This window comes from Natator depressus, chromosome 14 (genome assembly GCF_965152275.1).
Source record: "Natator depressus isolate rNatDep1 chromosome 14, rNatDep2.hap1, whole genome shotgun sequence".
NCBI lineage: Eukaryota > Metazoa > Chordata > Testudines > Cheloniidae > Natator > Natator depressus.
This window is the reverse complement of record NC_134247.1, coordinates 45,110,186-45,176,942: the sequence shown is the minus strand read 5'-3', so window position 1 is coordinate 45,176,942 and position 66,757 is coordinate 45,110,186. Positions and strand designations below refer to the sequence as shown.

Genomic DNA, 66,757 nt, shown 5'->3' with positions numbered 1-66,757 from the left:
CCCCCTTTGAGACTGTCATACCAGTATCCCCTGTACGGGACTGCCCCCTAGAGACTGAATTACAAACGATTATTTTAATGTTTGATACTTAGCCATCACATTGTGCTAGACTCTGTAAAATACCGTACTCTTACCATGTGCTGTACCTGTTGTCGTTTGTCTTACGCTTGTCTAGTCTGTGTTTGTACAGCCCCTAGCACAACTGAGTCCTGCTCCATGACTGGGGCTAAGTGCCACGGCAGTACAAATGCAATGGCACCGTCGCTCTTTACAGAGCATGGTATGTGCGCCGGTGAGTTCTCTGATGGCTGCTGAGTCCGATGGGCGAGTGACAGTCCAGTCCACAGGTACGACACCCCCACACATTAGCAATGCTCTGAATCCAAGTAGCAGATTCTTTCCTCCTCCGATGCCAGTCATCGGAAAGCTTGATCCAGGCCGCCTCGCTCCATCTACAAGCTGATTCTGCCAACCGGCGCGGCAGTCTGCGTTCCTTTCCCAATCATCCAGCGAGATTCCGAAGGACACTAAGTCAGCTTTGCAAGCATCCCGGAATCTGCCTCTTTCTAAACCCTTTGCGAGCGTCAAAGTACTGCAAACTTCAGGATCCTGTAATCCAGCATTCGTGTGACACGACCAAGCTGCCTGAGTCCTTTCTTACTAATTAACGTTCCCATAAATGACATAAATGGCGTAGGGGACCCTGTCATTCTGCTTCTCTTCTCTAGATGACCCCTGGACTGTCCCATGATGGACACGCAGTGTGATCCAGGGACCCCTTAGTGCCACCTGCCAAAGGGGCCAGAGAGGGAGCCCAAGGGTGTGCGCATTCTAGCTCACCAAAGAGCATCATGTGAGGTCTCACATTCAAGCGTGTGTCACACTGGTCACCAGAGTCATTGTGAAATACGTACGGCTGGTGTGCAAGGAGTTCTGTGTAAACACTGACCGTTATGGTCCCCATGTCTGTGTCTAGGTAGGTGGCCACTGGCAAAGGTGTGAACCAGGTTTTCTGTCAGACTAAGGCTGTTTCTCTCTCTCCCTGGCTGTTTGTAGGTAAATTAAGTGTTGGATAGTTCACATTTGGGCTCCTCTTCCGGGTCTGAACCAAATGCTAAGGAAGGATGGGGGAAACCACACAGAGAGAAAAGTAACAGGATGGAACAGTGCGAGTTCCTTTGCTTCTCCCTCTATTTATAACTGGAAATTAAACCCCGTTGCTCTGTCAGGAACATAAATGATCCTGCTACTGCAGTCGCTGAGTGCATAGAAACTGATCGCAGCTTCTGGGCGAATGCTCTGAGTTATGACATTTGGTCTGTAATAACATGTATGTACCATATCTGTCTCATGTGTGTCTGAATTCTGTTTATATTTATATGTAATATATTGACCGACTTGTGGTGGTGGTTTTTTTTTTAAGTAGCATGGGGGAAACTCTCTCTTGTGGGATATGCGGATCTAAGGTTTTCCTTCATCTTCCTCATCCTCACCCAATAAATGTGCTGTTTTGTCAAATACTACTTGGTTGTTTGTGAATCCTCACCTGACTCCTAGAGATTTGCCTGTCCTGCAACAGTCCTTGCATTAAGAGGTGTGTGTTTATTTCTGCTGGGTGTCCCAGTGGAGGTGTGACAGCTGCTGTCTTGGTTGACACCCCAGGAGTTGAGCCTGTCAACCTCTGGAACTCCTTCCCAGAGGGTGTTGTGAAGGCCAAAACTATGACGGGGCTCAAAAGGGAGCTAGATAGATTCATGGAAGATAGGTCCATCGATGGCTATTAGCCAGGATGGGCAGGAATGGTGTCCCTAGCCTGTTTGCCAGAAGCTGGGATTGGGTGACAGGGTATGGATCACTCGATAATAACCTGTGTTCATTCCCTTTGAGGCACCTGGCATTGGCCACTGTCAGAGGACAGGATACTGGGCTTGAAGGACCTTTGTTCTGACCCAGTATGGCCGTTCGTATGTTCTTACGAGCCAAGGAATGTCCAGAACAAGACACATAAACGGCCATGGGCTTGAGCTGAAGAGCCAGGCTTTGTAGCGAAGGGTGTAACAGACGTAGATCCTCTGTGGAGCAGGCGCAGACAGCGACCTGTGACACGTACTGACCAGTGTGTTACAGAGTCACTAATTTCAGAGTAGCAGCCGTCTTAGTCTGTATTCGCAAAAAGAAAAGGAGGATTTGTGGCACCTTAGAGACGAACCAATTTATTTGAGCATAAGCTTTCATGAGCTACAGCTCACTTCATCGGATGCATTTCACTAATGGATCCGAGCAGAAATTTTTCGACAGGCCGTTTTTCCTGGCGATTCATCAAAAATCAAGACATTCTGCAGGGCTGTGTCTATTTTGACAAAAGTTTGGACGGAAACTTACCTGGTCTCCTGCCCACTTGCCTGCCTTCCTGGCTCCTCAGCAGTCCCCGTGGTGACTTGCGCAGGAGACTGAGTTGTTAGACTCCCAGGTCCTCAGCATTGTGTCAGGTGGGGAGCTGGTTCTCCCAGTGCTTCCCACCTGTTTGGACGTTTGCCCCCAGTGGGATGCCAGGGAGCTGGGGAGGTGGGACTGGATGGTTTTTTTGCAAAATTCTTCCAAAATTGATTTTTTAAAACAATCCCTCCCGTGGAAAGTATCGCACAGCTGACCATTAATTCCTGTTTGGAACACACACACACACACACACACACACACACACACACACACACACACACACACACACACACACACACACACACACACACACACACACACACACACACACACACACACACACCTCTCTATCTCTCTCTCTCTGCCAGAAATGTGGAATTTTCTATGGGAAGGAATTTCCAGTTTCCCTCCCAACTCCAGTCTCTTGGGATGACTTTTGATGGGATTTTGGCACCAGACTACCTTAAACTTCTTGGAAAATTCCAGCCTATTTAGTGAGATGTAGGGGGGGGGCGGCAGGGGGGATTTGAAGAGCTTTGTGGGCCCAGTTCCCACTGATGTTTCTCTCCCAATTTCCATAGAAAACCCCTCCTGAACATTGCTAGAAGAGGGGCGCCTGTTCCTAACACACCAGCCCCCCTGCAATAACTTGAAAATGCATCACAAATAATATGCCTTAAGTGCAGCGGTACAATTTAATATAGGCCCTGCCTGCAATAAGTCAGGCAAATTACAAGTCCACACCCCAATCCAGATCTTCCTCCCCTTCCAGTAACACACACACACACACACACACACACACTTAAATTACATATTTTGCAACATTTGTAAATTACATATATTGCAACATTCCTTGAAGCTCGTGTGACGCAGCCTGTTTCAGACCTGTGATCCTGAGTTTGGTGCAGAGGTCTGCCTACTGTTTCAGGGTCTTAGATTTACTCCAGGGATCACTTACACCAAGGTTACATGACTCGAACCTACATTCCGCAGTGCCCGGAGCCTGATTCTCAGCTACACTCACCTTTATGCTACCATGGCCGGTGTGGAGCTGGCATAAGGGCCCTGCACGTACCCTGCTTCCAGCCCCTTGGTGTAGGGGCTGGACTGAGGATGTGGTCGGGGTGCACTGTGCTACGCCTATTCTGTGCTACCTAAGGCCAATAGAGAACAGACTGTAGATTAGAGCAGCCTTGAAGCTGCTCTGATTTACACCAGGGGGCAGGCAGAGCTCTGCACAGACCTAGAATAGGGGAAGCAAAAAGGGGGGTTAAAACTACTTAAATCCCAGCCTGAGCTGAGGAACGTAGTCACTGGGGATCAGGCCCTGTATCTCCAAAGGGGAGGTGTCGACACATCCAAATCTGTTTACGTGCCATGGTACAATACTGACTACGTGCTGGGGGGCAGACAGCAGAGGGAGCCAGAGTTCACTCGCAGTTCCTCTTCGCGCTGGGCTTCTGTGATAAAAATACACTTCACGGTCACCAGCTCCCCAGCTGCGGTAAATCGGCCATAGCTCGTTAGAGTCATTAGAGCCAAATCTCCAGCTGGTAGAAGTCAAAGGAGCTGGGCCAGTTAATGCTGGCTGGGGCTATGGCAGTGGTCCCCAAACGTTTTTGGTCATGCCCCACCCGGCCCCCCTCCTTACCTGGTCCCTGCCCCGCCGGGATTGGGGCTGCAGCTGGGGCCATGGCCGGCGCCGGAGTTGCAGCTGGGACTGCAGCCAGGAGCAGAGCTGGGGCCGGGAGCCAGGGGCAAGGCTGGGGGTGGGGCAGAGCTGGGGGCAGAGTGGGGCTGGGTAGTGCTCACTCCCTGCCCCACGTGGAGGCTGGCCTGGGCCCCCCCAAACGTTCCTCTGCGCCCCCCTTAGGGGGGCCCACCCCACAGTTTGGGGAGCACTGAGCTATGGCCTGGTAATTGTAACTATATCTATAATGAGCATTTAAGAGGCGCCTTTCACACATGCAGTGGAATAGTGCTATGTGTTTTTTGTCACCTGATGAAAGCGATATCTGCTCTTTTGTGGTCAGCTGCGCTCCGGAGGCGTCGAAGATCAACTGACAACTTTGAATCACACTTTAAGATGAGCGAGGGTTTTTTTAACCCACTACCTCAGGTGGTCAGAGCTGTCTCTTTGCAAAGATGTTGAAAAATTGTAGCTGTTTCAGAGAACTACAAGAAGGATTTAAGCTCTGGCAACGTGCCGGGCAGTGGATGACATTAAAGAGGTCCGTCTACTTCACTTATCACACACAGCGTTCAGGGGAGACTTGTTCACAGCCTACACGGGAAGAGGATTGCTAATGGAGATCTCGAGTCGAACACACTGAGGCAGAAGAAGATCCCGTGGCTGGAAGCTGAAGCAAGACAAATTCAGACGGCAAATAAGCCGCCCCTTTGTTAACCGTGAGCGGAACTAGCCATCGGAGCAACTTACCGAGGGACGTGGTGGATTCGCCATCGCGTGAGCTCTTTGACTCACGATCGGGTTGGTCTAAGAGCTGTCGCTCAGCCACAAGGACTGGGCTCTGTGCCGGAATCACCGGACGCGATTCTCCGGCCCGTGTTACGCCGGAGATCAGACGAAATCATCGGAATGGCCCTTTCTGGCCTTAAAAATCTACGGCTTTTTTTCCTTCCGTTTCTGGACTCTATATTTAGTTTGGTTACTTTCCCCATTTAACTGTACTTGGTATAACGGCCGAAATCTGCCCCACAGTCCAGTGCCCCTGTGTGTGCATCTGTCCTGTGCCGAGAAGAGAACAACCATTTTTTAAAAACCACAACAATTGGCGGGCGATTTAGGCCCAGGCACCGGCTTCCTCATTTCCCTGGGCGTGCTCGACCCCCGCTCCGCCCCAAGGCCCCGCCCCACCCTGTGTCTTCCCGCCCCTGCTCCGCCTCTTCCCGCACCGTTCCACCCCTCCCCCTCCCCGCCTCCTGCATGCCGCCGAGCAGCTGATCCGCGGCGGGCTGGAGTTGCTGGGGGGGGGGGAGGAGCTGATCCGGGGGGCCACCAGCGGGTGCTGAGCACCCTCTGTTTTTTCCCCATGGGGATGCTCCAGCCCCGGAGCACCCCCGGCGTCGGCGCCTATGGACCGAGGCTACTTTAAACTCTCTGGGCCAAATCCTCAGATGGCGTAAGCTGTCATAGCTCCAGCCACAGCAGTGGACCGGTGACAGTTTACACGAGTTAAGAATCTGTCCCTGTTTTTTATTTTTTAAAGTAAGTACATTTCAGTTTGAGGTGGTCTCTTTAAACAAAGCGGATTCTGGACCCAGAGAGCCGGCAATCCCTATTGTCCATTTTTCTGTATTTTTCTAAAACAGGTTTTAAACAGAGGAGGAAATGTCATGCAAAAAGACCGGCATTGAGCTAACAGTGAGAGAACTCAACCAGCTAAAAGCCAGGCAGGTGCCAAAGAAATACAGGCTTAAAGGGCAGAGTGCGACCCCTGGAGGCCCCGCCGTGTCCCACACATGGGTCTGATCAGCGTATGCAGGGAGTAAGAGGAATGCCCTTGTGGATAAGACCTGGAACTGCAGCCCAAGCGTTCTCCCTCCAGTTCTTGGCTCTGGCCTGGTTTACACTTCCAATGTAAGCTGGCCTAGCGAGGCCTCTCAGAGGTGCGATAAAGCCAAACCCCTGAGCACGGGAGCAAAGCCAGCCTAACCCCCAGTGTGGACACAACTGGGTCAATGGAAGAGTGCATCTGTCAACCTGCACAGGGAGGTGGAGTTCCTGCACCAAGGAAGAACCCCTCCCGTCGCTGTCGGCTGCGTCTACACTACAGGGTTACACCAGCACAGTTATGGCAATCTCACTATGTTACTATAGTCCCTGTAGTGTAGACACACCCTCTGTTTTACACTTCTGTTGTAACCTTGTAATCGCTGGGCCTCAATTCCCCCATTTATTAAATGTAGATAGTAATGTTTGCTCTGTCCAGTTAGGCTTTGATTTTCAGAGGAGCCTAAGAGTTGAATTTCATTGGGATTTGAACACCTGACACCCTCAGGGGCCTTGGAATCTCAGAGTCTGATTGTAAATTCTCTGGGGCAGGGATTGTCTCACTCTGTGTCTGTGCAGCACCCGGCCCAACGGGGCCCTGATCTCAGCTGGGGCAGGGACTGACTCTCGCTGGGTGTCTGGGCAGTACCCGGCACCACGGGGCCCTGATCTCAGCTGGGGCCGGGACTGACTCTCGCTGGGTGTCTGTGCAGCGTCCGGCACAACGGGGCCCTGATCTGAGCGCTACCATAATGCACATAATGTCATCACAGGAATCAAATTATTTGTATACATTGAAAGCAATTTTTGGAAGCTAAGTGATTTTATAATTTTGTAAATCTAGAACCCTTCCAAAGGGCCAGATCCCCAGCTGGTATAAATCGGGGGGAGCTCCATTGGAGTCAATGTGGCCAGACCCCCAGCTAGTTGAAATCAGCCATAACTCCATTTGAATCAGTGGGCCCAGATCCCCGGCTGCTGTGAATCAGTCTTGCTCCACTGACTTCAATGGATCGGCCCAGATTTCCGCTACCTGAGAATTTGTTAGTGGTAATAAAGACAAACACACTTGGTGTTTTGCATTCCGCCTATTCAAACAGAGGTCACCAATCCAGCCGGTTAAATTAGCACAGCTTCCTTTTGGCAAATCCATTTATAGTCAGTGGTGCAGATTTCAGACTGGATCCGATTCTTCTTTACTGCAGCGCAGCTGTTCTCTTCAGCAGGACCCGATACTGGGAATCTAAGGAGTGAAGGAGACAGTCACTATCCGTGTGTTTAGAGGTGGAGAAGAGCCGCTTTTCTCCTCCCTTCCAGGAGGCTGGAGTTCCAGCCATGATCTTTGGTCTTTCCCTAGATAGGCTAATACGTAAAGCAAGTTGGTACGTTTTGGAGAGCAGTACGTGGTACAGAAACTTGCAGCGAAGTGTTTAATGCGGGTGCTCCTTCCGAGAGACCAACCTTTAGAACCCTGCAAATGTTCCCCTTTTGAAACTTACATGAAAAGTTGAGTCCATTTCAAATTTCAATTAAAAAATGGGGAAGTTTTGATGAAATTTGTGAGTTTTTTTCTAGAATTGGTTTTTTTCACCAATTATTTGAGGTAGTTGGAACTTTTTCAGTTTTGAACCTGATCAGCTTTGGAATTCTGAAATCTCAAATGTTGATTAAAAACAAGAAAAGACTTAAAAAAATGTTTCCCCTGTTGTGTAACCAGTTCCAAAGGTGCCGACTGCGTGGGTGCTCCGGGGCTGGGGCACCCACGGGGCAAAAATAGTGGGTGCTCAGCACCCACCAGCCACCCGCCAATCAGCTGTTCAGTGGCAGGCGGGAGATGCTGAGGGGAGGGGGCAGAGCCAGGGCGGGAAGAGGCGGAGTGAGGGTGAGGCCATGGGGGAAGGGGCAGAGTGGAGGCAGGGCCTCAGGGTGGAGCAAGGGTGGAACACCCACCCAGAAAGAAAAAAATCGGCACCTGTGACCAGTTATGCCAAGGATTGATGAGTCCAGGGTTGCCAACCCTCCAGGATTGCCTGGGAGTATCCAGGAATTAAAGATTAATCTTTAATTAAAGATTAATGATGATGTCATGTGATGAAACCTCCAGGAATTCATCCAACCAAAGTTGGCGACCCTAGATGACCGCATGCAAACAGAGACCCTGATTCATTTATGTGTTTGCTTAGGTTTCCTCCCCTGGGTACTGCCATTCACTCCAAAGTGAAACCCATGTGTGTTTGCAAGATTGAGGCCTTTACACTGTAAAATTAATGGATGAAATCCTTCACCAGCAGATTTGCCGTTGACTTTAATGGGGATTTCACCCTATATGCTTATTGCAGGCTGATGTCAAATACTAATCAGGAATCACTCACCGTGTTTGATTTAATGGGGAATCATCCACCCAGGTCCACTTCCTCCTTGGGGATGTGATGTTGAGTCCAATCCACACCGGATTTTGATTTCTTGTAATATTCTGTATGAACCCCTGTGAAATGGACAAGGTGTCAGAGGGAACAGAACAAGGTAGAATTCTCTGGTTCCTTTGCTCACAATGCAAATGAGACCTGATCTCTTGTTGCGGTTTTGATCATCAATTTCGGTGACAAATCAGGACTAGCTGAAACTCCAATTGAAAGTACTGTAAACATAACAAATTACTTACACTACTAATTAATAACTGAGATTTTGATTAATTTTGTTTAAATTTTTCAATGAACTTCAGTAAACATTCTCAATGTGTTTGAATGAAAATTTTTTTACAATTTTTTTGTGCTGGCTTTTTTTAACACAGCTCTAATGAATAATTAGTAACATTTCAGCTCTGGGCAAACTCTTTGCTGTTATCCACCTATTGCACCTCTTTCCATATAGGGCATGATTCTGTACTGAGTGAACAAACCCTGTGCAACATTGCTATACAGCTGTTATCCAGCTACCCCACCCCAGAAGTAGCCGCATCCCAGTGATAGCTGAACAATCCCTGTCTCCAGTTTGTACTTCATCATTTTAAGACCATAAAATGCTTTGGGATCTACTATTCATGTATTGATTTCAGTATATTTAGGCTTAGAAAGATTAGATTTTTATTGGTAAATGTCGACTTCACTGTAGACACACAAACTGATGAAAAAATATTTTCCATGGATGATGATAAAAATTTACAGAGAGGCAAAGTAAGAAAAATACTGCTCAAGAAGTTAGCATTTGATTTAAGGATTCTTACTTTGCATATTTTGATGGTTTCAAAACTTTACCTTTTTGAATCTCAACGTCTACTGTCATTAAATAATTATGGCCGGACCTCCCAGCCCAATGTCTGTCGCCGCCCCATGATTTCCCACAACCGTGGAAATGTAAAGCAATAAAAATGGATAAAAAATACTTATAACCCATAAGTTTGCACAACTGAAAATTTAAATTGATAAAAAAAATTTAAAATGATTAAAAATAAATGGAGACTATCTGTCAACATTCTGAAAAAGATGAACATCTTGTTTCACTGTAAAATTTTCCAGTGAAAAATAGAAAAATTGTGAATGAAAATGTTGCTTTCAAAAGTTTGTGGATAGAAAAATAAAAAGGGATTTTTGACCTGCTCTCATTAACAAGGTCACAAATACGGTGAAGTTTAGCACATTCTTTACCAGCTCCTCCCGGTCCTGGATCACTAGCAGGTGAGATCCCCTCCGTGAGCAGTCATCACGGCCCCTGCTCCAGTATTGATTCTCTTCAGACAGCCGGTAGCACTTGTCCCTGTGCGGCACCCAGTGCCTGGGGCAGAGTTTGCACCCGGAGCCCTCTGGACGGGGAAATGGAACAGTATCAATAACGGGTCTGATCATTCGAACAGCTCTGACCAGCTTCCCCCGCAGAGACGCACGGAGGCCTCCCACTCAGCGTGTTAGTGAGACAACGTGCAGCGCATCGGCAGAGCTCTGGGGACACCATGGGGTGCTCTGGGGACACCATGGGGTGACCCCAATACCTCCGTGTGCTGCAAGGGGGCGCTGTGCTGCAGGGTAGTGGAGCGGGGGGCTCAGGAGGGGGCAGTCTCCCTTCACAGCCATTCCTGGCTCCAATGCCCCAGTGCGGCACTGGGGGCACTGGGGGCTATCAGAGGCTCAATAGGGGGCGCTCTCACCTTGCAGCCACGGCTGACCCCAATGCACCAGTGCAGGGCTAGGGGGCGCTGTGCTGCAGGGCTCAATAGGGAGTATGCTAATGTCAGTCAATGCTGGCCCTGATCTCAGCTGGGGCAGGGACCGTCTCTCCCTGTGGGTCTGGGCAGCGCCCGGCACCACGGGGCCCTGATCTCAGCTGGGGCAGGGACCGTCTCTCGCTGTGTGTCTGGGCAGCACCCGGCACCACGGGGCCCTGATCTCAGTTAGTGCCTCTGGGTGCTACACGTGTAATACACGGATCAGCTAAAGAACTGTAAAATCTTATTACACTGTTATGGCTCCAGCTGCCAGGGCTCTGCCCACCCTGACTGGCCACGAGCTGTCGCAGCTGAGGGTGTAGGTCCCTGGCGATATTACAGAGGCTCAGGAAAGGAGGGATGGGACAGAGAGAGGGTGGGAACGAAGGTATCTCGGCTCTGTGTAAACATCAGGGTGTGTAACAGTGAGGGCGAGTGACAGGCTGGATGCAGGATGCGCGGGGGTTACCTGCTGAGCTGGTTTCCACCCCACACAGCTTTCGCTTCAGGCAGGATTGGAAATCCTCCAATCTACGGTGGTACGGTGTTGTGTTTCGATTAATCTCACATGAATCACGCTTCTCAGAGGTCTGCGGCACGGCTGCCGTCTGGCAAGTCTGGGATGGGCGCTGGGAAACTTCAAGATAAATAGAAGCCAAAAATTGGAAAAGACGAGGCCAGATTCCAGCTGGTGTCGATCAGCCGTAACTCCAACCACATGCACTGATTTTTGGATTTCCCACAGGGTGCTCTGCCCCCGCTCCGTACTGAGGCCCCGCCCTCACTCCGCCTCTCCCCCCGAGGACACGCCCTCAATCCGCCTTGTCTCCGAAGGCCCCGCCCTCACTACACCTTTTCATGCCCCCACTCCACCCCCTTCCCCAAGGCCCCCCTTCCCCATCCTCTCTCCCTTCCTCTACCCGCTGTCCCCTGCCCCATCCCCCTCTCCCTTCCCCTGCCCTCCGAACAGCTGATCGGCAGCCAGCCCTGGGGCCAGGCCGAACCACTGTGGCTGGTGGGTGCTGAGCCGCCCGTATTTTTTTTCTGTGGGTGCCTGAGGCCCGGAGCACCCCTGGCGTCAGCGCCTATGGCTCCATCGGAGTCAATGGGCCAGATCCCCAGGTGGTGTGAATCAATGACACTATGGCAATTTATAGCAACTGAGAATCTGGCACAGTTGTCCCAGAATCACAAATGTCAAGGCTAGAAGAGACCTCCTGTATCACCCAGGCCAGAGGCCGCCACTCAGCGATTCTCGCCTTGAGCCCCACAACGTGTGCTGAGTTCCCGCTGCATTGCTGGGCCGCAGCACAAAACCCACAGCCGGGGGCTACTCACCCAGGACAGCCAGGACTATCACAGCTCCCAGCAGGATGATGTTCCCGGCGCAGCTGACCCGATGCCAAAGTGGACACTGCGGACAAGCTGCAAGAAGCAAGGGGGGAAATGCAGAGCCGGTTTGCATGCACCGGGGAGATAACTGTCTGTGGTGCACCCACACCCATTGACATCTGAAGGCGACGTCTCTGCCTTTTAACATGCTGGCCTGGCCTGTTTGCAGGTCTCACCTGTCAGTGGAAACAAGCCCCCTTGTTTGACTGGGGCTAGCTGAGCAAATTGCTTGCAAAAGTCTCTGAGACGGAGGTGGAGAAGACACTGCTCTTCTCAGCTCAGCAGCTCAGGAAACCCACTGCTGGAAATGTACGTGAGGGGGAAGGTGAACGTGTTATAATGCATCTGATGAAGTGGGTTATAGCCCACGAAAGCTTATACCAAAGGAATAATATTAGAAGGAACTGGAGTCGGTAACAGAATTCTGTCCTCCTAAGGAACTTCACCCGGCTCTGTTTCTGTAGCAGCTGAGCGCCTCATCATAACCGGGGAAATATTTACCCTCCCTGCCCTGCTCTGAGACAGGGCAGCGCTGTTATCCCCATCTTGCGTCGATACCAAGGCCAGAAGGGAACTTTGTGATCATCTAGTCTGACCTCTAGATAGCACAGGCCAGAGACCTGCCCCACAATAATGCCTTCAGCGGAGCTGTCAGAAAAACGTCCCAGCTTGATTTAAAAACGGTCAATGATGGAGAATCCCCCGTGACCCTTGGTAAATTGTTCCATGGGTTAATTACTCTCCCTGTCATAAATGTACCCCATATTTCCAGCCTGAATTTGTCTAGCTTCAAGTTGCAGCCCTTGGGTTGTGTTAGAGCTTTGCGAGACTGAAGAGCCCATCATTAAAATTTTGTACTGACAGCCTGGGATCAAGTCACCCCGTCACCTTCTCTTTGTTACGCTAACTAGATGGAGCTCCTGGAATCTCTCACTGTAACGCGGGTTTTCTAGCCCTTTAATCGTTCTCGTGGCTCTTCCCTGACCCCTCTCTAGTTCATTAACCTCCTTCTTGAACGGCGCGCACCAGCCCTGGCCACAGGAGCCCAGCGGTGCTTGTACCGGGGACAAATACAGAGGTAATAGAACGCTGCCCTGTCTCTCCACGCCTGCTTACAGGTGGGAAACAGAGGCACGGAGTGATGGAGGGCCAGCTTTCCTAAGGTATTTAGGCACCTAAAAAACCAGGCCGGGTGTAATTTTTTTAAAGCCTTTAAGTCCTGCTGAAGCCAGCTTGCTCAGGCACCTAATTACCTGTGGAAGTCTGACCCTACGTGCCTAGCTCAAGACGACACAGGGAGTGTGCAAAAAAGGACTTAAACACAGGTCTTCCAAGTGTCCTTCTCCCCTGGGCCTCCCTGCTCCTTCCTCTTGGTCTCAGTACGTGTTGACCGCATTCCAGTCGGGCAATGGGATGGCACAGGAGGGCAGAGCTGTACCATATACTGTGACCCACTGTGTATTGCTCTCACTACGCCCAGATCTCAGTGACCCTGTTCCAAATCCGGAGTCACTCCACTGCGATGAATTGTGTCAGGGCTGCATTCAAATCTCAGTTACCTTGTTCCAAATCCAGAGTGACTCCACTGCAATGAATGGGGCCAGGGCTGGACTTTGACCTCAATGACCAGAGCTAAATCCAGAGCAACCCCACTGAAGGTAGTGGAGTTAGGACCAAATTCTGATCTCCGTGACCCTGGTGTAAATCCAGACTTAATGCATTGAAGTCAGTGAAGCTATGCCCGCTTGCACCAGATGGGGATCTCACCCCTCGTCCATTGCTAGACCTGCTATTTATCAACATTACAGTCGCAAAAATGGAATCCCAGCCTCCCAAAATCCACACCCCTGAAAAAACGCCACAAAGTGAAAGGCACTCACTGTGATGCTGAGCCGGGGCCGACGTGTGGCTGGGCAGAGAGCCTGCCTTGAAGTTTACATTCTCATAGACTTCTCCATCAGCCATGGCCAGCAAAGGCAACAGCTGCGTGTGAAGGCACCGTCCTAGCTGTGTGCGAGCTAACATGAACACGCCTCCACCAGGAAATATTGTGTCAGTTGAAACCTGCCACCTTCTGACCACTGCGTGAGCTTTGGCGAATGGCGGAATAATTTGCACCTTCTGCCCCTGCTGCTCTTTTCAAAAGTGCCCGGAGATTTGGCTGCTCCACCCGACTCCAATTCAGTGCAGATCCGAACTCAGTGAGGCAGCAAATGCCAATCTGGAGCCATACAGAGCCAGTGCAAGCGGGCTTGTGTCGAGATCCTGCCCCTCTGCTTTTGTCTGTGCTCGGAGAATCAATGGTCTTTGAGGGGGCTGCCCACAGCAGCCAGCTGTCAAAAGTTCGTGCAGCTATTTTAGATCAAGAGGCGGAAATGAGCTCGAAAAGAGGGTGGGTGGACAGGTTTCCATCACAATGTTTTCACTACCATGAATTTTTATTTTTGGGTAGAAAGCAGCCGCTTTCCTCAAAAAGTCTGGAGTGTTCATCCCCCCAACGAAAAATCCCCCACGTGAAAAGAAATGGTTGCAATTGGGGGCGGGGTGGGGGAAGATTTTGTGTGGGGAGGATGCACAAGAAGAGGAAAGTTTCCACTGCAAATGTTGATTAAAATGGTGAAAAAAAAAATCACTTCCCATCAACTTTTTCTGTGTGTGTGTGGGGGTGGGGAGAACAGCATTTCCCAGTGTTTGAAATCAAACTTCCCTGGCCTGGTTTACCTGCATGGTCCAAGGGGCGGGAAGTTGGTGTTTTTATGATTTATGATTTGCCTTGGGGCAGTTGTTTCATTCTCTGTGCAGCTAGACAGACTCGCCCTCCCTTAGCACCCTAAAAATAGCAGCGTGGATGTTGTCTCAGGCTAGCAACTCACGTCCAAGCCTGCCGGCCTTCCCCCGGGTCTGAGCTCAGGGCACTAGCCCAAGTCACTAGCATCGTACCCGCCACCCTGCCAGTTTTTCAGTGCTAGCTCTGGCGAAGCTAGCACGAACCTTTTCACAAGTAGCCCTGGTACGTGGGAGCAAAGCGTGGCAATGACCTGCTCTGTCTGCACGTGCCCTCCAGCTGGCCTTTAAACCTCCCTGCTCGTTAACTGGCTAAAAAAGTCTCCCACCTGTTACTGAAGTTTTTCTTTCTACTGCAGAAGACCTTTCCAGCCCACCCACTGCTCTGAGTGTGATGCTCCACCCCAGTGACCTACGGTGCGGTTTAGAACCGAGCATGAAAACAGCTGGAGAACGGGGCTGTGTAGAATGATTAATAATTTCACAGATTTGAAGCTCATTAGATCATCTTGTCTAACGTCCGTACCACAGGCCAGAGAATATCCGTAGTGCTATGTCAAGTCCATAGCGGCTATTTGGGATGCCTTAATCTGATGATACTTGACAATGCTTTCCTCCATAGTGAATAGATATAGTGCACAATGACAGGCCCCAACAGACCTGTTAAAAGTGAAAGTGTAAGACATTTTGGGGTTGAAAGCAAAAGCCTTTTCAAAACCAGACATTTCTACCCCAAAATGTACTTTGGATGGGTTTTAAAATAACCCGTACTGGGTCAGACCAAAGGTCCATCTAGCCCAGTGTCCTGTCTTCCGACAGTGGCCAATGCCAGGTGCTTCAGAGGGAATGAACGGAACCAGCAATCATCCAGCGATCCATCCCCAGTCCTTGTGAACATGCTCAGTACAAACCGAGCAGCAAATCTGGGGATGGGGGCACGTGACCCCGCATGCTCCCCCTCTGCCCCCCCATGCATCACCTCTGGTAATATCTTTTATTGGATTTGTTGGAGAGAGAGACAAGCCTTTGAGGTCCACAGAGCTCTTCTGCAGGTCTGGGAAAGGTCCTCAGAGTGTCACAGCTCAAAACAAGGTGGAAGAGATGGTTAAGCATAAGGAGTTAACAAGAAACCCCTCCAAATAACACAGGCCAGGGAACCTCACTATGTTACTCCTGTACTGAGCACAGTGACTTGTGCTTGACTAAAAGCCTTTTCCCAAAAGGCATCAAGACATCAAGAAATGGAGCATCCACCACTCCCCTTCGGACTTCCTTCCAAGTTCAAATTTTGAAAACTGAAGAGAATCCATTTTTTTTTCTGAAAATGGAAAACATTTTTATGGAAAAAAATTCTGTTCCTCAGCAGGGACTGTCTCTGGCTGTGTGTCTGTGCAGCGCCCGGCACAACGGGGCCCTGATCTCAGCTGGGGCAGGGACGGTCTCTCCCTGTGTGTCTGGGCAGCACCCTGCACAACGGGGCCCTGGTCTCAGCTGGGGACTCTAGGCGTTACCATAAAGTATACAATAATGTCCCAGGAATCTTTGAATACTCTGAAGACAATATTAGAAGCACTGTGAAAAAATTATAGATTTATTTTTTAAAAAAATAATCAAAGAGCCAGATTCCCAGCTGGTGTGAACTGGCCGTAACTCCATTAGAGTCAATGGGCCCAGACCTCCTATGGGTGTAAATCAGCCTTGCGCCATTCACTTTCTCGGCGTTACCCAGATTTACACTGCCTGAGGCTTGGGTAGCTGAAATAAAGATGAGAACACAGGATGTTCGCCATTCCATATATGCAAACAGAGGTCGCCAATCCACCTGTTTAAATGGGCACAGCTTCCTTTTGGCAAATCCATTTATAGTCAGTGTTGCAGATTTCAGACTGGATCCGATTCTTCTGTATTGCAGCACAGCTGTTCTCTTCAGCAGGACCCGATACCGGGAATCTGTGAAAGGAGTGAAGGAGACAGTCACAATCAGTGGGTTTAGAGGTGGGGAAGAGGGTCTATCGCAGCTATTCTCCTTCCTTCCAGGATGCCGGGGTTCCAGCCGTCATCTCTAGTCCTTCCCCAGATAGGCTACTACATGAAACGAGTTGATATGTTTAAGTCCAGACCTGGTGGAGAGATGCACACGGTAGAGAAACTTGCAGCAAAGTGATGAATCAGAGCGCTAGCGCAGAGAGGCCAATCTTTAGAACAGATGCAAATGTTCAGCTTTGAAACTTACATGAAAAGTTGAGTCAATTTCAAATTTCAGTGAAAAAATGGGAAAGTTTTGATGAATTTTGAGTGGCTTTTTGACCTAGTTTTTTGACCAACTATGGAGGCAGTTGGCACTTTCTCAGTTTTGAAACTGATCAGCTTTTGAATTTTGAAATCTCAGATGTTGACAAAAAACAAGAAAAGATTGAAAAGATCGTGTTTCTCCCCATTTTGTAACCAGTTCTGCCCAGGAGCGATGGGGCCATGCAAACAGAGACCCTCATCCTGCAAACATGTATGCATTTGCTTAGCTTTCCTCCCATGCATATTGCCATTGACTTCAATGAGAGAGTTTAAGGTAAGCCCATGTGTGTTTGCAGGATTGAGGCCCTTACACTGTAAAATTTGTGGATCTAATCCCTGCCCCATGGAGGCCAACAGCAGGTTTGCCCTTAACTTTAATGGGGCCCAGAGTCTCACCCTATGTATTTATTGCAGACTGGTGTAAAAAAATTATCAGGAAACACTCACAGTGTTTGATTGAACGGGGAACCATCCACCCAGGTCCACTTCCTCCCTGGGGATGTGAGTCCAATCCACACCTGATTTTGATCTCGTGTAATATTCTGTATGAAATCCTGTGAAATGGACAAGGTGTCTGAGAGAACAGAACAAGGTAGAATTCTCTGACTCCTTTGCTCACGACGCAAATAAGACCTGATCCCTAGTTTGGGTTTTGATCATTATTACTGGCGACAAGTCAGAAGCAGATGAAACTCCAAGTGAAAGTAAACACAAGAAACAATTTATACTATTAATTAATAACTGAGTCAGTCCTGTTCCCTTCCACCAAGATGGTGATGAATTTTGTTCATCATTTTCAGTGAACATCAGGAAACATTCTCAATGTTTTTGAATGAAAATTTTTACAATTTTTTGTGCTGGCTTTTTTTTTAACACAGCTCTAATAAATGATTAAAAGCATTTCAGCCCTGGGCAAACATGTCAGCTGTTATCCACAGACTGCCCCTCTTTCCATATCGGATTCTGTACTGAGTGAACAAACCCTGTGCAGCATTGCCATACAGCTGTTACCTAGCTGCCCCACCCCAGAATTAGCCGCATCCCAGTGATAGCTGAGTGATTCCTGTCTCCAGTTTGCACCTAATCCTTTTAACACTGTAAAATGTTTTGGGATCTACTATTAATGTATTTATTTATATAATTATTATTATTTATTTGTATATATATAATGTATTTATTTATATAAAAATTTAATCGCCCAAGCCAAAATATATAGGCTTGGGGCGATTCGATTTTTATCAGCAAATGTTGACTTCACCGTACACACACAAACTGATGACAAATATTTCCACTGACAATAATCAAAATTTACAGAGAGGCAACGTAAGAAAAATGTTGCTTAAGAACTTAGCGTTTGATTTAAGGATTCTTACTTTGGCTATGTTGACGATTACAAAGCTTAACCTCTTTGAATCTCAACATGTACTGTCATTAACTAATTATGGTCCGACCTCCCTGCCCACTGTCTGACCCTGCCCCATGATCTCCCACAACCGTGGAAATTTACAGCAATAAAAATGGATAAAAAATACTTCAAATCCATAATTCTGCACAACTGAAAATTTAAATGGTTAAAAAATGATTAAAAATAAATGGAGACTATCTGTTGAAATTCTGAAAAAAACAAACATTTCATTTCACTTTAAATTTTTCCTGTGAAAAATAGAAAAATTGTGAATGGAAATTTTACTTTCAAAAGTTTGTTGCTGGAAAAATAAAAGAGGGCTTCATGCCCTGCTCTCATTCACAAGGACACAAATACGGTGCAGTTTAGCACATTCTTTACCAGCTCCTCCCGGTCCTGGATCACTAGCAGGTGAGATCCCCTCCGTGAGCAGTCATCACGGCCCCTGCTCCAGTATTGATTCTCTTCAGACAGCCGGTAGCACTTGTCCCTGTGCGGCACCCAGTGCCTGGGGCAGAGTTTGCACCCGGAGCCGTCTGGAGGGCGAAATGGAACAGTTATTAAAATAATGGATCTGCTCGTCCACCGGCAGAGACACAAGGAGCCTTCTCATGCCATGTTTTAGTGAGACAAAGCGCAGTGCATTGGCAGAGCTCTGGGGAGCGTGGCAAGACCATAACATCATGGGGTGCCCAGAGTAAGTGCTGGCTCCAATACCCCAGTGTGATGCAAGGGGGCGCTGTGTTACAGGTTAGCGGAGCAGGAGGATCAGCAGGGGGCGCTCTCCCCTCACAGTCAGTGCTGGCCCCAATGCCCCAGTGTGGCGCTGTGTGGGGGTGCGTGGGGGAGCTGCGTTCGGTTATCAGGGGCAGAGGCTCAATACAGGGTGCTCTCACCTTGCAGTAGGGTGACCAGATGCCCCGATTTGATAGGGACAGTCCCGATATATGGGGCTTTTTCTTATATAGATACCTATTACTCCCACCCCCGTCCCGATTTTTCACACTCGCTACCTGGTCAGCCTACCTTGCAGCCACGGCTGACCCCAATGCTCCAGTGCAGGGCTAGGGGGCGCTGTGCGGCAGGGCTCAATAGGGAGTACGCTAATGTCAGTCAATGCTGGCCCTGGTCTCAGCTGGGGCAGGGACCGTCTCTCCCTGGGTGTCTGGGCAGCACCCGGCACGATGGGGCCCTGGTCTCAGCTGGGGCAGGGACCGTCTCTCGCTGGGTGTCTGGGCAGCACCCGGGACAATGGGGCCCTGGTCTCAGCTGGGGCAGGGACCGTCTCTCCCTGGGTGTCTGGGCAGCACCCGGCACCACGGGGCCCTGATCTCAGTTAGTGCCTCTGGGTGCTACACGTGTAATACACGGATCAGCTAAAGAACTGTAAAATCTTATTACGCTATTGTGGCTCCAGCTGCCAGGGCTCTGCCCACCCTGACTGGCCACGAGCTGTCGCAGCTGAGGCTAGGGTGACCAGATCTCCACACTAAAATATCGCGACACATCGGGGTGCCCTCAGCCCCGTCCACAGTCTACCAACGCTCCTCCCAGGCTCCATCCCCACTCTGCCCCAGGTCCCGCCCCCTCCCCGCTTGGCCCCCCCCACCACGCCCTTCCTCATCCCCCGGCCTGCCACTGGCTGGTTGCGCCCCTCCTCGGTCCCCCACCCACCACTCGCCTCCCCGCCCACTTGCTTGCCCCTTCACATCCCCACCCCTGCCCACCACTCACCCCTATGGTGCTGATTTCCCCTCTGCTGGGTGGGTGCTCACCCACCCCCCGCCTCTTCCCGCCTCTGCCCTGCCCTCGCCCCACCCCCATTCTACCCCCTTCCCCCAAGTCCCCGCCCCTGCCCTTCCTCGTCTCCACCGCCTCCCCTGAGCGTGCCACGTCCCCGCTTCTCCCCCTCCCTCCTGGAAAGCGCTAAGCGCCGCTAAACAGCTGTTAGGTGGTGGGAAGCGCTGGAATGGGGGAGGAATGGGGACGTGGCGCACTGGGGGTCGGGCGGGGGGGAGAAGGAGGCGAGGAGGGGGGAGCCTGGCTGCAATTTTTCCCCATGGGTGCTCCAGCCCCAGAGGACCCATGCGGTCAGCGCCTCCCTCCCACTCGCCTCCTTACCTGAATATCGGGACAAATGGCGTCCCGATCGTACATTGATCGGGATGCGGGACAAAGGGTTAAATATCGGGCCATCTGGTCACCCTAGCTGAGGCTGTAGGTCCCTGGCGATATTACAGAGGCTCAGGAAAGGAGGGATGGGACAGAGAGGGGGTGGGACCGAAGGTGTCTCGGCTTTATGTAAACACCAAGGTGTGTAACAGTGAGGGTGACCAGACAGCAAAAATGTGAAAAATCGGGACGGGGGTGGAGGGTAATAGGAGCCTATATAAGAAAAAGACCCAAAAATCGGGACTGTCCCTATAAAATCGGGATATCTGGTCACCCTAGTAACAGTGAGGGTGAGTGACGGGCTGGATGCAGGATGCGCGGGGGTTACCTGCTGAGCTGGTTTCCACCCCACACAGCTTTCGCTTCAGGCAGGATTGGAAATCCTCCAATCTACGGTGGTACGGTGTTGTGTTTCGATTGATCTCACAGGAATCGCTCTTCTCAGAGGTCTGCGGCACGGCTGCCATCTGGCGATTCTGGGATGGGCACTGGGAAACTTCAAGATAAATAGAAGCCAAAAATTGGAGAAGACGAGGCCAGATTCCAGCTGGTGTCGATCCGCCGTAACTCCAACCACAGGCACTGATTTTTGGATTTCCCACAGGATGCTCCGCCCCCGCTCTGTCCTGAGGCCCCGCCCTCACTCCGCCTCTCCCCCCGAGGACACACCCTCAAGCCGCGCCCTCACTACGCCTCTTCATGCCCCCACTCCACCCCCTTCCCCAAAATCCCCCTTCCCCATCCTCTCTCCCTTCCTCTACCCGCTGTCCCCTGCCCCATCCCCCTCCCCCTTCCCCTGCCCTCCGAACAGCTGATCAGCAGCCAGCCCTGGGGCCAGGCCGAACCACGGTGGCTGGTGGGTGCTGAGCCCCCCGTATTTTTTTTCTGTGGGTGCCTGAGGCCCGGAGCACCCCTGGCGTCAGCGCCTATGGCTCCATCGGAGTCCATGGGCCAGATCCCAGCTGGTGTGAATAGGCCATAGCTCCATTGGAGTCAATGGGCCAGATTCCCAGGTGGTGTAAATCAATGACACTATGGCAATTTATAGCAACTGAGAATCTGGCACAGTTGTCCCAGAATCACAAAGTTCAAGGCTAGAAGAGACCTCCTGTATCACCCAGGCCAGAGGCGATTCTTGCAACTGAGAATCTGGCACAGTTGTCCCAGAATCACAAATGTCAAGGCTAGAAGAGACCTCCTGTATCACCCAGGCCAGAGGCCGCCACTCAGCGATTCTCGCCTTGAGCCCCAACAACGTGTGCTGAGTTCCCGCTGCATTGCTGGGCCGCAGCACAAAACCCACAGCCGGGGGCTACTCACCCAGGACAGCCAGGACTATCACAGCTCCCAGCAGGACGATGTTCCCGGCACAGCCGACCCGATGCCAAAGCGGACACTGCGGACAAGCTGCAAGAAGCAAGGGGGGAAATGCAGAGCCGGTTTGCATGCACCAGGGGAGATAACTGTCTGTGGTGCACCCCACACCAATTGACATCTGCAAGGCGACGTCTCTGCCTTTTAACACCTGGCCTGGCCTGTTTGCAGTTCTCGCCTGTCAGTGGAAACAAGCCCCCTTGTTTGACTGGGGCTAGCTGAGCAAATTGCTTGCAAAAGTCTCTGAGACGGAGGTGGAGAAGACACTGCTCTTCTCAGCTCAGCAGATCAGGAAACCCACTGCTGGAAATGTACGTGAGGGGGAAGGTGAACGTGTTATAATGCATCTGATGAAGTGGGTTATAGCCCACGAAAGCTTATACCAAAGGAATAATACTAGAAGGAACTGGAGTCGGTAACAGAATTCTGTCCTCCTAAGGAACTCACCTGACTCCGTTTCTGTAGCAGCTGAGCGCCTCATCATAACCGGGGAAATATTTACCCTCCGTGCCCTGCTCTGAGACAGGGCAGCGCTGTTATCCCCATCTTGCGTCGATACCAAGGCCAGAAGGGAACGTTGTGATCATCTAGTCTGACCTCTAGATAGCGCAGGCCCGAGATCTGCCCCAAAATAATGCCTTCAGCGGAGCTGTCAGAAAAACGTCCCTGCTTGATTTAAAAACGGTCAATGATGGAGAATCCCCCGTGACCCTTGGTAAATTGTTCCATGGGTTAATTACTCTCCCTGTCATAAATGTACCCCATATTTCCAGCCTGAATTTGTCTAGCTTCAAGTTGCAGCCCTTGGGTTTTATTAGAGCTTTGCGAGACTGAAGAGCCCATCATTAAAATTTTGTACTGACAGCCTGGGATCAAGTCACCCCGTCACCTTCTCTTTGTTACGCTAACTAGATGGAGCTCCTGGAATCTCTCACTGTAACGCGGGTTTTCTAGCCCTTTAATCGTTCTCGTGGCTTTTCCCTGACCCCTCTCTAGTTCATTAACCTCCTTCTTGAACGGCGCGCACCAGCCCTGGCCGCAGGAGCCCAGCGGCGCTTGTACCGGGGACAAATACAGAGGTAATAGAACGCTGCGCTGTCTCTCCACGCCTGCTTACAGGTGGGAAACAGAGGCACGGAGTGATGGAGGGCCAGCTTTCCTAAGGTATTTAGGCACCTAAAAAACCAGGCCGGGTGTAATTTTTTTAAAGCCTTTAAGTCCTGCTGAAGCCAGCTTGCTCAGGCACCTAATTACCTGTGGAAGTCTGACCCTACGTGCCTAGCTCAAGACGACACAGGGAGTGTGCAAAAAAGGACTTAAACACAGGTCTTCCAAGTGTCCTTCTCCCCTGGGCCTCCCTGCTCCTTCCTCTTGGTCTCAGTACGTGTTGACCGCATTCCAGTCGGGCAATGGGATGGCACAGGAGGGCAGAGCTGTACCATATACTGTGATTCACTGTGTATTGCTCTCACTACGCCCAGATCTCAGTGACCCTGTTCCAAATCCGGAGTCACTCCACTGCGATGAATTGTGTCAGGGCTGCATTCAAATCTCAGTTACCTTGTTCCAAATCCAGAGTGACTCCACTGCAATGAATGGGGCCAGGGCTGGACTTTGACCTCAATGACCAGAGCTAAATCCAGAGCAACCCCACTGAAGGTAGTGGAGTTAGGACCAAATTCTGATCTCCGTGACCCTGGTGTAAATCCAGACTTAATGCATTGAAGTCAGTGAAGCTATGCCCGCTTGCACCAGATGGGGATCTCACCCCTCGTCCATTGCTAGACCTGCTATCTATCAACATTACAGTCGCAAAAATGGAATCCCAGCCTCCCAAAATCCACACCCCTGAAAAAACACCACAAAGTGAAAGGCACTCACTGTGATGCTGAGCCGGGGCCGACGTGTGGCTGGGCAGAGAGCCTGCCTTGAAGTTTACATTCTCATAGACTTCTCCATCAGCCATGGCCAGCAAAGGCAACAGCTGCGTGTGAAGGCACCGTCCTAGCTGTGTGCGAGCTAACATGAACACGCCTCCACCAGGAAATATTGTGTCAGTTGAAACCTGCCACCTTCTGACCACTGCGTGAGCTTTGGCGAATGGCGGAATAATTTGCACCTTCTGACCCTGCTGCTCTTTTCAAAAGTGCCCGGAGAGTTGGCTGCTCCACCCGACTCCGATTCAGTGCAGATCCGAACTCAGTGAGGCAGGAAATGCCAATCCAGAGCCATACAGAGCCAGTGCAAGCGGGCTTGTGTCGAGATCCTGCCCCTCTGCTTTTGTCTGTGCTCAGAGAATCAATGGTCTTTGAGGGGGCTGCCCACAGCAGCCAGTTGTCAAAAGCCTGTGTAGCAATTCTAGATCAAGAGGCGGAAATGAGCTCGAAAAGAGGGTGGGTGGACAGGTTTCCATCACAATGTTTTCACTACCATGAATTTTTATTTTTGGGTAGAAAGTAGCCGCTTTCCTTGAAACGTCTGGAATGTTCGTCCCCCCAACGAAAATCCCCCACCCGAAACGAAATGGTTGCAATTGGGGGCGGGGTGGGGGAAGATTTTGTGTGGGGAGGATGCACAAGAAGAGGAAAGTTTCCACTGCAAATGTTGATTAAAATGGTGAAAAAAAAATCACTTCCCATCAACTTTTTCTGTGTGTGTGTGGGGGTGGAGGGAACAGCATTTCCCAGTGTTTGAAATCAAACTTCCCTGGCCTGGTTTACCTGCATGATCCAAGGGGCGGGAAGTTGGTGTTTTTATGATTTATGATTTGCCTTGGGGCAGTTGTTTCATTCTCTGTGCAGCTAGACAGACTTGCCCTCCCTTAGCACCCTAAAAATAGCAGCGTGGATGTTGTCTCAGGCTAGCAACTCACGTCCAAGCCTGCCAGCCTTCCCCCGGGTCTGAGCTCAGGGCACTAGCCCAAGTCACTAGCACCGTACCCGCCACCCTGCCAGTTTTTCAGTGCTAGCTCTGGCGAAGCTTTTCACAAGTAGCCCTGGTACGTGGGAGCAGAGCGTGGCGATGACCTGCTCTGGCTGCACGTGCCCTCCAGCTGGCCTTCAAGCCTCCCTGCTCGTTGACTGGCTAAAAAAGTCACCCACCTCTTACTGAAGTTTTTCTTTCTACCGCAGAAGACCTTTCCAGCCCACCCACTGCTCTGAGTGTGATGCTCCACCCCGGTGACCTACGGTGCGGTTTAGAACCGAGCATGAAAACAGCTGGAGAACGGGGCTGTGTAAAATGATTAATAATTTCACAGATTTGAAGCTCATTAGATCATCTTGTCTAATGTCCGTACCGCAGGCCAGAGAATATCCGTAGTGCTATGTCAAGTCCATAGCGGCTATTTCGGATGCCTTAATCTGATGATACTTGACAATGCTTTCCTCCATAGTGAATAGATATAGTGCACAATGACAGGCCCCAACAGACCTGTTAAAAGTGAAAGTGTAAAACATTTTGGGGTTGAAAGCAAAAGCCTTTTCAAAACCAGACATTTCTCAGCCAAAATGTACTTTGGATGGGTTTTAAAAAAACCCGTACTGGGTCAGACCAAAGGTCCATCTAGCCCAGTGTCTTGTCTTCCGACAGTGGCCAATGCCAGGTGCTTCAGAGGGAATGAACAGAACCAGCAATCATCCAGCGATCCATCCCCAGTCCTTGTGAGCATGCTCAGTACAAACCGAGCAGCAAATCTGGGGATGGGGGCACGTGACCCCGCATGCTCCCCCTCTGCCCCCCTGTGCATCACCTCTGGTAATATCTTTTATTGGATCTGTTGGAGAGAGAGACAAGCCTTTGAGGTCCACAGAGCTCTTCTGCAGGTCTGGGAAAGGTCCTCAGAATGTCACAGCTCAACACAAGGTGGAAGAGATGGTTAAGCATAAGGAGTTAACAAGAAACCACTCCAAATAACACAGGCCAGGGAACCTCACTATGTTACTCCTGTACTGAGCACAGTGACTTGTGCTTGACTAAAAGCCTTTTCCCAAAAGGCATCAAGACATCAAGAGATGGAGCATCCACCGCTCCCCTTGGGACTTTCTTCCAAGTTCAAATTTTGAAAACTGAAGAGAATCCATTTTTTTTTCTGAAAATGGAAAACATTTTTATGGAAAAAAATTCTGTTCCTGAGCAGGGACTGTCTCTAGCTGTGTGTCTGTGCAGCGCCCGGCACCACGGGGCCCTGATCTCAGCTGGGGCAGGGACTGTCTCTCCCTGTGTGTCTTCAGTGCCCAGCACAACGGGGCCCTCATCTCAGCTGGGGACTCTAGGCGTTACCATAAAGTATACAATAATGTCCCAGGAATCTTTGAATACTCTGAAGACAATATTAGAAGCACTGTGAAAAAATTATAGATTTATTTTTTAAAAAAATAATCAAAGGGCCAGATTCCCAGCTGGTGTGAACTGGCCGTAACTCCATTAGAGTCAATGGGCCCAGACCCCCTATGGGTGTAAATCAGCCTTGCGCCATTCACTTTCTCGGCGTTACCCAGATTTACACTGCCTGAGGCTTTGGTAGCTGAAATAAAGATGAGAACGCAGGATGTTCTGCATTCCTTATATGCAAACAGAGGTCGCCAATCCACCCGTTTAAATGGGCACAGCTTCCTTTTGGCAAATCCATTTATAGTCAGTGTTGCAGTTTTCAGACTTGATCTGATTCTTCTTTACTGCAGCACAGCTGTTCTCTTCAGCAGGACGTGATACCGTGAATCTGTGAAAGGAGTGAAGGAGACAGTCACAATCAGTGGGTTTAGAGGTGAGGAAGAGGGTCTATCGCAGCTATTCTCCTTCCTTGCAGGATGCCGGGGTTCCAGCCGTCATCTCTAGTCTTTCCCCAAATAGGCTACTACATGAAACGAGTTGATATGTTCAAATCCAGACCTGGTGGAGAGATGTACTTGGCACAGAAACTTGCAGCAAAGTGATGAATCAGAGCGCTAGCCCAGAGAGGCCAATCTTTAGAACAGATGCAAATGTTCAGCTTTGAAACTTACATGAAAAGTTGAGTCAATTTCAAATTTCAGTGAAAAAATGGGAAAGTTTTGATGAATTTTGACAGGTTTCAGAGTAACAGCCGTGTTAGTCTGTATTCGTAAAAAGAAAAAAGAAAAGGAGTACTTGTGGCACCTTAGAGACTAACCAGTTTATTTGAGCATGAGCTTTCGTGAGCTACAGCTCACTTCATCGGATGCATAGCATATCGTGGAAACTGCAGAAGACATTATATACACACAGAGACCATGAAACAAAACTTCCTCCCACCCCACTGTCCTGCTGCTAACAGCTTATCTAAAGTGATCATCAAGTGATCATCAAGGAAGGCCATTTCCAGCACAAATCAAGGTTTTCTCACTCTTCCCCCCCCCCCCCACACACAGACACACATATAAACTCACTCTCCTGCTGGTAATAGCCCATCCCTCTTTGAAACCTCTCTTTATAATGCGCATGATAATCAAGGTGGGTCATTTCCAGCACTAATCCAGGTTTTCTCACCATCCCCCCCCCCCCCCACACACACACACACCCCTCCAAAAACCACACACACAAACTCACTCTCCTGCTGGCAATAGCTCATCTTACAATGTGCACAGCAATAATCCAAGTTTAACCAGAACGTCTTGGGGGGGGGGGGGTTTGTAGAGTGGCTTTTTGACCTAGTTTTTTGACCAACTATGGAGGCAGTTGGCACTTTCTCAGTTTTGAAACTGATCAGCTTTTGAATTTTGAAATCTCAGATGTTGACAAAAAACAAGAAAAGATTGAAAAAATCGTGTTTCTCCCCATTTTGTAACCAGTTCTGCCCAGGAGCGATGGGGCCATGCAAACAGAGACCCTCATCCTGCAAACATGTATGCATTTGCTTAGCTTTCCTCCCATGCATACTGCCATTGACTTCAATGAGAGAGTTTAAGGTAAGCCCATGTGTGTTTGCAGGATTGAGGCCCTTACACTGTAAGATTTGTGGGTCTAATCCCTGCCCCATGGAGGCCAACAGCAGGTTTGCCCTTAACTTTAATGGGGACCCAGGGTCTCACCCTATGTATTTATTGCAGACTGATGTAAAAAACTTATCAGGAAACACTCACAGTGTTTGATTGAACGGAGAACCATCCACCCAGGTCCACTTCCTCCCTGGGGTTGTGATGTTGAGTCCAATCCACACCTCATTTTGATCTCGTGTAATATTCTGTATGAACTCCTGTGTAATGGACAAGGTGTCAGAGAGAACAGAACAAGGTAGAATTCTCTGACTCCTTTGCTCACGACGCAAATGAGACCTGATCCCTAGTTTGGGTGTTGATCATTATTACTGGTGAGAAGTCAAAACCAGATGAAACTCCAATTGAAAGTAAACACAAGAAACAATTTATACTATTAACTAATAACTGAGTCAGTCCTGTTCCCCTCCACCAAGATGGTGGTGAATTTTGTTCATCATTTTCAGTGAACATCAGGAAACATTCTCAATGTTTTTGAATGAAAATTTTTACAATTTTTTTGTGCTGGCTTTTTTTTTTTAACACAGCTCTAATAAATGATTAAAAGCATTTCAGCCCTGGGCAAACATGTCAGCTGTTATCCACCGACTGCCCCTCTTTCCATATCGGATTCTGTACTGAGTGAACAAACCCTGTGCAGCATTGCCATACAGCTGTTACCTAGCTGCCCCACCCCAGAATTAGCCGCATCCCAGCAATAGCTGAGTGATTCCTGTCTCCAGTTTGCACCTAATCCTTTTAACACTGTAAAATGTTTTGGGATCTACTATTAATGTATTTATTTATATAATTATTATTATTTATTTGTATATATATATAATGTATTTATTTATATAAATATTTAATCGCCCAAGCCTAAATATATAGGCTTGGGACGATTTGATTTTTATCAGCAAATGTCGACTTCACCGTACACACACAAACTGATGACAAATATTTCCACTGACAATAATCAAAACTTACAGAGAGGCAAGGTAAGGAAAATGTTGCTTGAGAACTGAGCGTTTGATTTAAGGATCCTTACTTTGGCTATGTTGACAGTTACAAAGCTTAACCTCTTTGAATCTCAACAGCTACTCTCATTAACTAATTATGGTCCGACTTCCCTGCCCAGTCTCTGACCCCGCCCCATGATGTCCCACAACCGTGAAAATTTACAGCAACAAAAATGGATAAAAAATACTTCAAATCCATAATTCTGCACAACTGAAAATTTAAATGGTTAAAAAATGATTAAAAATAAATGGAGAATATCTGTCAAAATTCTGAAAAAAACAAACATTTCATTTCACTTTAAATTTTTCCTGTGAATGAAAATTTTACTTTCAAAAGTTTGTTGCTGGAAAAATAAAAGAGGGCTTCATGCCCTGCTCTCATTCACAAGGACACAAATACGGTGCAGTTTAGCACATTCTTTACCAGCTCCTCCCAGTCCTGGATCACTAGCAGGTGAGATCCCCTCCGTGAGCAGTCATCACGGCCCCTGCTCCAGTATTGATTCTCTTCAGACAGCCGGTAGCACTTGTCCCTGTGCGGCACCCAGTGCCTGGGGCAGAGTTTGCACCCGGAGCCGTCTGGAGGGCGAAATGGAACAGTTATTAAAATAATGGATCTGCTCGTCCACCGGCAGAGACACAAGGAGCCTTCTCACGCCATGTTTTAGTGAGACAAAGCGCAGTGCATTGGCAGAGCTCTGGGGAGCGTGGCAAGACCATAACATCATGGGGTGCCCAGAGTAAGTGCTGGCTCCAATACCCCAGTGTGATGCAAGGGGGCGCTGTGTTACAGGTTAGCGGAGCAGGAGGATCAGCAGGGGGCGCTCTCCCCTCACAGTCAGTGCTGGCCCCAATGCCCCAGTGTGGCGCTGTGTGGGGGTGCGCGGGGGAGCTGCATTCGGTTATCAGGGGAAGAGGCTCGATACAGGGTGCTCTCACCTTGCAGTAGGGTGACCAGATGTCCCGATTTGATAGGGACAGTCCCGATATATGGGGCTTTTTCTTATATAGATACCTATTACTCCCACCCCCGTCCCGATTTTTCACACTCGCTATCTGGTCAGCCTACCTTGCAGCCATGGCTGACCCCAATGCTCCAGTGCAGGGCTAGGGGGCGCTGTGCGGCAGGGCTCAATAGGGAGTATGCTAATGTCAGTCAATGCTGGCCCTGATCTCAGCTGGGGCAGGGACCGTCTCTCGCTGGGTGTCTGGGCAGCACCCGGGACAATGGGGCCCTGGTCTCAGCTGGGGCAGGGACCGTCTCTCGCTGGGTGTCTGGGCAGCACCCGGGACAATGGGGCCCTGGTCTCAGCTGGGGCAGGGACCGTCTCTCGCTGGGTGTCTGGGCAGCACCCGGGACAATGGGGCCCTGGTCTCAGCTGGGGCAGGGACCGTCTCTCCCTGGGTGTCTGGGCAGCACCCGGCACCACGGGGCCCTGATCTCAGTTAGTGCCTCTGGGTGCTACACGTGTAATACACGGATCAGCTAAAGAACTGTAAAATCTTATTACACTGTTATGGCTCCAGCTGCCAGGGCTCTGCCCACCCTGACTGGCCACGAGCTGTCGCAGCTGAGGCTAGGGTGACCAGATCTCCACACTAAAATATCGCGACACATCGGGGTGCCCTCAGCCCCGTCCACAGTCTACCAACGCTCCTCCCAGGCTCCATCCCCACTCTGCCCCAGGTCCCGCCCCCTCCCCGCTTGGCCCCCCCCACCACGCCCTTCCTCATCCCCCGGCCTGCCACTGGCTGGTTGCGCCCCTCCTCGGTCCCCCACCCACCACTCGCCTCCCCGCCCACTTGCTTGCCCCTTCACATCCCCACCCCTGCCCACCACTCACCCCTACGGCACTGATTTCCCCTCTGCTGGGTGGGTGCTCACCCACCCCCCGCCTCTTCCCGCCTCTGCCCTGCCCTCACCCCACCCCCATTCTACCCCCTTCCCCCAAGTCCCCGCCCCTGCCCTTCCTCGTCTCCACCGCCTCCCCTGAGCGTGCCACGTCCCCGCTTCTCCCCCTCCCTCCTGGAAAGCGCTAAGCGCCGCTAAACAGCTGTTAGGTGGTGGGAAGCGCTGGAATGGGGGAGGAATGGGGACGTGGCGCACTGGGGGTCGGGCGGGGGGGAGAAGGAGGCGAGGAGGGGGGAGCCTGGCTGCAATTTTTCCCCGTGGGTGCTCCAGCCCCAGAGCACCCATGCGGTCAGCGCCTCCCTCCCACTCGCCTCCTTACCTGAATATCGGGACAAATGGCGTCCCGATCGTACATTGATCGGGATGCGGGACAAAGGGTTAAATATCGGGCCATCTGGTCACCCTAGCTGAGGCTGTAGGTCCCTGGCGATATTACAGAGGCTCAGGAAAGGAGGGATGGGACAGAGAGGGGGTGGGACCGAAGGTGTCTCGGCTTTATGTAAACACCAAGGTGTGTAACAGTGAGGGTGACCAGACAGCAAAAATGTGAAAAATCGGGACGGGGGTGGAGGGTAATAGGAGCCTATATAAGAAAAAGACCCAAAAATCGGGACTGTCCCTATAAAATCGGGATATCTGGTCACCCTAGTAACAGTGAGGGTGAGTGACGGGCTGGATGCAGGATGCGCGGGGGTTACCTGCTGAGCTGGTTTCCACCCCACACAGCTTTCGCTTCAGGCAGGATTGGAAATCCTCCAATCTACGGTGGTACGGTGTTGTGTTTCGATTGATCTCACAGGAATCGCTCTTCTCAGAGGTCTGCGGCACGGCTGCCATCTGGCGATTCTGGGATGGGCACTGGGAAACTTCAAGATAAATAGAAGCCAAAAATTGGAGAAGACGAGGCCAGATTCCAGCTGGTGTCGATCCGCCGTAACTCCAACCACAGGCACTGATTTTTGGATTTCCCACAGGATGCTCCGCCCCCGCTCTGTCCTGAGGCCCCGCCCTCACTCCGCCTCTCCCCCCGAGGACACACCCTCAAGCCGCGCCCTCACTACGCCTCTTCATGCCCCCACTCCACCCCCTTCCCCAAAATCCCCCTTCCCCATCCTCTCTCCCTTCCTCTACCCGCTGTCCCCTGCCCCATCCCCCTCCCCCTTCCCCTGCCCTCCGAACAGCTGATCAGCAGCCAGCCCTGGGGCCAGGCCGAACCACGGTGGCTGGTGGGTGCTGAGCCCCCCGTATTTTTTTTCTGTGGGTGCCTGAGGCCCGGAGCACCCCTGGCGTCAGCGCCTATGGCTCCATCGGAGTCCATGGGCCAGATCCCAGCTGGTGTGAATAGGCCATAGCTCCATTGGAGTCAATGGGCCAGATTCCCAGGTGGTGTAAATCAATGACACTATGGCAATTTATAGCAACTGAGAATCTGGCACAGTTGTCCCAGAATCACAAAGTTCAAGGCTAGAAGAGACCTCCTGTATCACCCAGGCCAGAGGCGATTCTTGCAACTGAGAATCTGGCACAGTTGTCCCAGAATCACAAATGTCAAGGCTAGAAGAGACCTCCTGTATCACCCAGGCCAGAGGCCGCCGCTCAGCGATTCTCGCCTTGAGCCCCAACAACGTGTGCTGAGTTCCCGCTGCGTTGCTGGGCCGCAGCACAAAACCCACAGCCGGGGGCTACTCACCCAGGACAGCCAGGACTATCACAGCTCCCAGCAGGACGATGTTCCAGGCGCAGCCGACCCGATGCCAAAGTGGACACTGCGGACAAGCTGCAAGAAGCAAGGGGGGAAATGCAGAGCCGGTTTGCATGCACCAGGGGAGATAACTGTCTGTGGTGCACCCACACCCATTGACATCTGAAGGCGTCGTCTCTGCCTTTTAACACGCTGGCCTGGCCCGTTTGCAGGTCTCGCCTGTCAGTGGAAACAAGCCCCCTTGTTTGACTGGGGCTAGCTGAGCAAATTGCTTGCAAAAGTCTCTGAGACGGAGGTGGAGAAGACATTGCTCTTCTCAGCTCAGCAGATCAGGAAACCCACTGCCGGAAATGTGTGTGTGAGGGGGGAGGTGAACGTGTGTTAATGATCATACAGAGATACAATGAACTGGCGTAAACCATCAGCTCTGAGTAGATATCTAAACTGAGGTGAGACGGGATGATTCCGATCATCTCGTCTCATCTCCTGCAACACACAGGGCTGGGAATTTCACCTGGGATTTCCTGCCTCGAGCCTGGCAATGCGTGGTTGGACAAAGTGTGCCACAGAATACATCGATGAGTGACACGCGTATGCAGGAGGCATCATCCTCTAAGGGATTCCTTTGTGCTGCCATCCCGGTTTAGAGAGAGGGAGGAGCTGTCGGACCCAGCGCGGAGAGACCAACGCTCTCCTTGGTTGTGAAGCCCACAAAAAAACTTGACAATGGCTTGGCTGAGAGTGCAGCCACCACAGCTCATTATGGGCTCGTTGTTCTCCCCTATCCGTCTGTCTGTCACCTTCTGTTGTCTCTTGTCTTAGGCCCAGATTGGAAATGCCATAGGGCAGGGCACTGCCTTTTTATCCCGGGTTTGTACAGCCCCGAGCACAACAGCGTCCTGGTAAACGACTGGGGCTTCTGGAGGCCACGCTAATACAAATAATAATTAAGTGACTTGACTGAGGTCACACATGGAGTCAGTGGCAGAGCCAAGAACCAAAACCAGGTTTCCCACGTGCTAGTCTGGTACCTTAGCAACAAGGACATCCAGCCAAAAGAGGCACTTGCACTGATACACTGGAGCGGGACTGCCTCTGGATGGTGACTCAGCGAAAGCTCTGCTCCCTCGGTGGTTCAGAGCCATAGCTGATCGGTTTAGGGACTAAAAATTCGTTGCTGTTTTTTATCCCCTCTAGGAGTCAGCCCGACTCTAGAAGGAACTGGAGTCGGTAACAGAATTCTGTCCTCCTCAGGAACTCACCCGGCTCCGTTTCTGTAGCAGCTGAGCGCCTCATCGTAATCCGGGAAATATTTACCCTCCCTGCGCTGCTCTGAGAGAGGGCAGCGCCGTTATCCCCACCTTGCGTGGATACAAAGGCCAGAAGGGACCTTTGTGATCATCTAGTCTGACCTCTAGATAGCACAGGCCAGAGACCTGCCCCACAATAATGCCTTCAGCGGAGCTGTCAGAAAAACGTCCCAGCTTGATTTAAAAACGGTCAATGATGGAGAATCCCCCGTGACCCTTGGTAAATTGTTCCACGGGTTAATTACTCTCCCTGTTACAAATGCACGCCTTATTTCTCGCCTTAATTTGTCTAGCTTCAAGTTCCAGCCCTTGGGTTGTGTTAGAGCTTTGCGAGACTGAAGAGCCCGTCATTAAATATTTGTACTGACAGCCTGGGATCAAGTCACCCCGTCACCTTCTCTTTGTTACGCTAACTAGATGGAGCTCCTGGAGTCTCTCACTGTAACACGGGTTTCCTAACCCTTTAATCGTTCTCGTGGCTCTTCCCTGACCCCTCTCTAGTTCATTAACCTCCTTCTTGAACGGTGCGCACCAGCCCTGGCCGCAGGAGCCCAGCGGCGCTTGTACCGGGGACAAATACAGAGGTAATAGAACGCTGCCCTGTCTCTCCACGCCTGCTTACAGGTGGGAAACAGAGGCACGGAGTGATGGAGGGCCAGCTTTCCTAAGGTATTTAGGCACCTAAGAAACCAGGCCGGGTGTGATTTTTTTTAAAGCCTTTAAGTCCTGCTGAAGCCAGCTTGCTTAGGCACCTAATTACCTGTGGAAGTCTGTCCCTACGTGCCTAGTGCAAGACGACGCAGGGCGTGTGCAATAAAGGACTTAAACGCAGGTCTTCCAAGTGTCCTTCCCCCTGGGCCTCCCTGCTCCTTCCTCTTGGTCTCAGTACGTGTCGACCGCACTCCAGTCGGGCAATGTGACGGCAGAGGAGGGCAGAGCCGTACCATATACTGTGACCCACTGTGCATTGCTCTCGCTTCGCCCACAGCCGGCATGAAATCGTTGTCTGTGCAAAGTAAAGCTGCAGTTACTCAGCACCGGGGTCAGAGGCGGATTTACAGTAAAACACAGGGTGCCCTGGCACGGGGACCCCCCCCAACGACAGAGGGCCCCAGGGCTGGGCAGCTGCGGGGGCAGAAGCTTGGTCCTGGCGGCTCCTGCTGCAGGATCCGCCCCCACCAGCAGCCAAGCTCCCCCCTCCCCTGCCTCTTCCCCATCTCCTCCCCCCAAATGCACTGTGGCCCTGCCCCTTCCCCTCCCTCCCAGCGCTTCCCCTGCCGCCAAACAGCTGTTTGCCAGTGCTCAGGTCACTCTGGGGGGAGGGGGAGGAGCGGGGCCGCAGTGCGCTTGGGGGCGGAGGCGGAGAAGAGGCAGGGGTGGGGCCTTGGGGAAGGGGGTGGAATCGGGGCAGGGCGGAGCAAAGGCGGGGCCCCCGCACTCCCCCTACACATATCCCCCCGACCAGCCCTGTGCCGTGAGCTTCTCAGGGCAGGGGGCTGGGGTGGGGCAGTGGGCTGGGAGCACCTCCCCAATCCCAGCCCACACCCCCAGCCCTGAATCCTGCATCCCCCTCAGCCCCTGCCCTCCCTGATGACTGCACCCTCCCACATCCCCCCCACCCCTCGCACCAAATGGGAGCTCCTGCCCCCTGCCCCCACATTCCCACCTGCACCCCTCGCACCAAACGGGATCTGCCCCAGGTAAGCGCTCCACACCCCAACCCCTGCCCCAGCCCTGAGCCCCCTCCCGCATCCTAACTACTGGCCAGACCCTGCACCCCAACCCCCAGCCCGCTCCTGTACCCTAACTTCCTCCCAGAGCCTGCACCCCCAGCCCTGAGCCCCCTCCCACACCCTAACTCCTGGCCAGACCCTGCACCCCAACCCCCAGCCTGCTCCTGTACCCTAACTCCCTCCCAGAGCCTGCACCCCCAGCCCTGAGCCCCCTCCCACACCCTAACTCCTGGCCAGACCCTGCACCCCAACCCCCAGCCTGCTCCTGTACCCTAACTCCCTCCCAGAGCCTGCACCCCCAGCCCTGAGCCCCCTCCCACACCCTAACTCCTGGCCAGACCCTGCACCCCAACCCCCAGCCTGCTCCTGTACCCTAACTCCCTCCCAGACCCTGCACCCCCAGCCCTGAGCCCCCTCCTTCACCCTAACTCCTGGCCAGACCCCGCACCCCAATGGTTTTTTACATTTTTTTTTATACAGTGCTCTTATCCAAAGCACTTTACACTAGTTGGCTAACGGTACAAACAGTATCTGGGAAGATCACTGCGTGGGCCGTCGAGACCCTCGGCGATTTTCAAGTGGTCTGTGGAAAAATAAGTTAGGCTACAAGATCAATCAAGGTCCCTCACTTTATTCTCATTTACTTCCTATTACTTATAGGAGGAGGATGAAGAAGAAAAGAATGAAAAAGAGGGTCCGGGGGGTGGGGAGATCAGAGCGAATGTTCTTTTTCTTGGCTGCGTCCCAAGGAGGGGCCCCCAGAATGAAGCTGAGCACAGGGCCCCACTAACTGGGGTCACATTTTCCTCAGGGCTCGGGGCCAGATTTGCAAGGCGTCAGGACCCACAATCAGGGCTCGGTGCCCGAGGGGACAGCTTTCCAGATGTTCCCAGTCCAACAGCAACGCCGGCTGTGACGGTCTATGGGCAGGTTTCCAGAGATTAGCACCCAATGCGCTGGGCTCCCCTGAAACCCTAGCCACTGAGCTGGGTGCCCACACGAAAGCTGAGATCCCCTGCAAATTTGGTCCCACGTGCGGTGCTGAGCATTGTGGGAAAATAAATAAATAAATCAAGGCATAAAGGCCAGATGCTCAGCTGCTATAAATCAGCAAAGCCCTGTAGACCCCAGTGGTGAGCAGGATTTACACCAGTGCCAATCTGTCTCTTAGACTGTGACTGGTTTGCAAGAATTCAGAGACACTGTCTTGTTTACCAGCCTAGAAACAAGTCAAAGCATTACGCTGACCTTCTCCTACCGGCTAGAGCAGTAGTTCCCAAACGTTAACAACCCGCAAACCCCTTTTACTAAAATGTCCAGTCTCACGAACCCCCTCCTAAAAATGAAAATTTCCCAGGATTTTCTCCTTTACCTGAGTATAAATGATAAAAGCAGCGATGTTGGAAAAATACAATTTGTTTTTATGACATGCTTACTACACACTATTTATTATAAATTATTATTGATCATTACAGTATTTTTATTCCATTATGAAAATGGCAACACTCTTCCAAGATCGCACTTTCGTAGCTTGTATCACTTTGATTAAGCCTGTTAGAAGACAAGGCTCCTATGTTTCATCAAGGAGTATCAGATGTGTTGTGAGTTCAGTCCTTGAGGGGGCCACTTAGGGATCTGAGGTAAAAATTGGGGATTGGTCCTGCGTTGAGCAGGGGGTTGGACTAGATGACCTTCTGAGGTCCCTTCCAACCCTGATATGCTATGAGTCTATGTTAATGTGAAACAGCGTGAAGGGATTTAAGAAGCCAACTCAAAGAGTTTCTCCTACACAAGCATTCAGATCTTGAGCAGTCCAGGCAAACGACGCACATTACAACAAAGCTTGCACTTGTTCTTCATCATAATTTTAAAAACAATATTAGCTGCCTATTTAATTTTAAAAACAGCAAAAAATATCCCCCTCCCTTTCCATTTCTTCTAAGGAGTCTTAAAGTTTAAATCACCTCAGTGTGATAGATATGCTTGCTTTCATCTGCTTAGCTCTTGGAAGTCCAGGGGCTCCGGGCTGCTGGCCCGGCGCTGCCCGGGGTTCCTAGGGACAGCTCTGTTTGCCATTAGGGAATCTTTTCCCGAGAGCCCCCTGTAACATTTCGCAAACCCCCAGGGGTTCACGAACCCCAGTTTGGGAACCACTGGGCCAGAGGAACCTAAACCCAGACCCCCAGCTGGTGCAAATCAGCTGAAACACCACCGTAGTCTACAGAGCTGATTTGCACCTGTTGATTATCTGGCCCTGCATAGTGATGCTCAGACAAAAATCAATGTGAAGGTGGAGTGTATATTTTATCCTTAATTTAATGGTAAACGCATTCCAGGGGTGTTATAATCATCCTACCACCAAACGCTGCCCCAAAATTGAGAGTTAAGGTTACCCTGAAAAGGAATCTTGGTCTGGAAATGCACAATTGAGGCAGCCACACAACTTACATCTGCCCTGTAGTGATGCCATGAAATAAATATGCAATTAGGATGAACACACGTTAGCATTTTGAATGCTGGGTTTGATGAAGCTGATTTGAAAAAGACATTAGATTGTCTTCAGGTTATTTTCTTTCATAGAGTCAGGGCTGGATTCTGATCTCAGTGACCCTGTTCCAAATCTGGAGTGACTCCACTGCAATGAATTGAGTCAGGGCTGCATTCTACTCTCAGTTACCTTGTTCCAAATCCAGAGTGACTCCACTGCAATGAATCGGGTCAGGGCTAGATTTTGACCTCAGTGACCAGAGGTAAATCCAGAGCAACCCCTCTGAAGTCAGTGGAGTTAGGACTAAATTCTGATCTCCGTGACCCTGGTGTAAATCCGGACTTAATGCATTGAAGTCAGTGAAGCTATGCCCGCTTGCACCAGATGGGGATCTCACCCCTCGTGCATTGCTAATATTTATCAACATTACAGTCACAAAAATGGAATCCCAGCCTCCCAAAATCCACACCCCTGAAAAAACGCCACAAAGTAAAAGGCACTCACGGTGATGCTGAGCCGGGGCCGACGTGTGGCTGGGCAGAGAGCCTGCCGGGCGGTTTAGATAAGTGTAGATTATTCCCTCGTCAGCCATTGCCAGCAAAGGTCACAGGCAGGGAGCTGGGTGTGAAGGCACCGTCCTTGTGTCTGAGCTAAGATGACTGACACCTCTTCTATCAGGAAATATTGTCTCTGTTGAAATCTGCCCACTTCTGACCACTGCCTGGGCATTCGCCAATGGCTGAATAATTTGTACCTTCTGCCCCAGCTGCTCTTTGAGGGTTGGACGCTTGACTCTACTCAGATTCGATGGCGACTCTAACTCAGTGAGGCAGCAAATCCCAGCCTGGAGCACCAGGCAGAGCCAGTGCAGACAGTCGTGTGTCTAGCTCATGCCCCTCTGCTTTCCTCTGTGCTCGGAGAATCAATGGTCTTTGAGGGGGCTGTCCACAGCAGCCAGCTGTCAAAAGCCTGTATTGCTTTCTTAGCTCAAGAGGCGGAAATGAGCTCGAAAAGAGGGTGGGTGGACAGTTTTCTACCAAAATGTTTTCTTGGGGGTTTCACTCAAATGACATTTTTTTTGCAGAAAGCAGCCACGTTCCTGGAAAAGTTTGGAATGTTTGTCCCCCAACTAAACCGTCCCCCCCCCCCCCCCCGCCTCTGAAAAGGAAAGGCTTTGGTCAAAAGATTTTGGGGGAGGTTGCACAAGAAGTGGAAAGTTTCCACTGAAAACGTGGATGAAACCGTAGGGGGGGAAATCATTTCCATCAAAATTTTCCAAGGAAAAACAAACAGCATTTCCCAGCCGTGGAAATCAAACTTTTCTGGCTCGGTTCAACTGCACAGTCCAAGGGGTTGGAAATTGGTGATTGTAATATTCATTATTTGCATAAGGACTTTGGGGCAGTTTTTTCATTATATGTGTGGCTAGGCTTGCGCTTCCTTCACTGCAGCAAGCACCTTAAAAATAGCAGCGTGGATGTTGTCTCAGGCTAGCCGTTCAAGTCCAGGCCTGTCGTCTGCCTTCCCCCCCCAGTCTGAGCTGAGGGGACTAGCCCAAATCCCAGCCACCCTGCCATATTTTGCATGCTAGCTCCCGTGAAACGAGCGTGAGTCTTTGCACAAGCGGCCCTAAGTGGGAGCAGAGACTGGCAAAGACCTACTCTCCTGCACGTGCCCCCAGCTCTCTTTCAAATCTCCCGGCTCATTGACTAGAAGCTGGAGAAAAAGGTCACCCCTCCCTCCCCCTTCAGTGAAGTTTTTCTTTCTACTGCAGAAGACCTTTCCAGCCCACCCACTGCTCTGAGTGTGATGCTCCACCCCGGTGACCTACAGTGAGGTTTAGAACCTAGCATGAAAACAGCTGGCGAATGTGGCTGTGAAAAGTGATTAATAGTTTCATAGATTTAAAGGTCATTAGAGCGTCTTGTCTAACATCTGTAACGCAGGCCAGAGAATCACCATAGTGCAGATGTCGAGTCCACAGCCGCTATTTGAGTCAGAGCAGGGGTTCTCAAACTGGGGGTCGGGCCTCCTCAGGGGGGTCACGAACTGTCAGCCTCCCCCCCAAACCCAGCATTTATAATAGTGTGAATTATAAAAAGAAGTGTTTTAATTTATAAAGCGGGTCACACTCAGAGGCTTGCTGTGTGAAAGGGGTCCCCAGTATAAAACTTCGAGCACCAAGGTGCTAGAGTGTACCTTTTAGAAAGTTTAATGATACTTGACAATAAAATATCAGAGTTGGAAGGGACCTCAGGAGGTCATCTAGTCCAACCCCCTGCTCAAAGCAGGGCCAATCCCCAAATTTTGCCCCAGATCCCTAAATGGCCCCCTCAAGGATTGAACTCACAACCCTGGGTTGAGGAGGCCAATGCTTTCAAACCACAGAGCTATCCTTACTTCGCACCATGCTGAATAGATGTATCGCACAAGGACAGGACTTGTCAAAAGTGAAAGTGTTAAACATTTTGGGGTTGAAAAAAAAGGCCTTTTCGAAACCAGATCTTCTCACCCATACGTGTATTTTGAGGGTTTTTTTGGAAAAGAAAATATTTAGTTACTAATCATTTTTTCTCCCCCCCCCTCGTTTTTCCCCTCCCCTTTTTTTCCAGTGGCAAAAGGAAAAAGATCAGGGGTGGGGGGTAGAAAGAAGAAAAAATCCACACAATCCCCCCCCCCGAAAAATGAAAAAAAAATTGAAAATGAAAAAGTTCTAAAAAATTTCTGGTGAAAACTTCGACGCACACGAAAATTTGAATAAATGAAACATTGAAAAACCTTCCAAATGAAGGAGGGTCCATCGATTCGAAGGCCAAATGGCACCACTGTGATCCTCGAGTCCAGGGGCTGTCAATTATTTTAGGTCAACAACCCAATTTCTTGGTCAAGGTCTAGTCAAGGTCCAGACCCCAGAGAAAATAATTTAAAAACACCCCAATAATGATAATAAATAAGTAAAAAAAAAAAAAAAAGATTTCGGGGGTCCGTTCAAAAGCATCTGGCGGTCTGGATTTGGCCCGCGGTCCGCTTATTGACTACCCCTGAACTCCAACCTATGTAACACAAGCCATAGACCTCCCCGGAATTAATTCCTCTTTGAACTACAGCCGGGCTTTCAGAAAAAGGACCAGCCTTGATTCAAGAACTTGGAAGCTTTCGTCCATTTTTCCCCTAGCTGTACGCCCTTAGCATGCAATCCGATCCTTGCCCCCACTGCATTGTGGGTCATTTTTGCTCAGGATTGTGGGAGAAATCCCTCCGACCTGGGGAATTGTGGGAAGAGGGAATAATCCCCACGGCTGCATGGAATTTATTCCAGGATTTATTATTATGTTACCATAGCACCAACATGGTCCCGTTGCTGCTCTACGTACAAATGCTAAGTGACCTTCTGTGAGTGGTTCTCAACCTGCGGCCCGGGGGCTGCTTATGGCCCAATCAGCGCCCAGCTGTGGCCCATGTGACATCCTCAGGGCCATACATACGGTGTGGATGGGATTGCGGCCCACATAACACATAGAGAGCTGCATATGCAGCCCACAATGGTAAACAGGTTGAGAACCACTGCTTCTGTCCTGAAGAGCTTGCAACTAAATAGACAAGACAGCGGGTGGGAGAGGAAACAGAGGTGAACTGACTTGCCGTGGACTGGAGGTCTCGTCTGCACTGAAAACTTATGGCAGCATCGGTGTGTGTCTCAGGGGGGAAATCCATGCCCCTGAGAGATGCAGCTGTACAGACCTAACCCCTAGAGTAGACAGCACGAGGTTGACAGAAGAATTCTTCCACCACCCTACGTACCACCTCCCGGGAGAACCCCTCCCATTGCCGTAGTGAGCGTCCACACTGCCAGGCTGCAGCGTTTTCCTGGGCAGTGGGTCTGTCCCATTGTTATGTGTGCGGACAAAACGGGGGCTGCTGGAACTCGCCTCAGGGGCATCAGGGTTTGCAAACTGAGCTGCAGCAGGTCTCACCTTCTGCTAGCAACCTCACAGTCACGCTGGCCCACAGGAAACCGTCTTCGGGCAAGGACGCCGCTGCTAGCTAGGCAGCTTGAGCAGCCCTTCGCACCCACAGGTTATCACCTCCGGCTCATCGGTCCACCCCTGCACCGCCCCTGCTGCGTCCTACTTCTTCAGCTGCTGGGACTCTCATGGGGCCTCAGAACAGGGCTGCCTGCTGCTGGTGGGCGGGGGGCAGGGCTGCAGAGCGGTTTGCTGCAGACATGTCAGAGTCGGATGGGCCCCCTAGCCTGACGTCCTGTATAAGGTGATATCCCGAGACGACCCGTACCTGCCCATAGAGGGGGGAGCAGAGCGAGGGCGGCGGCTTCAGCAGATGCTCCTGAGCATGCTCCGCCCGCGGGAGCGTGCGCAGAGCTAGCCAAGCAGCAAATCTGGAGGGGGGGGCACGTGGGGTCACGTGCCCCCATACACACACACATACCTCAGTTGCCAACTTTCCCGCCATAAATAAGCACCCCGACTTTCACAATCAGCCAAAAATCAAGCTAATCGCATCCCAAAACAAGGCCGAAACAAGCCAATCCCTAAGAACCCCAACACTCTGTGTGACTAGATTCCCCCCCGGCGTGCAGTCTGGGACTGTGGTGGGCCCGCTGTGCACCCCTGGCTCTCTCCCCCACTTGCCCCTGCTTTCCCCCCCTTGCCCCTGCTTGCCAGGAGCCAATCAAAAAAAAAAAAAAAAGCAACAAGCTACAACAAGCAACAAGCTAAACAAGCAACAAGCTTCAAGTCAAAAACTAGTCAACAAGTGGATATAAAGCGGATATGTGCGGATTTGCAGGGCTCTAGTCAGAGGTTTGGGGACACTGAGAGCATGGAGTTGCATCCCTGACCCTCTTGGCTAACAGCCATTGATGGACCTGTCGTCCGTGAACTTATCTAATTCTTTTATTCACACCCCTACCTGACGTAGCTACGTCGGCTCTGACTTTTAAGAGCTAGTCGACACTTCTCAGAGCTAATCTACAGCTGGAGCCCGTCCGGGTAGAGCTTTACTACATTGATAGGACAGGTGCTTCCTCCTTTCTGAGCAGCAGGAGCTAGGGGTTGCTCAGGGGTGTGAGAAAACACACCCTATGGCACCATAACTATGCCAGCCAGACTCCCAGTGCAGACACAACCAGGTCGACAGAAGAATGCTTCCATCAACCTAGCTACCGTCGTTCGGGAAGCAGGATGTTCCTACACCGAGCGGGAGAACCTCCTCCTTTGGCATAGGCTCTGTCTACACTCCGGGGTTGTGCCAGCACAGCTATGCCAACCTAGCTACACTGGTATAGTCCCTGGTATAGTGTACATACAGCTCAGTTTCCATATCTGTAAAATGGGTGCAACCCTTCCCTCCCTCACTGGAGTGCTGCGGTGATAAACTCCGCCAGCGATTTTGAGGTGCTGACCTACCGCAGGGATGGGAGACCAGAAGCGGTTAGATTAGGCCTTGATTCGCACAGTGACTCAGCCTGAGAAATGAGACTGGAATTGGTCCTGGCTCCTACCCCAAAGCCTAGTCCATGAAATCACATTACCTCGGCCTGGTCTACATGAAGAAGTTAGGTGGACATAGAAGTTCGTTAGGACATAGAAGTTCGTTAGGACATAGCTACGTAGCTATCAACATAGCCCTCGGTGTAAACACAGCTTGGTCGATGGAAGAAGTCTTCCGACCCCTTCCATTGGTGCGTCTACACTACAGTGTTATGTCAGCCCAGCTACGCTGATGTAGCCATGCCAGTATAGTCTCCGTAGTGTAGCTATATCCTTAGCAGCTGCTCTCTGAGGCTATCCACCCTTCTGTGCTTTTCGGGGGGATAACAAACTGGAGGAGGAGAACTCCTTTGCAAACTCTAAGGCAGCTCTTCAGCATCTACTGCCCTATTGGAACAACAAGGAATGCAAGTGCATGGAAAGACTTCAACATCAAAAGTATTTGGGAGTGTCTTTGAGGGGAGATGGAGGGGACACAATAAATGTACACAGGATTGATGGAATAGATTGGACGCTGCTATTCTACCTGTCTCATGACACAAGAACAAAGCCATATTCTGTGAAAACTGAAAAGGGGCCACATTCAAAATCAATTCAAGGAAATACGTCCACACACAGTTAGCCTGCGGAACTCATTGCCACCAGATATAACAGGCCCCAACAGGATTTAGGGACAGGGAATCATGATGCCAGCTCTGGAAAAGAGAGTGCTATGTAATAGATAGAGCAGGAGTGGCTGGAATCTCAACCTCTGGGCTCTATCCCCAACTCTGGGAATTCAGTGGGATCTAGTGTGTGGTGTTATTCTTAAATCTGTTAAATGGCTCTCTCCGTGAACAAAAGAGGCGTCGAACTGGGAATAGTGTCCAGGTGCTGGACTTCATGAGTTCCAGTCATTGCACAGAATAAAAGGGTTAAATAGATCATAGCTGCTTATGTTTACACACGAGTATGGTTGTGTATTTATTACAACGCTGGCCACGCTCCCTCCATTGGTGCATAGTCAGACCCTGCCCCCTAGGGGTGACAAGCGGATAAAACAGTGAATGGATCCTGCAATAATTCTCTCCAGCGGAGGTAAAGCTGAATTGTCCGGCTCTCAGTTTTCTGCTATACAACGTGATTAGTGAATTTTCCTGTCACTTTAGCATGCGGCAGGGGATGGAGACAGGGAACAACATTCACAGGGGTTATGACATGACACTGCTAGAAATAGCAGGCCTTTTTTGAAAAATTTTGGTCTACCATTTCTTTCCAGTGAAGAATGGCTTTCAACCCAAACAAACCTGTTCCCAGCGAATTTTTGCTTTGGTTAAAATTTGCTGGGTTTTTGTTGAAACGACAGAAAACAAAAGCCAAACAGTTTCCCACAAAAATTGGGGTTTTATCCCCCTTGAAAAAGTGGAAATCAGACATTTTTTAGGAAAAAAATTCCATTTTCAATACAAAAAACATTCAGGTTTTGAAAACTAAAGCGAATCAATTTTTTTTCCTGAAAACAGCAAATATTTTTACATAAAAAATTCTGTTCCTAAGCAGGGACTGTCTCTCCCTGTGTGTCTGTGCAGCGCCCGGCGGGGTCCTGATCTCAGTTGGCTTCACATTAAAGCACGTGCTTAAATCCTATGGATTCAACATTAAGCGTATACTTACACACTTTACTGAGTAACTGGACTCAAGAGCTTGAGATTGTGGTAGAACTGGGACTAGGACCCAGGACTTCGCATTGTTCTCTTTATCCACTGAGGATGGGACAAGAAGTAATGGATTCAAATTGCTGCACGGGAGGTTTAGACTGGACATTAGGAGAAACTTCCTAACTGTCCGGGGAGTTAAGCACTGGAACAAATTACCTAGGGAGGTTGTGGAACCTCCATCATTGGAGAGTGTTAAGAACAGGTTAGACACACACCTGTCAGGGATGGTCTAACTCAGTGTTTCTCAATGACCGGTCCATCGTGGACCAGCATTTGTCCCTGAGATGGACCTGACACAGCTGCAAACCGGTCCCTGGCATCAAAAAGGTTCAGAAACACTGGTCTAGACAATACTTAGACCTGCCTCAGTGAAGAGGGCTGGACTCGATGACCTAGTGAGGTCCCTTCCAGACATGCATTTTTATGATTTCTAGGATTTCCTGTTCTATTTCCTAACCCCTGCAATATGAAACTAAACCTACCAAGAGTGCATAGCTTCCTCCTCTGTTATTGGTAATGACAGCCTGGATGTTATAAGGCTTCCCACAGATAGATTAGTCAACTGACACTTGACTAAAAATAGTGTGGCCTTGAAACACCCTTTTCTGCCCACCACAAACTACCCTGGGGCTGCCTTGTTTACTTCTCTCTTCTTCGTCAGAATTTCTGATTGTCTCAGGGTTCTTTTAAACGGCCCTCCAGGCGCTACACTGACAAGTGATCAAGAAAATTCTCTCAGTCAAATGAGCATCTGTCTATTTACAGCTACTTCCGGTCAATCTAAACCCAATCCTAATCTGTTTAAATCTATTTCACCTCAGTTTAATCCTACTAAGGACAAATCTAAGCCTAAAGTGTCCATTTATATCCGGCTCATCTAAATCTAAAGAAATGTGCAGATTACACAGTAATTGGGAAGTGGTAAATAACCAAAAGGACACATCACTGGCTCAGGGCGATCTAGAGCGCTTGGCAAACTGGGTGCAAACAAACAACACGTGTTTTAATACGGCTAAATGTTAATGTCTACATCTAGGAACCAAGAACGCAGGCCAGGCTTACAGGATGGGGGACTCTATTCTGGGAAGCAGGGACTCTGAGAAAGATTTGGCATTCGCCATGGATAATCAGGTGAACACGAACTCCCATTAATACATTTTAATCTAATGTTAATCCATTTAAACACAATGTATTTCAATTTAATCTCTCAAATGGCATTATATTCTATTTTAAATTACAGGTTTCAGAGTCGCAGCCGTGTTAGTCTGTATTCGCAAAAAGAAAGGGAGTACTTGTGGGACCTTAGAGATTAATCAATTTATTTGAATCTAATTCTAATCAGATCCATTAAAATCTAATCTATATCTATCTACTACTAATCTATAATCAATTTACATCTAAATCTAATCAATCAAACCCCAATATAATTAATTCTGATTATTTATCGCTATATCGAAATCTAATCTAAGCATTTATTCTACATTCACCACCCTGCTGCCGGATTCAGAGCCCAGCTCGGAATAGGATTTACTCGTTAATTTTGTTCCTTGCTCCATCTGCCTGCGTCATAGCAGAGCTGCAGGATACGTGTGATAAAACATTAAAGCATCTAAGTGTCCTTCTCTTTATGGTGAAAGCTGCTAGAACTGGATGACAGGAGCTTTATCATCCTGTTCAAGGGGCTATTTCATGATCCTGTCACTATCCCTGCATCTGAGGAACATAAAGTAAATACAGTGTAGGCAGAATAAGCAAGACAACAGGAAATGTAGGCTTTCACCCCGTGCCCCTTGAAGTCCCTGAAAGGCTCCTGTTGCATGCTCCGGGATATGGGACAACCCTTTGGTACATATGCGTAAGAAACAGATTAGCTCTGAAACTTACCTGGCAGGCTCAGAATGATCACAGCCCACTTCAGGGCAATGTTTTCTGAGAACGATCCCCCTACTGTGATTTTATACCAGCGAAGAGTCAGGGAAGAAACTGTAGAATTTAAACCACTGGTGACACCTCGTCGGTGGTTGTTGAGTGGCGAGCTGAAATCAGTGAAAAAATCCACTAACCTTGGGTATGTCTACACAGCAAAAGCAGTGTATGGGTTACCCAAACTAAGCTAGCTTGAATCCATCAAGGGTGGCTGTCATGGGGGATACCAGACTCTCTGAGGCCCCCTGCTGAAGACCTTGCGGCCCTGCCACACCACGGCCCAGAAAAGGGCAGTGGAGAGAGTCCTCCAAGCTGCCTAGAGCGGCTGTGTGGGACACAGCCAATCAGGGCCCAGCAGGCTAGTATAATAGGAGCTGCAGGGCCAGGGTGAGTTCAGTTCCTTGCTGGAGCTGGAGGTGGGTGGCTGGCGTGTGGCTGGCTGCGGGAGCGGCAGGTCCTCGGACAGGGCAGTGCTGCCAGAGCAAGAAGGAGCTGTGGGCTTGTGGCTGGGACTTCATCATGGCAAGGGCGGTGATGTTGTGGGGCTGCAGGGAAATGGCCCAGGGAATTAGAGCAGTGGTGCAGCTTAGTTAAAGGGATACAGCGGATGGCTGCTACCTACAGGGTCCCTGGGCTGGGACCTGGAGTAGTGAGCAGACCTGGATCCCGCCCCGACATGAGCCCCAGGGGGAAGTGGCCTGACTTTGCGGCATCCCGGAACGGGAACTGACCCCTTTAGTGGCCCAGCAGGAGAGCTGAGGCCTGAAACGAGGTGAAGACATTAACTCTAAAGGGAAGTCCTGGAGTATGGCCCGATACCAGGGCTGGGACCACTGATAGACCACGGGACTAATTAAGGGCCTAAGCCCAAGAAGGGCTACAGGGAAAGAAAGTGCAGGCCCACACACACTCCACCAGGGGGCGCTCCATTAGAGTGCACCCCATTATATTGGGTAACAATCACAATTAAGATAGCCCAGCGCAGCCTTCAGTGCTGGCTAGAGAGCCTGAGCTAGGCCCTGGGTGTGTACTCAGCTTCTAGCTCATGCTGAAACCGGAGCTGCTGCTGTTTTCACTGCTAGTGTTAAACCCAAGCTGTCTGGATCCAGCTAACTGCAGCTAGGTGTGCTGGGGGGGGTTGGGTGGGGGGAGGGGTGCTGTTGCACCACCTGGCTTGAAGAGGTTTCCATCGGTTTCGTTCAATGGCTCTCAGCACCCCCATTGTACAAACTGTTCCTGCGGCCCTGGGATGATGTGTTTCTGCTCCTGCTTGCTGGACAGATTTTCATCTGGTGCTACACCGCAGACCACTGGACGAATTCGGTCCAGCAAAATTGGAGAGAGCAAAGACAGCTGGCCCAGAACAGAAATGAAAATCCACTGGGGACCCATAGAACGGATTATTAAATGCCGGGCTTGCAAGGATATGCCCATTTGTAGACCGCTGCTTCTGGTCCCAGAGAACCAGCTTGGTGTGATGGGACCACATCGTCTTGGAAACCTGGGATGACAACCAGGGGCTGCAGAACTTCAGAATGAGAAAGCAGACCTTCATCGAGTTGAGCAAGGAGCTCGCACCAGCCCTCCAGTGCCAGACCACTTGTTTTTGCTGATGCATATCGATTCAGAAGCAGGTGGCTATCACCCTTTGAAAGCTGGCAACACCTGACAGATACCGGTCAGCTGCAAACCAGTTTGGAATTGCGAAGTGGCCTGTTGGCAGTGATTAAACAGGTGTGCCAGGATTTTAGTACTGTGAGCTATCCACGGGGGGCTGAAAGTCTTTGACATTATAGCAGGATTTCAGTAGACAGTTTTCTGAACTGTGCGAGGGCCATTGACGGAACACACATCCCTGTACTTTGCCCACTGAAAAGGGCCAGTCAATTCATGAACCGAAAAGGTTACTATTCACGGTTCTTCAAGGCTTAGTGGACCACAGGGGTCAGTTCATGAACACCATCCTTGGACACATGGGAAAGGTCCATGATGCCAGGGTGCTCAGGAGGTTAGGATTGTACCACATGGGGGAAAAGGGATGTTATTCCCCAGAAATGATGCGATTATGCATAGAGTTTCTGTGCCAACATTTATTTTGGGAGACCCTCTCATACCTGCTCCTATCGTGGCTCACAAAGCCATACCCTGACATCACCGACCAAAGACAAAGGGAATTCAACTACAGATTGAGTAGCTGCCGAATAGGAGTGGAGTGCCCTTTTGGGCATCTGAAAGCCCGTTGGCGATGCCTCCGGCCCCATCTGATTGCCAGTGTGACCAATCCGGATCATCCCAGCATGCTGTGCTTAGCAAAATGCAGATGAAGCTAAACGGAAATATTTCCACAGTGAGTAGGCACAGGACAGAACTTCTTTCCAAAGCCAGACCCCACCTGTATGCACACTGCTTCTGGTTCCTGATGGTCCAGAGAAATTCATGATGCTGTGAGCTTGAACATCATGGAAGAGTGAGGAGCTGAGCTAGCAGGTGACTTGGGACTGTGGCAAGGCACAGTATTGTGATGCTGTGGTGGTGCTGAAAAAGCTCAATAGACCCTTACAGCACACTTGTGTAACAACATACTTCGGTGGGTTTCAATCCCCTGCAGCTGCTGGTAGTGTACTAAATGAAAGCAGACAGCTGTGGGAGGTCTTCACAGTTAACACCTTTGGATGTGGTTTTGTGCTAAGAAAACTGTTGACGTACTTTAACACCCTAACGTTTTTGTTGCACGTTCACTGTTCTGTTTTGAGGTGGTTTATGGAAGCATTTAAGTATTATTAAAGTAATTCAGAAACAGTCCTGTAAGGGTTGGTGAGTGACTTCACACACTCCTTCCTCACCGTTATGTCTGACCAAGACCTTGTCTACACTGCAGGTTACACTGGAATACCTTACGTTGTAATAATCCACACCCTGGAGGGACATAAGTTATACTGACACAAGTGCCGGTGTGGACAGTGCTATGTCGGTGGAAGAGCTTCTCCCACCAAAATAGCTACCCCTCTCGCAGGGGCAGGAGTTATTAAATCAATGGGAGAGCTCTCACCCCTCGGCTTAGAGAGTTTCTGCCACAAGCACTTCAGTGGTACTGCTCTAAGTGCCGCAATGTAGATGTAGCCATAATTGCCTACAGCTCTTACGAAGTTCTACGCATGATTACTCTCAGGCTGTGACTCCTCCCACACCTGTGTGTGGTAACTATTTGGTGGGGGAGAGAGGGGAGTCATAAAAAGCTCGGTCTCAGATATCTTCATTGTTTCTTTACTTTTGCTTTCTTTGTCTGTGTCATCCGTGCATTGTGGGGACAGCCCTGGAGGACTAGCGATATCCATGACCTGGTACATTCCCCTTCCCCCTGTCCTTGGTGCATGATGGAACACGTATGGGGCCAGGCCTCAATAGAGGCCTGAACATACCCACACCCCTTATATGTGCTAGCATTCACGCACTTCACTCTCCTTCAGGAGCATGTCTCAGGAGCTCAGATGTGGCTGATCAAGGGTTAGGGCACAACAATGCATAAGTAACTGTGTACAAAGTGTATATGCACCCTTATTGTATCATTGTATAGTACTGCCTATCCCTCTTCTATCAGTAGGGGTCATCATTTGTCTACATGCTGTTCCTACTCTAGACAGGTTTCAGAGTAGCAGCCGTGTTAGTCTGTGTTCGCAGAAAGAAAAGGAGGACTTGTGGCACCTTAGAGACTAACAAATTTATTTGAGCATAAGCTTTCGTGAGCTTCAGCTCACTTCATCGGATGCTCTAGATAGTATCTCTTTTTGTGTCAAGCTAGCTATCCCATTTAAGCAGGGAGTAAACCTTGCCGCTACCAACAGGTTGCCTCCAAAATAATCTGTGTCACAAAAACAATGAAACCCCATGTCTGGTCGCATGCTGAGACTATACAAGATTATGTTAACATTGTCACCAGCTGACTTCTGCCATAACATTATTGTAATCTTGACTCAATCCGAAGCATTTGGCCAACTAATGAGAACCTATAGTAAACATCTCTTAGAGTTAGGTAGCATTACAGTCTAACACTTAATATTTTTTCAAATGATTATTTATTTAGTATAGACAAATAGATAAATCACAATAATGAAGACTTGACAATTTTTTGTTGTGTCTCATTTTCCACTTTATGCATCCGATGAAGTGAGCTGTAGCTCACGAAAGCTTATGCTCAAATAAATTGGTTAGTCTCTAAGGTGCCACAAGTCCTCCTGTTCTTTTTGCAAATACAGACTAACACGGCTGCTACTCTGAAACCTGTCATTATGCAAGGCACTGCATTTAGCCGCATGGAGTGGAAATCTATCAACTGCATGAAAAAACTTGTACAGATACAGACAGACATCATCATCCTCTCCAAATGCAAACAGATGGACATCATACCAAAAGGACTGAAGGTAAAAAATCCATTACAATCGACATACCACACAGACTATGCTGACAGCTTGTGCCACAGGCTCTCAAAGAAACTGCGGAACCACCTGATCAACATCCTCTACAGCAAACAGGGAAAGATTAAGAATGAGCTCTCAAAAATGGATACTCTCATAAAAAACCAACCTTCCACACAAACTTCCTCGTGGCTGGATTTTACTAAAACTAGGCAAGCCATTTAAACACACACTTTGCTTCTCTACAAAAGAAAAAGGACACTAAACTTTCTAAACTACTACATGCCACAAGGGGCCACAGCAATGGTTCCCTCAACCCACCCAGCAATATTGTTAATCTATCCAGCTATACTCTTAGCCCAGCAGAAGAAGCTGTCCTATCTCGGGGCCTCTCCTTCTGCCCCTCCACCCCCACGAACATGATACAGTTCTGTGGTGACCTAGAATCTTATTTTCGACGTCTCCGACTCAAGGAATATTTCCAGCACTCCTCTGAACAACATACTAATCCACAGAGACCTCCCTACCAACACTGTCAAAAGAGGGATTCTAGGTGGACTCCTCCTGAAGGCTGAGAGAGCAGACTGGACTTCTACATAGAGTGCTTCCGCCAACGTGAATGGGCTGAAATTGTGGAAAAGCAGCATCACTTGCCCCACAACCTCAGCCGTGCAGAACACAACGCCATCCACAGCCTCAGAAACAACTCTGACACCATAATCAAAAAGGCTGACAAAGGAGGTGCTGTTGTCATCATGAATAGTTTAGAAAATGAACAAGAGGCTGCTGGGCAGCTCTCCAACACCACTTTCTACAAGCCATTACCCTCTGATCCCACTGAGGGTTACCAAAAGAAACTACAGAATTTGCTCAAGAAACTCCCTGAAAAAGCACAAGATCAAATCTGTACAGACACACCCCTGGAACCCTGACCTGGGATATTCTATCTACTACCCAAGATCCATAACCCTGGAAATCCTGGGCGCCCCATCATCTCAGGCATTGGCAGCCAGACAATCCTGCTGTCAGGGTGCCATGTAGACTCCCTCCTCAGGCCCTACGCTACCAGCACTCCCAGCTATCTTCGAGACACCACTGACTTCCTGAGGAAACTACAATCCATCGGTGATCTTCCTGAAAACACCATCCTGGCCACTATGGATGGAGAAGCCCTCTACACCTACATTCCACACAAAGATGGACTACAAGCCGTCAGGAACACTATCCCCGATAATGTCACGGCAAACCTGGTGGCTGAACTTTGTGACTTTGTCCTCACCCATAACTATTTCACATTTGGGGACAATGTATACCTTCAAATCAGCAGCACTGCTAAGGGTACCTGCATGGCCCCACAGTATGCCAACATTTTTATGGCTGACTTAGAGCAACGCTTCCTCAGCTCTCATCCCCTAATGCCCCTACTCTACTTGCGCTATATTGATGACATCTTCATCATCTGGACCCATGGAAAAGAAGCCCTTGAGGAATTCCACCATGATTTCAACAATTTCCATCCCACCATCAACCTCAGCCTGGACCAGTCCACACAAGAGATCCACTTCCTGGACACTACGGTGCTAATAAGCGATGGTCACATAAACACCACCCTATACTGGAAACCTACTGACGGCTATTCCTACCTACATGCCTCCAGCTTTCACCCAGACCACACCACACGGTCCATTGTCTACAGCCAAGTTCTACGATACAACCGCATTTGCTCCAACCCCTCAGACAGAGACAAACACCTACAAGATCTCTATCAAGCATTCTTACAACTACAATACCCACCTGCTGAAGTGAAGAAACAGATTGACAGAGCCAGAAGAGTACCCAGAAATCACCTACTACAGGACAGGCCCAACAAAGATAATAACAGAACGCCACTAGCCGTCACCTTCAGCCCCCAACTAAAACCTCTCCAACGCATTATTAAGGATCTACAACCTATCCTGAAGGACGACCCATCACTCTCACAAATCTTGGGAGACAGGCCAGTCCTTGCCTACAGACAGCCCCCCAACCTGAAGCAAATACTCACCAGCAACTACATACCACACAACAGAACCACTAACCCAGGAACCTATCCTTGCAACAAAGCCCGTTGCCAACTGTGCCCACAGATCTATTCAGGGGACACCATCACAGGGCCTAATAACATCAGCCATACTATCAGAGGCTCGTTCACCTGCACATCCACCAATGTGATATATGCCATCATGTGCCAGCAATGCCCCTCTGCCATGTACATTGGTCAAACTGGACAGTCTCTACATAAAAGAATAAATGGACACAAATCAGATGTCAAGAATTATAACATTCATAAGCCAGTCGGAGAACACTTCAATCTCTCTGGTCACGCGATTACAGACAGGAAAGTTGCGATATTACAACAGAAAAACTTCAAAACCAGACTCCAGTGAGAGATTGCTGAATTAGAATTCATTTGCAAATTGGATACAATTAACTTAGGTTACCTTGCATAATGACTTAACCACTCCCAGTCTCTATTCAAGCCTATTTCCCCTTGTTTTTTCTTACCCCCCCCCCCCCGCCACCCCTGTTCCTCAGACGTTCTTGTTAAACCCTGGATTTGTGCTGGAAATGGCCCACCTTGATTATCATACACATTGTAAGGAGAGTGATCACTTTAGATAAGCTATTACCAGCAGGAGAGTGGGGTGGGGGGAGAGAAAACCTTTTGAAGTGATAAACACCCATTTTTTCATGGTCTGTGTGTATAAAACATCCTCACTGCATTTTCCACTTTATGCATCCGATGAAGTGAGCTGTAGCTCACGAAAGCTTATGCTCAAATAAATTGGTTAGTCTGTAAGGTGCCACAAGTCCTCCTTTTCTTCTTGGAAGCTAAGATTCTGATATTATCACAGGACTCCAGGAGCTGGGGATCTAGACCTTGTTTACACACACAAGCTGCACCTGTTTAAACAGAAGCAGTGTCAGCTCAGCTCCTGCAAACCCCTGTATGTAAAATCAGTTTGCTGATATTTATGGTTATAGATTTTTATCCGTAAATGTCAGTGAACCTTGATTCCACCACACACACACAAACCAATGACAAAATATTTCTGCTGATCATCAAAATTTACAGACAGGCAAAGTAAGCAAAATGCAGCTTGCCAACTTAATTGAGTTTGATTGAAGGATATTGACTTTGTATGTTTTGACTTATAATGTTGACAGTTTGTGCTTTAACAGTTATAAAGCTTTCGCTTTTTGAATCTCAACATTTACTGCCATTAATTAATTATTCTCTGACCCCCTTCATATTTTCCGGCAACTGTAAAAATTTAAATCAATACAAATAAAAGCTTAAAGACCGTAACTTTGCACAACTGTGAAAATTCAAATAGATAAAAGTAGAAGAAAATGCTTAAAATCAATATTATCCATCAAAATTATTTAAAAAAAGAAAATTGAATTCTGCCAAGCCTACTTAATCGTAATCTTGCTTAATCTTGCAGCTTTAAATTTACTGAGATGAGCCAAACTGCTACAAATTGGAACAGGTTGGAAAATGGTTATTTTTTTCCTCCCCACTGAAAATGTTGACAAAATTAAATTTCCATTTCAACCCTTTCAAAATAAAAATTGACTTTTTTTTTCAAGAGAAAACACATTTCTCAGAACTGACCCTTCCCTGCAAAAGTTTTAGTTTTGACAACTCGGTATAGTTCAATGACAAAACAATTTGTCAACAACAACAAAAAATCTCACCTAGCACTAACCATGCATGCCAGACACTTCCCTCTACTTACTGAGAAGTAAAACCCCAAATAGCGTGACCCAGGAATCAGCACATTCAGTGCGTGCATGGCAGGGGCAGCAGGAAGTAACTGTGTTTCCGTATTTTTGTTATTAAACAAAACCACAACCCTCTGACTCTGAATCAAAAGCTGAGAAAAGGAAGCACTTTTTCAGCTTCCCCAGCCACCTGGAAGGGACAGAGACATGTTGGGCTACATCAGTGAGATCTGGGTGTAAAATGATTTAAGACTGTCGCACCAGTTTCACTAAACTGACTTATAAATGAGTTGCCTTAGACTGGTGCTTTTTGTGTTTAGACGAGTGGAGCTACAGAGACACAGGAACAGCAAACCTCAGCTCAAGGCTCAGTTCACACCCTCCCCACTTGCCTGAATGACGCACGCTAGCAAACCTCAACCCGCCGCCTCTTCGTCTCCTCTTTTACTGTATGTGCACGCAGTCATGTCTCAGAGGTCACACTTCCTCTCCCCAGGATCCCAAGCACATACAGATGGGGAGATATATTTTTTAAAACGGCCACCTCTAGCCAGAGGTGATAGGTGCTCGTAGTGTCCGTGATAGGACAATTATTAATAATGTTAAGGCTAGACTGGACCATCAGATCATCTGACTTCCTGTATATCTATCACAGCCCAGAAGATTTCACCTACTTACCCCTGTTTTGAGCCCAATGTTGGTTAAAGCGTCTCTTCCAGAAAGGCATCCGATTTTGAGTTGAAGACCTCAAGAGACAGAGGCAAAGAGTCCTGTGGCACCTTATAGAGTAACAGACGTATTGGAGCATAAGCTTTCGTGGATGAATACCCACTTCGGACTCTTTGCCGCTTTTACAGATCCAGACTAACACGGCTACCCCTCTGATACTCAAGAGACAGAGAATCCACCACTCCCCTTGGGAGTTTGTTCCAATGATTAATGATCCTCACTGTTAGACATCTCGGCCATATTTCCAGTTTGAATTTGTTTGGCTTCAGCTACCATTGGTTCTTGTTCTACCTTTTTCTGCTAGATTACCGAGCTCTTTAGCAGCTAGTATTTTCTCCACATGAAGGTACTTACACCCAGTAACCAAGTCACCTCAGTTCTGACCTTCTTTTTTCATAATCTAAATAGATTAAGCTCTGTAAATCTCTCTCACTATGAAGCATTTTTTCCCAACCCTTGTGTAACACCGACAGACCTCAGTTGTCGTCGGGCAGGATCGAACTTGGGAACTGAGCTTAGTGCCTGAGCCTCTACCACATGAGCTAAAAGCCAACTGCCTCGTATTTAAGGCTGTACAGCAGATTTATTTAATCTCTCCCTCTCTAAGTGGTCTCGGTGCCACTAGATGGGACAGAACACCCCACCCAGGTGCGTGGGTTATACTTGGATCATTGTTATGGCACTTCTCTGCACCCCCTCCCGTTTTCAAACGTCCTTTTGAAAATGTGGACACCAGAACCGGGCACACTGTTGCAGTATAGGTCTCCCCAGTGCCGTACGCAGAGATGAAATCATCTTCCAGCTCCTGCTCACTTCGCCCTTCTTTATACATCCAAGGAGCACCCGTTTGGCCACAGCATTGCACTGGGACTTCACATTCAGCTGTTTGTCCATTATAACCCCTAAATTCTTTTCTGGGTCATTGCTTTCCAGGAGACAGTCCTCCATTCCATAGGTCTGACCTGCATTCTTTGGTCCTACATGTCCAACTTTGAGTTTGGCTGCCTTAACCTACATTTTGTTTGAATGGGCCTCGCTCGCCACACTAACGAGATTGCTCCTCAACAGTAATTACTGTTCCACGAGTCTTTGTGTCTTCCACAAATGGCTGCAGCAAAGGATTTTAGGTTTCTTTCCAGATCGTTGATGAAGATGTGGAATTGCGTCAGGCCTAACTAGGAACACTTCCATGGGCAGCGGGTGAAGCTTCTCATGGAGGAGGCTAGCTCCCTGTCCCACCTCTTTTGCCCACGGCCCCACCCTCTCTCCACCCCAGGCCCCACCCCCACTCTGTCCCAGGTCCTTCCCCCTTCCCCACTTGGCTCCCTCCCCACTCAGCCCCCACCCCCCACTCTCCACGTCCCTCCTCTCCTCCACGGAGGAGGGGGGTGAGGAGGGATGCAGTGAGTGGCAGATCTCACTGGGGAGGAGGGTGGAGGAGAGGCACAAGGAGGGACTCAGCCAGGCAGTGGTGGGTGGTGGGGGCATTGGGGAAGGGGCACATGAGGGAGGGGACGAGGCAGAGCATGGACAGAGCCACCATGGCCCAGGCATCCAGCAGCAGGACAGCTGTGGCTCCACCAAGGAAGGCTTAGCCTCCCCTGGCCTTTTATACCTGCCACCCATGAACACCTCCATTCAATGATATTCCCTTTTGACAACTGCTCTTTGAAAGCCATCAGTTAACCCGGAAGCACGTATTTTATTAATGTTGCGTCATGCTAGATTTGTATTGACACGGGGCCAGAGTCAAGCTTCCACGCCCGTGGATGCAGGTCCGCTGGGCCAGCTTGTTTATCATGGCTAGAGATTACTCTCCCCAGAGTGAAGGCTAGTTCACTAGGAGGTTCTTTGTTCTGTGTTCTTTACAGGATAAAGCCTGTTCCTGGTGGTTTATCTGAGTGGGTCTGGTCTGAGGTGGACGCACACTGACACACAACGCAGAGCACACAAGGGAGCCTCGGGCCCGGTTCCCTAAAGTTGTGTAAAAAGTCACAAGGCAGGCCAGGCTTCCCTTCTCTTGAACAACTTCATACTGGGTCAGTGAACGTGGGTGGGGGGCTACACATGCATGCTGAAAGATGCCAGGCACATGCATGGATGTTACCAGATGCAAAAGCCATGAATGGATGCTGTGAAATGCTAGGACCATGCATGGATGTAATGAGTTGTGAAGACCATGCTTGGAGGATGTGACATGCAAGGACCATGATAAGGATATGGCCTCACTAAGCATGACCATGGCATCTTCCCTTCATTACACTTAGAATTAATTTGCCCTTCCATGGTTTGCATCGTTCATGTGTGACCACTGCACACTTGCCTGGAGGCAAACAGTGGGAGCATCTTCAACCCAACTCTTGTGGGTTGGCCAAATTTCCATCTGGTGCCTCAATTTAAAGTGCCCATCTTTGATAACTAGGCCCATATGGAAAGAGTGGGAGATTCAGAAAGACGAACACGGACAGAGAGACAGAGAAAGAGACAGAGAAGGCTGCATTCACTTCTGCAGTGCGGACCACATCCAGGTGGACTTCAATTTTCTAACAGGAATAAGGAGCAGGTAGATCTTGCCATGAATCTTGCTTCACATAAATGGCGCCTATATCCTATGATGACAGGTGAGTTAGAAATGGAGATAAAAGATACAATAAAACACAAACACTAGAATCAGAGCGATAGAGTCAGGACACCTGGGTTCTATTTTCGACTCCCCCACTGAGTCAAGCAAGCCATCGAAACTCAGTGTTCCTCATTTAACTCATCTGGGGCTCACGCTAGCCCGCCTTGCAAAACAAGCCTTGGTTCTCGGCTGGAAAGAGCAGAGCAGGAACAATGGTTTGGTTTCTGTCTCTCAGATCTGTGACTACAGACTTGGAGACCACAGCCTCCGTGCTAATTTGCCCGCTGTGGTCTCTGAGGTTTCCGAAGTCTGTATGAAGTCTTCAAGAGAGGTTCACTCTCACAGCCCTGAACACAGTCCCTGTAATACAGCAGCTCTCCGAAGCACAAGCCATTCCTCGGTGCCCTCCCCCTGCCTTTCTCAAACAAGGAGTGTCCAACATGGTGGCTCGCAATTTCGTACAAGCAGGATTTTCTTTCCCAGCTTACGGAGGGGTCAGATTTTGAGTCCAACCTCCTGGGCAGCAGGTGTCAAAGGCCAGGGCAGGCTAAGCCTCCCCTGACCCAGGCCACAGCCCTGCCCATGTTCCGCCCCGGGGCCCTGCCCTCTCTTCCTCCCCTTCTACTCTGAAGCTAACAGGGGCTCACTCAGCTCCAGCTGGTGGCCCGGGGTGGCACTGGGGCTGGCCCAGTGCTGGGGCTTGGGCTGGCACTGGGAGGTCGGCCAGCACCGCTGGGGCAGGCCAGCTGTGGCGGGCTGGGGGATGGGAACTGGGGCTCTGGCGGGCAGAGGGGGCAGGGCCTCAGGCTGAAGGGGTGGGGCCAGCAAGCTAGCCTCCCCAAAGCCGGGGGTTCACCCATGGCCAATGTCCAACCTCCACCTCAACACTCCGCGCAATAAATAACCCATCTCCTGATTCTCTCATTGACAATTAGAAGTTGCTCTGAGGTCTCTGAATCAATTGAATAAGCGCTTTTTGAGGTGGTGAATTTTAGAGACAGGAAACAGATGAGTTAGAGCAAATGGCTCATTTTCATCACAGCCAGGAGGTTAGCAGTGGGGATATCTGCTATCTAAGGGACTTATCTGTCCCACATCTCTGTAACATCTGAGCAGCTCACCGTCTTTAATGTATTGCCTCTCACAATGCCCCTGGGAAGCAGGAAAGTGCAGTGATCCCCATTGTACAGGTGGGGAACTGAGTGAGGCTAAGAAACATGCCCAGAGTCATACAGGGGATCTATGTCCGAGCACAGACTTGACCCTCGGTCATTCAAGTCCTAGGCTAGTGCCTCAGAGTATGTCTACGCTGTACACTAAGCCCAGTCTCTGAATCAGGTTTGGGCCCAAGCCCCCATTTCTTGTCCACACACAAATCAATCTGACTTGAGTCAGCAAGCATACAGGACCCGGGTCCCAAGACCCAACTCTGGGGGTGGATCAGGGCTGAGTCCCACAGCAACTCAGGTCTAAGCCCAGTCCTTCTGCAGTGTGGATGCAGCTCAAGCCACAGACCTGAGTTAGAAAGCCTGCCTGATGCAGAATGGTTAGTATGGTTGTGAGACCTGCTCCAGCAGCCCAGTATGTTGTTGGGGACACTGGGGCATGGCCACTAGGTAACTCGAGGGGATGGAAGACCACGAGTGTCGATGAAGCCCCCTCGCACTAGGCCCAGGTGTCCTTGCCCCACCCCCCCTTGCCTGGAGGCACTCGCAGCAGTTATGCGTATGAGACCCAAGTGTCCTTGGCTCCCCCGCCTGGAGGCACTCGCAGCAGTTATGCTGAGGATCTGCAACAATACGTTGCAGAGTCAGACTGCCTGAAACTAAGCAAGGCTACACAGGGCAGATATGGAAGAACAATGCTGAATAAAGCAGCTTTATGTATGGTTTAAGAAATGATACAGAGAACAAGGGCACTAGCTGGGAACTGGATTGGCTGGCTATATGGATACTTAGGGCAGCTTGCTATTGGATAGGTATGCTGGGAAAAAGGATGTATAAAAGCCTGTGTAACTTTCTGCTCTGGGTGCAGGATTTGAGATCTTATTCTCCCTGTACCTCTTTGCAGCTGCAAATAAACTTTTCTGCTTCTCCACCCCGTTGTGATGATTGGGTGTAGCACACCGGGTAGCGAACCAACCCCAGTTGTTGTTTAGCCTCTCGGCACTGGGTGCCGGCGACAGCTTTTGGCGTCCCTGAGTGGGCGACAAGGCTGCTATTTAGCCTTGCCCGGACCCCTCCTGGAGGTCGAGGATTGCGGCGAGAACCGACGCCCAGCGCGCACTGGTGAGTTCATCGGGGGCCTCGGAGGAGACGCGATTTGATCGACCCTGGAGGGCACAATGGGGCAACTCACTCATATAGTGGAGAAGCAGCTGTGGACGACGGTGAGGAACCGGTCCCTTGGACATAGGGGAGGAGCAGCTGCGGACGATGGTGAGGAACCGGTCCCTTGGATAAGGTAGGAACCTTTTGAGATCCGGATTGTATGCTCTGTTGGAACCTGGGGACGCCCAGAGTTACCCTGTAGGTATGGGACAGGGACAGAGCTCGGGGGTTAGGGCACGGTGTACGCCCCTAGAATGCATTCTAGCAAAGTGGAAGGTATTTGGTGCGGATCCAATGACTAAGAGCCAATTAAAACGATTCTGTACAGTTGACTGGCCTCAATATCAACTAGAGGACCAGGAGTGGTGGCCACCAGGAGGGTCAATTGATTACAACACGATCCTTCAGTTACTCCTGTTCTGTCAGAGAACAAGGAAATGGAATGAACATATGTATGCGCATTTGTTTCTGACTTTATGTACTCGACCAGATATTTTACAGCACTGTAATCTGACTCCGACTGGTTCGGTAGCAGCTAATGTTAGTCCCCAAACCCCCACCCCCACTGTAATGGCAGAGCCGGTGTCCCCTTCGGCCCCTACACCCACACCTTGTAAGTCCCCAATGGTTGGCCTATACCCCTTAATCACCGAAACTAAAGTTGCCCGGTCTGGATCGGACAAGCGTCCGGCCACGACTATGCAGGTCTATACTCATGTGCCCTTTAATCCTGTGGATTTGGCTGCTTTCAAAGCACAGGCAGGAGAGTTTTCCACCAACCCAAGCAGGTTTATATCAGTCTTTGAGGGGTGCCTCAGCAGCCACAAGCCGGACTGGGATGATTGTAACATCCTCCTGCGAACCCTATTGTCTGAGGTTGAAAGACAACAGGTTGTGTCCAAGGCAAGGGAGGAGGTGCAGAAACGGTACGACCGGGATCGTATTAATGTCCCTGACCCGGATGCACAAGTCCCCCGAGCAGACCCCAGGTGGGATCCAAATGATCATGGGGATATGACCCGCCTTACCTCCTATAAGGAGTTGCTTTTGCATGGACTCCGTCACTTGGCTGTCCGACATAATAATTGGGCAAAGCCATATAAAGTAATGCAGGATTTAAAAGAAAGCCCAGGGGCCTTTCTACAGCGTATTCAGGACACAATTTGACAGAACACTAATGCAGACCCCGATGATCAGGCAACTGAGTCAATTATTAAGGGAATTTTTACAAGCAGAGCAGCCCCTGATATTAAGAGAAAGTTACAAAAAAAGGAGGATTTAATGGGCATGACCATGGCACAAATCTTAGAGACTGCAAACCGAGCTTATAGTCTGAGAGAGACAGAGAAGGAGAGAAAGAAAGTGAGACTAATGGTAACAGCGGTACAGGCCGGCACTAAGGGAAGTGGCCGGGGAGGAAGGGGCCGTGGACGCGAACGTCCGGGCTCACAGGAGAGACGACTGGGTCGCAACCAGTGTGCCTTGTGTCGACAAGAGGGACACTGGAAAAATGAGTGCCCAAAGAGGAAAGAAAAGGGGGGTGCCTCTATGACGGCGATGGCGGAGCAGGAATAGGGGTGTCAGGGGAGACGGACCACCCTACCCCCGGAACCCCGAGTAAAGATGCGGGTGGGAAGCTCAGAAATAGATTTTTTAGTGGACTCTGGAGTGGCACGAACAGCAACTTTGCTAGACAGTGTTGGCCCAGGGATTTAAAAACTCCCCCACCCTCTTTGTCCAGGCTCTGGCCAGGGACCTAGAGGATTGGGATAATGAGGAGGCCCTCCTTCTGCAGTATGTGGATGATTTGTTAATTGCCACTGTGGGCCAAACCCCCTGTCTTAAAGCCACCATGAGCCTCCTGAATTTTATTGGACTCCGGGGATATCGGGTAGCACGGAGTAAGGCTCAAATCGCCCTCCCAGAGGTACGGTACCTCGGGTTTCACATACGGCAAGGGGAGCGTCAGCTTTCAAGCGAAAGAAAGGAAGCTATCTGTCAAGTTCCTACCCCAAGTAATCGTAGGCGGCTCAGGGCATTTCTGGGTATGGCAGGCTTTTGCAGGATATGGATCCCAGAGTTTGGACTGTGGGCTAAACCCCTGTACGACTGTGTAAAAGGAGTAGATCATGACCCCTTCTATTGGACCCCAGAGGCTGATAGGGCATTTAAAATCCTAAAAAGAAAATTGATGGAAGCACCGGCTCTGGGTCTGCCGGATCTCTCTAAGCCATTTCAGTTGTATGTACATGAACGAAAGGGGGTGGCCCTAGGAGTGCTCACACAGTTGTTAGGAGCATGGAGACGTCCCGTGGCTTATTTTTCTAAGCAACTGGATCAGGTTGCAAAGGGTTGGCTGGCATGTTTACGGGCGGTCGCAGCTACTGCCCTAGTGCTTGAGGAAGCCGAGAAGCTAACATTGGGAGGGGTTATGCAAATCTATACTCCCCATATGGTCCGAGCCTTATTGGATGCAAAGGGAGGGCTCTGGCTCACCCAGGCTCGGATTGCTCGGTACCAGGCTAAGCTGTTAGAGAACTCTGAAGTCACCTTACAGCCTTGCCCCTTCCTTAACCCTGCCACCCTCTTGCCAGAAACAGAGGAACAGAAACATGACTGTTTAGAGATCATAGATGTCCAGTACTCCAGCCGTCCAGATTTAAAGGATATACCCCTCCCAAATGCAGATTATGAGTGGTACACTGATGGTAGCAGTACTGTAATAGATGGGCAAAGGAGGGCGGGTTATGCTGTTGTGACCCTCCATGACACTGTGGAAGCGGAAGGTTTGCCTGCTGGGACCTCTGCCCAGCTTGCCGAACTAATAGCCCTGACCCGTGCACTTGAACTGTCAAAAGGAAAGCGGGTCAACCTTTTTACTGATTCAAAGTATGCTTTTGGTGTGCTGCATGCTCATGCTGGCCTATGGAAGCAAAGGGGAATGCTGACAGCCCAAGGCTCCCCAGTCAAGTACGGGCCCCAAATCCTCCGGCTCCTAGAAGCCGTACAACTTCCCTCAGAAGTGGCGGTGGTACACCGTAAAGCCCATCAAAGGGAGGATCAAGATGTGGCCAGAGGTAACGCCCGGGCAGATAGAGAGGCTAAGCATGCTGCCACCCTGCCATCCCCTCAGACTGAGAACGCCCATATGCATGCCCTTATCCCATCAGTAGGGGAGCTTCCAACCCCTCAGTACTCTGGGGAGGAGAGACAGCTAGCTGACAAACTCGGTCTCCGGGAAAAGGAGGGATGGCTCCATTCCCCAGAAGGGAAGGTCCTCCTACCAAAGGGCCTGATCCAGCCAGTGCTGCAGAAACTACGTCAAACCACTCATGCTGGCAGGGAAGCACTTATCCAGCTAATGGGAAAATACTTTATCACTTCCGGACTCCGACCCCTGGCTGCCCAGGTACAAGCGGACTGCTTAGTCTGCCAAAAGAATAACCCCCGACCGGGACATCCTGTGCCACCAGCTGCCCTAGAACCCACTCCGGGCCCCGGACAAGTGTGGCAAATAGACTTTACTGAGTTTCCCCGGACCCAAGGGTTCAAATATCTCCTTGTCATAGTGGATCGGTTCAGCGGATGGCCAGAAGCCTTCCCATGCCATAACTGCACTGCCAGAACAGTGGCCCTCAAGTTTGTTAAGGAGATCATTCCTCGCTTTGGACTCCCCCGTGGATGGAATCTGACAACGGGACACACTTCACGTCAAAAATCATTCAAAGCATCTCACATGCCTTACAGATCCCCTGGAAACTCCATACGCCCTGGAGACCGCAAGCCAGTGGTTAGTGGAGCGTACCAATCAGACCCTTAAACGGCATCTCTCAAAAGTGTGCCAAGAAGCCTCACTGCGATGACCTGATGCTTCGCCCCTCGTCCTACTCCGTATCCGCGTTCTCCCAAAGGGTAGATTAGGGCTCAGTCCCTTTGAAATTATGTTTGTGTAACCCTTCTGCCCGTCAGAGTTGGCAGCAACAAGGGCCGGGTTCAATATCTAGGGGATCCATTCCAATAACACAATGCAAACCGGCTTGAGCCCCCACCCAGTGATCTGGGACAAATATATACCACCCCCGCTGGGCACCTCCAAGAGGCAATACTTCCCCTCTCGCAAGCACCTAGTCTGAGTGTAGCAAAAACCCTTTTAACAACAGAGAGAAACAATGTGGCATTATGTTGGGGAAACACCACCAACAGGATTCATAACCCATGAGCAAAAAACCCACCCCAAGCAAATTGGGGCATGCCCTTTCCCTTTGGTTCTTGAGTCCAGCAACCCCAAATCACCCAAAGTCCCAAAAGTCCAATGACCCAAAAGTCTCTGCCCCTGGTCAGGGCAGCCCCAGAGTACGAAAGTTTATCTGCAGAGCTTTTACCTCCCAACCTGGGTGGAGATGGGGGCAGGGGTAAAAGGACCCTTACGTGATCTGAAGCTGACCACCCCACCGCTCCATAGGCCTTCGCTTCACTCCGCTCTGCTCCATCAGCCGCCCCACGAACTGCTTCGCTCAGCTCCGCTCTGCGGCCCACAAGCAGCTCCCGCCGTCCCACGAACTGCTCCACCAGCCGGTCCACGAACTGCTCCGCGTCCCACCAGCAGCTCCCGCCGTCCTATGAACTGCTCCGCCAGCCTGTCCACAAGGCACTCCAGCCATCCCGCAAACTGCTCCACAATATATCTTCAGGCTCCCCCACTACTTAACACAACGCTCCGTGATTTCAGCTCTTAGGTGAATTCAGCTTGTAGTAGGGGATCCTCAGTGCTGGTGCACCATTAGCCCAAAGTGAATTCAGCTCAGCAGCCTGTAACTAGACTCCTAATGAAATCAAAATTAGCTCTGATATTCTACAGTGGGGAGAGGAGGAAGTGCAATTAGCATGTAAGGCCCTCACCAAGTATTAATACTTGTCCCCAACCTCTCTCCATTCACAGAGTTTTGGAACCCATGACCCTTGCCTAGCGAGTGCTACTTAGTTGATGGTGAGTCCCTCCATCATAACAAAAGGCCAAGTACAGTTCCAAGCACAGTTCCCATAATCAGGGTAATAACAATTAATTCTTCCTGCCCCAATAACAGAGACACTGGGGATCCCACAGCAGCCAAAGTGACCATTTGGGCAGCTATGGCCTCATTCTAGGTGGGGTGGGTGTGCCTATGCAAATGAGATCAGCCCCTGAAGTTCTTTTCCACAACTTGCCACACCTCACCACCAGATGTCAGAGTGGAGCTCATCCTGACACTGCTTACATCTGGAAGGGCATGGCCTATGAATGGCACCCCGGTTCTGTCAGGGGAATGGGAGTTGGGTAATGGTTTTCTGTCACAGTATGTGTGTTCCCTGTCTGCTGTTCTCTTGTCTCTTCACAGGTATACCAAGGATTCCCAACCTCTCCCCTTGGACTCTCCCATCCGCTCCTTACAGCCCGGTGACTCCGTGCTTGTTCGTACCTGGAAAGACGAGCCTCTCCAGGAAAAGTGGAAAGGACCCTATACCATCCTGCTGATCTCCTATACAGCGGCAAAGATCGAGGGACACAAGAACTGGATCCATCACTCTCGTCTGAAGGCAGTACCCGCCCCCTCGTCAGCAGAACAGTGGACCGTCCAACCTGCTGACTCCTCATCTAGTGACGATCTCGGGCTAAAGCTACTGTTTAAAAGACACAAATGGCGGGCACCTTAACGCTAAAATGGGCCCACCCAGGTACTGGAGACCCTGGCTTGGGAAGACTCTGGTGATAATTAATTGGGTAACATTGTTATTCTCTGTATTGGTATTTCCAAACTGTGCATATCGGGAGCATAACTCCTTTGTTTCGCTTGCACAACCTGTTGCTACTTTAACAAACCAGACTGATTGCTGGGTATGTGCTCCGACTCCACTGTCCCCCCAAATGGGAATGCCCCTTGACATGCTGCCCCTGACCCTAGCAGAATTAGCTGCCACCAAAGAGCAGGAAAGAACGGACTCGCCGTTCTGGAATAAGACCTCTTTACAGCAAGCCACCTATCAGGACCAGGCGTATTCAGTTGCAG

The 66,757-nt window shown here is 50.0% G+C and overlaps 3 protein-coding genes across 4 annotated transcripts; all 3 read right to left on the bottom strand.

Annotated features, from left to right (window-relative positions):
• Positions 1 to 7,069: 7,069 nt before the first annotated feature.
• Positions 7,070 to 13,505, bottom strand: LOC141998383 (killer cell lectin-like receptor subfamily B member 1B allele A). The gene is made up of 6 exons (XM_074971148.1): positions 13,421 to 13,505; positions 11,487 to 11,573; positions 10,618 to 10,785; positions 9,595 to 9,749; positions 8,323 to 8,435; positions 7,070 to 7,193 (listed from the first exon to the last, which is right to left on the bottom strand). The coding sequence occupies exons 1-6, from the start codon at positions 13,503 to 13,505 to the stop codon at positions 7,070 to 7,072; spliced, it is 732 nt and encodes a 243-aa protein (XP_074827249.1).
• A 2,645-nt stretch (positions 13,506 to 16,150) lies between these two features.
• Positions 16,151 to 23,582, bottom strand: LOC141998262 (killer cell lectin-like receptor subfamily B member 1B allele A). 2 transcript variants are annotated; one of them, XM_074970967.1, is made up of 6 exons: positions 23,449 to 23,582; positions 21,514 to 21,600; positions 20,522 to 20,689; positions 18,403 to 18,557; positions 17,064 to 17,170; positions 16,151 to 16,274 (listed from the first exon to the last, which is right to left on the bottom strand). In XM_074970967.1, the coding sequence occupies exons 1-6, from the start codon at positions 23,531 to 23,533 to the stop codon at positions 16,151 to 16,153; spliced, it is 726 nt and encodes a 241-aa protein (XP_074827068.1). In that variant the 5' UTR covers positions 23,534 to 23,582. The 2 variants fall into 2 exon arrangements, with proteins under 2 accessions (XP_074827068.1, XP_074827067.1); XM_074970966.1 differs by lacking the exon at positions 23,449 to 23,582 and having other exon boundaries at positions 21,514 to 21,740.
• A 2,581-nt stretch (positions 23,583 to 26,163) lies between these two features.
• Positions 26,164 to 38,310, bottom strand: LOC141998263 (killer cell lectin-like receptor subfamily B member 1B allele C). Its single transcript, XM_074970968.1, has 6 exons — positions 38,223 to 38,310; positions 32,176 to 32,262; positions 31,184 to 31,351; positions 28,998 to 29,152; positions 27,666 to 27,778; positions 26,164 to 26,287 (listed from the first exon to the last, which is right to left on the bottom strand). Exons 1-6 carry the CDS (start codon positions 38,308 to 38,310, stop codon positions 26,164 to 26,166), a joined length of 735 nt encoding a protein of 244 aa, XP_074827069.1.
• Between the last annotated feature and the right edge of the window lie 28,447 nt (positions 38,311 to 66,757).

Coding starts and splice junctions, on each gene's coding strand:
- LOC141998263 (XM_074970968.1), bottom strand. CDS start 38,310: ATGGCTGACGAGGGAATAATCTACACTTATCTAAACCGCCCGGCAGGC. Junction 27,779..28,997: donor TCCAGGACTGGGAGGAGCTG/GTAAAGAATGTG, acceptor TCCATTACACAG/GAGTTCATACAGAATATTAC. Junction 26,288..27,665: donor TCTCCGTTCAATCAAACACT/GTGAGTGTTTCC, acceptor CTCCTTTCACAG/ATTCACGGTATCACGTCCTG.
- LOC141998262 (XM_074970966.1), bottom strand. CDS start 21,688: ATGTCAATTGGTGTGGGGTGCACCACAGACAGTTATCTCCCCTGGTGC. Junction 18,558..20,521: donor GGTGGAAACCAGCTCAGCAG/GTAACCCCCGCG, acceptor TTCGCCCTCCAG/ACGGCTCCGGGTGCAAACTC. Junction 17,171..18,402: donor TCCAGGACCGGGAGGAGCTG/GTAAAGAATGTG, acceptor TCCATTTCACAG/GATTTCATACAGAATATTAC.
- LOC141998383 (XM_074971148.1), bottom strand. CDS start 13,505: ATGGCTGATGGAGAAGTCTATGAGAATGTAAACTTCAAGGCAGGCTCT. Junction 11,574..13,420: donor GGCCCCGGCTCAGCATCACA/GTGAGTGCCTTT, acceptor TGCTTCTTGCAG/CTTGTCCGCAGTGTCCACTT. Junction 8,436..9,594: donor TCCAGGACCGGGAGGAGCTG/GTAAAGAATGTG, acceptor TCCATTTCACAG/GGGTTCATACAGAATATTAC.